This window comes from Rhineura floridana, chromosome 1 (assembly GCF_030035675.1).
Source record: "Rhineura floridana isolate rRhiFlo1 chromosome 1, rRhiFlo1.hap2, whole genome shotgun sequence".
NCBI lineage: Eukaryota > Metazoa > Chordata > Lepidosauria > Squamata > Rhineuridae > Rhineura > Rhineura floridana.
This window is the reverse complement of record NC_084480.1, coordinates 127935183-128007271: the sequence shown is the minus strand read 5'-3', so window position 1 is coordinate 128007271 and position 72089 is coordinate 127935183. Positions and strand designations below refer to the sequence as shown.

Genomic DNA, 72089 nt, shown 5'->3' with positions numbered 1-72089 from the left:
AAGCATTGCTGTAGCATGGTGCTTTGGATTGCACAGGAATAATAGCGCAGTTATAGCATCAGGAGCTTATGTGCCAGCTGTTCATATCTGTTCACCAAAACACAAGATCTAGGTTTAGGGAGAGGAGCCATAGGTCAGTGCTTTTCATGCAGAAGATCGTGCTCTAAATCCCTGGTATTTCCAGACAGCCTCAGGAAAGACTCCTGTCTGGAGCCCAGAACAGCTGCCGTGACTTTGCTCCACCTTTGCAAGAGGAGAGCAAGTTGACTCGTCAATGAGGAGAAAGCAAGAGATTGTCTTTAATGTCAGTCTCTGCCCAACCTCAATATGACTTTTCAAGCTGGCAACCCTCCCCAGAGCTGCAGTGTGGGATTAACCAGTTGTTCCTTGGGAATGAGTACAGGTGGGTTTTTTTTGAGGGGGCTAGTATTTTCCCTATTTGGCCTAGGATAGGGATGGGGGAGAAATTTGATTCAGTTTGCTTGTAAATATGTCTATCAAATTTGAATCTATCAAATTTGCACTTTACAAAACAATGTGAGAACTGAAACACAGCCATCCTTCAACATTTGCACTTATCTGAATTTTGGATGCCATTCTCTGACCAAAGAAAGTTTACAAAAATGCATACATTAGGAGGAAATGTGCATGAAACCAGAGATATCAGTGAAAATAACATAAAAAATCCATTACATTAGAAGTTGCTTGCAAAAAATGTGAACATTAGTTAAAACTACATATAAAAATGTGCTTATTAGGAGAAATCTGAATTAAAATGCTGAAGAATTCCCATGAGGATTATAAAAAACAGCAAATTGCAGCAGAAATGTAGAGAACTGAATTTAAGACTGGGAAGATGAGAAACTGAGAGGACCGAAACGGATAGATCCTTTCATTCCTAGCTTGGAGCAATGCCTCTTTGTTTGACTCCCTGGAAAAATCCTTGGGGTGGGATACCCAGAACATGTTTGCCACTCCAAGAGTTGAAGCCACAACTTTGGGTAGAAATGACTTTTGCACGCAAGAGGGACACGAGGTGTGACAGGCATTTTAGCATGTCAATGCATGCACACTGACGGTGAATAGGGGCATGGCCATAAGGCTATTTAAGACCATGTGACACCTTCCTTTGCCTCTTTCATATCCAGCCCTTTCTTAGTTGCATTACAAGTGCATACTGATTGCTTAGAAGCCAAGTAAGTATTTCTTGAGGCCACACAAACATTTACTCACCGGCCCTGTGTTTTTCTCACCTACTCTGTACTGTAGGCCAGAAAGGGAGGAAAGCAGCATGGATGTGCTGTTAATTAGGTAAATTCAGTCATGTTTGGCAGGGAGACACAGGGAGTTAAACAGGAAAGGATGAGCTTAGGTGATTACCATTAGATAACCATAAAGGCAATAGGTGCTCAAGGCTGCTGGGATCCATGAGCAGGATACAGAATGCCTCTGAGGTTCAGCTGACTCACCCATCCAGAGTTGTAGTGCCCCGGGAAAGGGGGACTCACTTGAAAGGGTGGGGCACAGGGAGAGTGGATAAATGTCTGTCCTTCCCCTAGGCCAATGCTCTCTCTCTGTAGGTAGGCATGTAAGAAAACCAGTTTAGCATTAGCATCCTACACTGCCATTTCCTTCTGCTGATACTTTGCAAGTTAAATAAAGTTCTACCACACTGACATATATCTCATTTCTTTATTTCAACCTCAGGTTGCAACTGACACATCAAGGCATTTAGTCACAATTCACAGGTGCAGTGCAGGTAGAGAGGGAATTAAGGCTGTGCTATGCTGGTGAGCTTTCTGATACATCTTGGTGGGAGAACGGTGCTTATCTAATTCAGTTGTAGAGCATCTGCTCTGCATGCAGAAGGTCCCAGGTTCAATTCAATTCTTGGCATCTCCAGCTAGGGCTGAGACTATAGTCTAGCAGAAATCCTGGAGAGCCACTGCCAGTCAGTGAGGACAATACTGAGCTAGATATACCAATGGTTTGACTTAGTATAAGGCAGCATCCTATGTTCCTAATCGTTCACAGTCAACCATCTTGAGGTGATCCTTGAAGGAGCCTTGGGCTTTATTATATCGTACCATCTGAGGTTGACCGGTTCAGGTGGGACGAAGCAGTCCAGGTGCTTCCTCGAAGGTCTGCTGAGGAAGCACCTGGTCTGTGTCTTGTCCCACCTGAGTTAAGAGGCAAGGAAAAGATGCTGATCAGTTTTGGCACAGATCCGGCATTTGGACCCAGGACGGAGTCACCCACTTGAAATACATGGTGGGAAGTGTCTCTTGTTTTAAAAATAGACTACATATTTGGGTGGAACTGTGGCTTGTAAGATGTGCTAACCAATTTTTATACTTTTTATACTTTCCCCAGTTCTCTGCTAACTGAATGAAGATATTGTTGTGAATATATTTGATGAAGGGCTGCTTAGGAAGATGTATTTTAAAACTGCGTTTTAGTTCCATTTTCGAGTCAAGAGAATGGTATAACAAAATTCAGAGAAAATCTGAAGGATTCACTAAGGTGGACATTGTGTCAGCAAAGAATTTCTCCTTATACAGCACAATGGTCTCCCCCTTTCCTCATCCTGAAGGCCCCCTAAATCTGTTCTGGGTTTTCCCCCAACCCCAAAGCAGATTAGGAGATTGTGCGGGCACACATGAGAGAGACAGGCAAAAAAAAAACGTCCCATTGTGTTATTTGATTTATTTATTTATTAAATTTAAATCCCACCCTTCCTCCCAATAGGAGCTCAGGGTGGCAGTAATTAGCAGTAATCCTTGCACTACCACTGTTATTTGTTGAATAGCTGTGTGTTAGTTTGGGAGTGTGAATTTGGTCAGTGTGTGGAAAAATGCAGACCAAATGAAATTCTCCACCATTACTATTCTAATACACACATCCTGAGGTCTGAGATGAGATGGATGACTACCAGAGAGAGGGTCTTCTCATTGGTGGCACCCCAGTTATGGAATGTGCTCCCCAGAGAGCTTTCCTCAGCATGTATGAAAATTCCCGGATTGGTTTACATAAAAAGAAAATGAAATATAAATAAAGCATATTGAAACTATCATAGCATGAACAGAAAGGTAGCAAGATCTTAAAGGCCAAGTTAAAAATAACCAGCAGAACTGGGATTATGTAAAACAGAAAGGTATTTTGCCTAATGGCAAAAATAAATGCCAGCTAGACTGATCTGAGGAGTATAAACACCTTCAAAATAAATAATACCCATAGAAAAAACTCATTTGCTTTCCATTTCATTTCATTTCTTTTCTTATCATTTCTAACATTAGGAATTCACTCTCCATAGTTGTGCATAGACTGACATAAATGACTGCATGGTTCTCCCACAGTCATACAGCTGTCATTTTTGACAGTTGATTAAACATATGGCAGGGTATCCCAGAGTTACCCTTTCTGTAATTGTTGTTTACATCCTCGTCATTCTTTGTAAGTGTCAAATATTTGATCAGATCTATGTTTACATCATAAAGTGTAAAAAAAAAACATGTATAACCTACCTTGCAATTATTGTTTGGAGGAACCCCTAATTGGCATTAATTAAATTAGCACGGCAAATCAAGACCGAAAAGTCAGAGTTTATTTGCTGGCAAACTACAGAAATTAGTGGGTTACACAAGATTTGCATTTTAATTAAGATGTTATCATTGAACACAGTAGAACAAGAAGGAAGACTGATCATTTGGATTTGATGGATGACAGCTCTTCAACTTGAACTGGGCCAACCACTCTTAGTGTCTGTACAGCATAATGTCAATAGAACAAGCAGCTTTATACATTAATCATTACTACCAATACAAGCCTAATTGGTTTTAATTTTCATTTATTTCAGCTGCAGCAAGAGTTACTTAAATCTTCCTTGGAGATCAGCTAGACATGCAGACCTAGTCCAGCCATTGCTAGACTCTATATGTACACATGCATGTACCTCATCTACACATGTATGGGTAACAGGGATTTTTCCTTTTGGCTGCAGCCACTGTTTGCCACATTGCATGCCATACCATAATGTGGTGTATGACAACAAGATAGCTGAGCTGGGCAGAACTGATCTGATTGATACAGCACACAGTTCAGCACCGGTGTAAGCTGGAGGATTGGGGAGGAGGCATCATCTTTCTTACCAGGAGAGCAATCAAGTATTGAGTCTGAGTGTTTCTACTTGGTGTTGGTCCAAAGAGACAGATTTGGGATCATCCCACTGCTGATCTGTCTCATGCTCAAGCTGACGTAGGTGATCTTAGGCATGGTATTGCATAGCCCAATTGTTGATATGGCTGCCCCTTCTGTTGAAGCTCCAGTATCACTACTGATTGGTAAGATGGAAAGGGCTGTTGATGTAATTACTCTCAAGCACCCCCTCCTGCATTAGAATGCTGTTTGGTTCCCTAGTCTACTGGGGAGATTTGAGCTGTGAAACAGGCAGGACTGTGTCTGCCACAGAGGCAGTGCAATTCTTATTACACCAGTGACCAAACACAAGCAAGTACACATTCTGGTGTCTTTTCTGTGGCAGGTATGACGGCAAAGTGATCACCACAACCAATGGGGGTATTCACACTTACTCTGTACCCAGGTAGAAGCCCCCTGTTGTGCAAGGGGGGAGAGACAATTCCACCTGGCAGTTTTTCCCATTACAGGGTTGCAAGAACACCTGCACTTGGCTTACTTTCTTTTCTCCTAAAGATACAGGATCAGTCTCAGGGATTGAACCTGGCAACCCTAGTTGCTGGAGCCACGGAGCGGGAAAGAGGAATAAAGCTGAAATGGAGGCAAGGGCAAGAAAGAGGGAAGGGAAACCAGCCTGAAGCAACGAATGAGCTTGAGGGAAGAAAAGAGGCAAAAAACGGGGGGGGGGGAAGCTTTGAAGGACTCGCTGCAATTTTTTAAAAGTCTACTCAGAAGTAAGTCCCATTGAGTTCAGTGCTTCTGTGTGCTGGCAATGATTGAGTTTGAGAGAAGGAAGGATAAATAAATGGGGGAGAGGGAAAGCTTTGGAGAATTCACATTTGAATTTTTAAAAGGTCTACTCAGAAGTAAATCCCACAAAGTTCAGTGGAGCTTACTCCCAGGTAAGTGGAGCGGGGCTTCTGTGTGCTAGCAATGAGCTTGAAGGGAAGAAAGGAGGAAAAATAACTACTCAGAAGTAAATCACACTGAGTTCAGTGGGGCTTACTCCCAGATCAATGGAGGTAGAATTGCAAAAGAGACTTGTCAGCAAACTAGAGCTAGTAGTGAACTGTTTAAATGGTTGATTTTTTAAAAAAGAGTTTGTTTTACAAATTTAAATGGAGTTAAAGCCTCTTGTGGGCTCAGACAAGTGGAAACTGCTATTTTGAGAGAAGGGCAGAAGGAAGCAGTAATCAAAAAGTTAGTGAAGAGAGAGAAGGGGGAGATATTCTGAGGGCTCACACTAATACTGAAATGTCTACTCAGAAGTAAGTCTCACTTAGTTCAATGGGGCTTACTCACAGGTAAGTGGAGTTAGGATTGCCTACAGCTAGGCAAGGACTGTTTACATTGTTAATTATTACAAAATTAAGTTTGATTACATTCATAGTACAATCCTAACCCCAAACCTAGTCTAAAGTAAATCCCATTCAGTTTGGTGGGACTTAGTTCCAGGTAAGAAGGATTAGGATTCCAGCCCCTTAGAAGAAATTGTTGGGGGGGGGCAGAGAAAGGGAGGGGAGTTTGCCTATGTGTTTGCTCACAAAACAGTCCTACCCATGTTTACTCAGAAGTGAGCCCCACTAGCTCAGTGGAATTTACTTGCAGGTTGAGTGGGGCTGGGATAGGATTGCAGCATCACTTTGAGGGGAATGTAGGAAGAGGTAAAGGAACAACAGGTAATGTAGAGAGAAAAGGTGGAGGGGACCCTAAGACTCTGAAGCAGAACTTGTGTGGCCCCTGTGGGCTCAAACAAGTGAAAATTGCTATCTTGAGAGAAGGTGGGAGAATGTACCAGTAATCTAGTAAAGGGGATGGGGAGAAAGACAGGAATCTGAAGTTACAGTGCTGTCCTAACCAAGTTTATTCAGAAGTAAGTTCCACTGAATTTATTGCGGCTTACTCCTGAAGTGAAAGTGAACATAGAATTACAGCCTTTAACTTCTAAATTCAATCCTTTCCTTGAAATACTAGGTGATTTATCAATAAATATTATAAAATTTATGTCTGTTAAATGTTCAGTGTGTCATCATGTGACTCTTATTGTTTCTTGTTATGAGTAATATACCTACTCTTCAGGATAGTGGCACAAATAGATTCCAAAAAGTCTGCTTTAAACTTGCTCCAAACCCCCTGTGGTATGTAATGAATAATAGCTGCAGTCACAACTGCAATAATAAAATAATTTAATTGCTAGGTAATACATTGCTCAGAAATGAGTTATCAATAAATAATAGAAATGTTGTGTAATCAGGATCAGTCTCAGGCCATGAACCTGGCAACCCTACTGCTTTCCCCCTTCTTTCCTGGCGGCCAAGCTGACTTTCTGGAGGAAGGGGGGTCATGAAATGTTTTGAGTGTATAAAGGGGGTCCCATACTCATAAAGGTTGGGAACCACTGACATAGATTATAAAAAGAGATACTGATGATCACTTTTTGATACTGAGCTACAAACATTTCCACTGAAAAACCATAAAAACCACAGCACAGAGCTTCCCCAAATGCCAGGAAAGGCTTTCCAGGGGACAGAGTATGTTGCAGTGGGAGCAGCAGGCTGGAAAGCCCACCTGATAAATAATTTCCCCCACATTTATATTTTGAGTGTAGTTTTGTGCATTAAAATGCATAATGTCCTCAAGAAAGGACCACGTATACTATGGTGGCAGAATCGTTTCAGTTCATACTCTTTTAAGCAGCTTGTTTTTGTTGCAGCCCCCTCCTCAAAATATTTTCAAATATAAATATTCAATATATTTAGGTCTGCACTTTCACATATTTATCTATAAGTCCTATTGATTATAGGACTGTATAGACATGTATAGGATTGTTCCATGAAAGCTTACATTATAAACCATACATACTCTAATAACAGGCAGTGAAAATGCAATATTTTAATAGCTATAATTATGATAGTTACAGGCTGGTATTTTCTTTTAAATAGTTGGTGTTTTGATTTTAAAAACTTAAGAATCTGCAGGAAAAATGAAAAGAGTAAAACTACATTCCCGTTTCTGCCAAAACCCTTTCTATTGAATGTACCCCTTGACAAGAAACAGTTTCAGGAAGTATAACAGACCCAGCATGCCTTGCCTTGTTGCCAGTAAAAGGGAATTGCTTCAATAGCACATTTTCTTTCCCTGGCAGCAAATGTGTACATAACGGAGACTGTACACTTATTGAACGTTACATGTGAATAACTGTATGAGTGTACAGCCCAGCTACTTGTGTACCCGGGTACATAGACTGTACACTCGTTGACTGTAATGTGTGAACAGGGCCAATGTGTTCTGCTGGCCAGTGGAGCTCTTCTGTGGATTGCAAATGGGTTATTACACCTCAACCTGGGGAGGGATTATCATCATAAAAGGCTGTCTGAGGTTTGCTGTGACAAAAATGTGCAAGGCAAATTTGTAAAGTTAGCCATATTCATGCTGAACAGGTTGTCATCATCCACTTCCACATGATGTGGTGAACAAAATCCTCCCCCATCCCTAGCTGTTGGGTATTCTGCTTGGAAACTTTCTTGATATTGGTTACTGGGGTGGGGTGGGGTGGGGTGGGGTGGGGTGGGGTGGGGTGGGGTGGGAGGTTGAAGAGGAAGAAGATCTGAGAACATCTTATGCTGCCCCAATGTATAGAACCAATGTATTCAACCAGCAGCATCCAATGCTAAAGCTTTCCCCAGACTTTCCAGTTCACACTGCAGATGGGTGGGTGGATTGGATATCACTTCATCAAACCCTCTTTAAGAAAAACCACCACCCTGCACATGACATACACATGACCTAATCATCTCCCTGACATGGTCAAAGTTAATACAGGCATACCCCGCTTAACGTTGCCTCACTTAATGTTGCCTCACTATAACGTACATGCTCCATACGTCCCCATACCCTGCTTAACGTTCGCGTGCTTCACAATAATGTACATTTTATTGGCATGATGCCGCTACCATCTAGTGGTTATTGTGTGCAGTACAAGTGAAGACAATTGCTTCACTTTAAGTAGATTTTCACTTAAAGTATGCTCTCCGGTCCCATTGCGAACGTTAAAGTGGGGTATGCCTGTACACATGCAGGGGTACAGCTGCACATCCACATGCAATCTGAAATGGTACAGCCCAGGAACAGGTATTTCACAACTTGATTTTGTCAATTGCATAAACTGCCCTTCAGCAAAGTGAAGAAGGAAATCCAAAGGATAGATGCAGTTCTTTTTTGCAAGCCTATGTTTACAATGACCACCTCTTGATCATCTTTTGCATTCCATGGGGAAGCCAAATAAGTCAAGTATTATAAACACAGGATGCAGAGAATGTTACATGACTTGAGAGCAATCTCATCTCTCAGTGTTTCCACTCTCATTGGTATGTACTACATGCCACAGACCAAGCATCAGCGTAAAAAAAAAAGAGCTGAATAGAGTAAATGTCAACACTAAATAAATCCTATTGCCAACAAGCTGCCAGCAAACGTTTATCACACTTCTGGTAATGCTCAAAATAGTTACTACACAATGATGAATCATACCCTTATATTGCACACATGTTGATCATAAACATTTATCAGGCTTCTGGCAGTGTGCACAGCACTGGAGAGACAGTATGGCTTGCTGAAGAATGCCTGTCCCTCTCTTGGTTCCCTGTTGATTCATAGGGTTTTAAACCACAATGAAATGGAGGCTGCTGATTACAGGAGAACATAAGGCACACAGCCCAGGCTGCATCCCCCATGTTGTACAAAATAAAAGAGGAGATTGGCAACCTAATCCTTGACATGTATATTTGGATGTAAATTCCAGTCAGTTTAAAGGGATTGACATAGTAAGCCTGCTTAGGATTTCAGTCTTAAAGACTCTTTTAAAAAAAAATAGTATTATTACATTTGTTTTATTTATCTCATGTGTGTCCCATCCTTACCTATGAGGAGATCTGAGTGACACATTCTATATTATAAGGACACACACAAAAAGTGGAGGTAGGTTAGTCTTAGATGGTGGTGAATTCTCTGTCAGTTGTTTCTAAGCAGGGCACCTATCAGGGATGCTTTGATGCAGCATTGATGAGCTAGGTGAACTTTGAGGTTCCATGCTTCTCTATGATATTATTTATTTTATTTATTTAGTTTAATTTATATACCGCCCTAAGCCCGAAGGCTCTCTGGGCGGTGTACAAAAAGATAAAAACAAGCATAATATATAAATACAATAAATCAAGAGACAAAACAAACAAACAATAAAGAACCAAACAACATCCAAAATACAGAAATACTGTTAAAATACACTTTAAAATGCACGGAAATTCTGCACATGACTGAAGGTTCCTACATGAAAACATGGCTATACATTACATCCAGAAATAAATGGCTCTACTGCATGATAGTTTCTACAGACTGAATCTGTCCAAATTGTGACAATTTGTTGACAATTTGTCAACAAATATGGAAAACTAAACAGCGGCCCATAGACTGGAAGCGTTCAATATACATCCCAATTCCAAAGAAAGGGGATCCCAGGGAATGCAGTAATTATTGAACTATTGCTTTAATATCCCATGCAAGTAAAGTAATGCTCAAGATTCTACAACAAAGGCTCTTACCATATACGGAGCGAGAAACACCAGATGTCTGAGCTGGATTTAGAAAGGGAAAAGGCACCAGAGATCATATCACAAACATATGTTGGATAATGGAACGGACCAAGGAATTTCAGAAGAAAATCACTCTGTGTTTTATAGATTACAACAAAGCCTTTGATTGTGTTGATCATGAAAAACGATGGAATCCTTTAAAAGAAATGGGGGTACCACAGCATCTGATGTGCAGCCTATACTCTGGACAAGAGGATACTGTAAGGACAGAATATGGAGAAATCGATTGGTTCCCCATCGGAAAGGGTGTGAGACAGGTGTATTTTATCATCCTATTTGTTTAATCTATACACAGAACATATCATACGAAAAGAGGGATTGGACCAAGATGAAGGAAGTGTGAAAATTGGAGGGAGAAATATCAATCATTTAAGATATGCAGATGATACCATACTCTTAACAGAAACCAGTAATGATTTGAAATGAATGCTGATGAAAGTTAAGGAGGAAAGCACGACAGCTGAACATCAAGAAGACTAAAGTAATGACATCAGAAGATCTACATAACTTTAAAGTTGACAATGAGGACATTGAACTTGTCAAGGATTATCAATACCTCGGCACAGTCATTAACCAAAATGGGGTCAAGAAATCATAAAAAGGCTAGGACTGGGGAGGGCAGCTATGAAAGAACTAGAAAAGGTCCTCAAATGCAAAGATGTATCACTGAACACTAAAGTCAGGAACTTTCAGACCATGGTATTCTTGATCTCTATGTATGAATGTGAAAGGTGGACAGTGAAAAAAGTGGATAAGAGAAAAATCAACTCATTTGAAATGTTGTGTTGGAGGAGAGCTTTGCGCATACCATGCACTACAAATAAGACAAATAATTGGGTGTTAGAACAAATTAAACCACAACTGTCACTAGAAGCTAAACTGATGAAACTGAGGTTATCATATTTTGGACACATCATGAGAAGACATGATTCACTCAAAAAGACAATAATGCTGGGAAAAACAGAACAGGGTGGTTCACGACAGATGCTATTTGGGGTTGCTGATTCATAGGGTCGCCATATGTCGTAATTGACTTGAAGGCACATAATAACGACAACAGCAACAATTTACAGAATCTGTTTAGCATTACAGATGCCTGACCCCTGAAAATAATTTACCATAATCTGGTAAATCTAAAGTGTCTCTACTGTCTGTATATGCCCATTGTGGCCTGCAGCATTTGATACACTTTTGGATTTACTGGATTACAATAAAATCTTTTGCAAGGCTAGGTCATCTGAAATCCTAAACAGATTCTGAAAAGGTTGCCTTTTTAATGGCATGATGATAAGCTTCATCATCTGCTAATTCTGCAGATCAAAAGGCAGTTTAAAAAAAGCTGGTAAGTCTAATAGAAGGATTCCCTGTAAATTAATGACATGGTCCATTGACATGATCAAATCACAGCAGTATAGGGCAATTTGAGTAGCCTCCGTGACCTACAGCAGCACCCACTGAAGGTAAGCCTTAGCTCCAGACCTGGTCCATCTCTGGTCTGTTGGCACTGCTCCCAAATCTGATTCCAAATTTCCTTTTAAGCAAAATTCAGAGGCATCACACCCACTGCACACAGAACTGCGTTCCAGCAAGCATGGATCTTTGGAGCAGTGATTAGAAGCAATAATAAATATACTATTTTAGTGTATCTCCACAGCTGTGCAGCTTGAGTTGTTAGCTAACCAGCTGTGGTAATATGCCATAAACATAGACAACCACAGGAACATTGGAAGCTGTCTTATTCTGAGTCAGACCATTGTTCCATCTAGCTCAGTATTGTCTACCCTGATTGGCAGCAGCTCTCCAGGCTTTCAGGCAGGAACTGAAGCAGATGCTTTGCCACTGAGCTCTGGCCCTAAATTCAGGAGCAGGGATTGAAATCAGTTTTAGTTCCTTGTTTTTCCAATCTCGTTCAATTCTCCCCGTGTGTGTGTGTGTGTGTGTGTGTGTGTGTGTGTGTGAGATTTAAAGTCCTCATGAAAATTCATATGCATCTTCATAGCAATTCTCCTAATATACACTTTTCTACACATTTTTTCCCTTGGCTATGACATTTTTTGCAAGCACATTCTCTCCAAGCAGAATACATTTTTGTACTTTATTTTCACATATACATACATTTTTTTATGTGTTGGAAGACTGCATCACAAAATGAAGTGCACATTTCAAAGGAGGGCTATGTTTCGCTTCGCATATTGATCTGAAAAGTACGAACTTGGAAGGTTCACATTAAAATGCAAACTGAATAAAATTTCTTCCCCATCCTCCTTATTGAATAGCCAATCACCACCAATCTGGAAAAGGACTCCGTGGTTCAGAGAAGCACAGGCTTCCAAGTAAGAAACACAGCCTGAGGAGTATGGCTTGATTTAAGGCCCTTTGAAGTTGGAGAATAAAGACGTTGCCTGAGCATAAAAGAGCCGCTTAAAAGTACATGTGCTTGTTGATATCGGCTGCACCAAGAGATGAAAAATGGAGACTGCAGAGTGATGGTTTTTGAAAAGTTGCCATGAGTTCATGAGGCCGTGAAAATGGAGTGAAAAAATGTTTGACAGGAGGAAGTCACTCTGCTGTAAGGACATAAAAAAAGGAAACAAGCTAGACATTCAAGGGAAAAAAAAGCCAAGGGAGATACACAATCTGCTCCCCCCCCCCGTATCTTACCTGAAAGTAACACTGCATCTCCAAACATGCAAAGCGGCTTTGAGGAGGAAAGCACAAGGCAACAATGTACTTTCAATGTACTTTCACTAGAACCAAACAGAATACTTGCAAAGGATCAAAATTCCTCAGTTGTCCCCAAAGCAAAATTCTGAATGTATGTTGTGAATGTCCTTTTGCGTAATGCAGAGTGACTGAAATCTGCATCCTTCAGACTTGTTGCCATCTCTTGATAATGGTGATGCTGGCAAGCTTCAAATATGAAATCTCATGTGTTATTAAATACTAATTACCATTTCCTGATGATCACGATAATATATCAAATACTAATTACAATTGCTTGTTACATATCAAACTATATAAGATAAAAATACCATGGAAAATCAGCAATCAAATTTTATGTAATATATTAAATACATTGCATTCTAATAATCAAATATTGTCAAATGACATGCCAGTAGCTCTTTGGAGGCTTATCAAGGTCCTTCAGTGTCAAGTAAAAAACCCCTTAAAATAGAGCTGGCCTTTCACTATTGTTCTTCTTCAACAGGAAGACAAGGGGAAGAGTATGTGTGTGTTTTAGGATATATTCCCAATTCCCAGTATACTATGTTGATGGCCAATAGGGTCCCACAGGAACTCCGTGAACATCCTAAGATACACCTTAAAATCTGTGAATTCCCACCATCGTCAGACCAAAGGGCTCTGGCAATGGTGCGCCTTTGCAGCCATGCCGGGGAAGATCTGACTGGCTTCAAAGCCCCTTCCCTCGGTGTGTTGTGGTCATGTGCGCCTGTCAAATAGGGGGTGGAGCAGGGTGCCTATTTAAGCCCTGCTCCATCTCCCCTTGGCCTCTTTTGGCCTAGCATGAGACCCTGCTGATCAGCTGGAGTGCGAAGCTTGAGATGCGGTGGATCGAAGGAGCCTCTGATCAGCTGGAGCGCGGGGGCTTGACACCACAATCAGATGAGTGGCGGCGGCTCAACAGAGCAGGCTGCAATCAGCAGCGGCGATTGTCTGGAGCATGGGCTGTGGGCAGCCAGTGAGGCTGTGGGCAGCCAGTGCGGTGGCATTAGCAGCGGCGAGACCAGTGACTGCTAGCAGCAGGGCACGTGGAGCAGCGGCAGCAGCAGAGTTTCAGCAGGGGACTCTTTGTGGGCCTTCGGGCCTGTGGTTTGATGGACAGTGGTTGGGCCTAGGCCCTGGGGTTGCTGTGGGGGCCTAGCTGCATTCCTGAGGGGGCTAAGGGTAGCATTTGGCCCCCCTACTAAGGGCTTGGAATTATTGGAAGTGTCTTCTGCTAATCCTGGTCATCAGGCTATTTCCCGCTAATTTTGCGTAGGGGATTTGTCCTATCCTTGGGGGTGGCAGCCATTTTGGATACATCTTGGAGCACATTTTGCACCTTTGGGTGGGCAACCATTTTGAACACATTTTGTGTGGTGGCCATTTTGGAGCACATTTTGCTATGTCGTGTGGGCAGCCATTGCAGACGCATTTTGTGTTGTGGTCATTTTGGAGCACATTTTGCTCCTTTGTGGGGGCAGCCATTTTGAACACATTTGTGTGGTGGTGGAGCACATTTTGCTCCTTTGTGGGGGCAGCCATTTTGAAAAATTTCTGCTTTGTGCAGCAGCCATTTTGGAAAGCTATATTGAATTACCTGTTATGCCTCCCAAGAAGGGTGCTGGGGGCTCAAAAGGGAAGCGAAAGGCCGTGAAGTGGCCAGATCCGAGGCTACCAATGCCACCTCGGGAATCCTCATCCTCGGAGGATGAGGGCCCTGATATGGCTTCCGTATTGGCTCACATTGAGTTGCTTGAAAGGTGGAATAGGTGGCCTCAGGACGTTAGTGGGGCAAGAGTTAAAGTAGTTATGGGGGTACAGAATAAGAAAAGTCAGTGTGGCACTGATTGGGATTCTGTTTTAGGCTGATTGGCGGCTCTGGAGGGCTCCTCAGGTCGGTTTGCACCTTCTTGTTTTCTGCGCCTGAGGTAGAGGCAGTGGCTACTGAGAGTCCTGCAGTGGAGAAGGCTGGGGTGTGTGGCTATGATGGCTTAACTAGTAGGTTCTGAGTTTTGAGGACAGGAGGGGGTAGCAGAAAACCTATATTTGAGTTGTATTGTGTGGTGCAATTTTTATCATATTGTTCTATTTATTGTATTGAGTTTTGCTTGGTATGCTTTTGTATTGTTATCTTTATTCTGTATATGTTTTTGATATTTTTTTTGGTAAGTCGCTTTGAGCTTCATTTTGGAAAAAAGCGACTAATAAATATCATAAATAAATAAATAAATATCCCCGAACATCTGTGTTCGGTGCGTTGCGCTTCCTTTGACAGCACAGTTTTGATGGTCCGGCGTTTTGGCCAGGGTGCTCTTATGGGTAAGTGTGATATTAAGTCAGCGTTTCGCATCTTGCCAGTCCACCCTTTGAACTTTGATCTGTTAGGATTTTCCTTCAAGGGTTTGTTTTATGTGGATCGGGCTTTGCCCATGAGGTGTTCTATTCTGTGTTCAGCCTTTGAAAGCTTTACTACATTCCTTGAGTGGGCTCTCAGGAGGCGAGCTGGCTGTGGTGCAGTAGTGCATTATTTAGATGATGTTCTGTTTGCAGGTCCTGCTGGTTCACAGCAGTTCAGCCAGCTGATGGGGACGTTTGGGCAGTTGGCAGAGGAGTTAGGTGTTCTTTTGGCCAAAGAAAAAGCTTAGGGCCCGTCACCTGTGCTCACCTTTTTTGGGTATGGAGCTTGACTTGGTGGCACAGGCTTGTCATTTACCGGCAGTCAAACTAGGCGATTTGAAGTGCAGGGTTGATAGCATGCGGGAAGCAAGAAAGGTTACACTCGGGGAGCTTCAGGAGTTGGTAGGGCATTTGAACTTTGCGTGCAGACTCATAGCACCTGGCAGAGTATTTCTGCGCAGGATTTGTGACCTGCTGAAGGGCCCAAGCAGGTCACATCATCGGGTTAGAGTTACTGGGGACATGAGGAACGATTTTATGGTTTGGAGCAGTTTAATGGGATTTGCTGTTGGAAACTGAGTTGCAAGTTCACTCTGACGCCTCTGGGGCTTTAGGCTTTGTGGTTGTTTTCTGGGATAGATGGTGTGCTAAGGCATAGTAGGTGGCATGGGCAGAAGCTGGCATCACTAGAGAGTTGACAGGGATGGCTAGCTGTCAGAAAGGTATCAAGAGTCCCCTGAGAAGTACGATGGGTGGACTACACACATGGTGCATTGTGTCCGGGGCTGTGGTATCCATGCTTTCTTAGTGATCATTTTGTCATTTTAAGAAAGGCATAGTCCTGAGGGCACATGGGGCCATCATGTGGCTGATGCTGAGTAGGTCTGGGTGTGGTCGGTACCGGGATGGGGACTGCATGGGAATCACAGTAGGCTGCCTTGGGTTTCTTGAGGAAAAGAAAGGCAGGATATTTACTCTACATTTGGAGTATACCATATCTAATCCCAACTGCTTTAATGCTATATTGAGCCAGTAAAAGCTGCTCTGATAATAAAGAGCAGATTACCCAGTATGGGACATTATGGAAGCTACCATTCACATTACAATAAAGTGCAGTGACCGCTCTCTGCCTTTAAGAGGCTGACCACAGATTTTGATTACTGTCATGTTTGGGGTTGGATCCCAACCAGTTCGGTACGCACTTTTTCAAGATTGGTGTGGCTTTTACTGCAGCTATGTTGGGTTTGGGAGCACAACCATGCAGCCAGTGGAGCGCTGGCAATTGGGTGCTTCCCAGGCTTATGTCAAGCCAATTAAGGGCCCACGTGGACTGTTGCACTAAAGAGCGTATTGTTAATTGTTATTTCTGTTTTAACAGGTTGGAGGGTGCTGGAGAGAGTCAAGGTACTCATGTGTGGCCATAGACGGAGTTCTGGGCCATGAGGACGGTGTTGCAGATCAGGCACAAAACCCAGTAGAGGCTTAGGCATTGCGCTTTGGTCCAGTGGCTGGGTGGACATGGCATGCTGTGGGAATGCCTCCTACCAATGCTGATGCATTGTTGGTGCAGCACCCTCCACAGGTTTTGGTTATCCATTAGGGAGGCAATGACCTGGGAGTGTTGAAGGGGAAAGCCCTTATCATTCAGGTTTGCCTGGACTTTGAGGCGGTACATAGTGGGTGGCCTGGGACCGTGACTGTTTGGTCCGATATCCTCCCCAGGAAGATTTGGTGGGGTGCGATTGATCCCAGGAGCCTGAACAAGGACTGTTGAAAGGTAAATTGGGAAGTCCAGCTCGCCCTCGCTGATAAGCAGGGTGAGGTAATACATTATCTGGAGGTGAGATGTGGCAGGGCTGATCTTTACCGGCCAGACGGTGTTCATATTTCTGACCTGGGTAATGATCTGTTTCTTTCTGATCTGCAGAGTGCCCTGCATGAAATAATTTGCAGCAGGTGGGGGAAGAGGGACTAAGCTGAGGCTTGTCCTCTTCTGTGGCGGATATGTGTGGAATTTTACAAGGTGGGGTTTGGTGACCACCCTTTAAGGTGATCGGTGGTTTCTGAGGCCTGCCTTCCAGGTTGTGCGGCTGGTTGGCAGAATAAGGTTCACCTTTGGGGCTAACCTGTAACACCCACTCAGAGCTGTGCGGCCCTGAGGGGGGGGTGGAGCAGAAAGGCCTCCCTAACCACCCTGTGGGGATGGGGCCCAGAAGAGGGGATTGGACTTGGACCACCACCACCCTTTCCCATGGCAGGGTGCCCTTGCTCGATTGGGGATGAGATAGGTTCCACACTTGTCTCTGTAGATCATTTTATTATGCAATTAAGCATGTAAATAGCTTTATTCCAATAAATGAGGCCCTTGATTTACCCACACCTCATCTTGTCTTGCCTCTTCATTTCCCGCTATGCACTGCAATGTAAAGGGGTCCATGTACAGATATGCAGCAGTTTTAAGCATGAAAAATATTTCCCTGAACACAGAAAATCTGAAAATCTCTGTGATGCAACATTTCTCATCCATTAAGGATCAAACACCACATTGTCAGCTAAGGATGCGAACGATCTGTCAGTTTCAGTTTTCACAGTTCCTCATTTTTCTAAACTTAAATTCAGTTCTTGACATTTCTACATTTTAAAAACGTTTTCTAAAAAAAAAATCCTCATGAAAATTCTTCATGTTAAGTGTGATTTTCTCCTAGTAAATACATTTTTGTATGCACTTTTAACTAATATACAAATTTCTCCAAGCAAAATGACCTATTATAATGCATTTTTGCATGTTATTTTCACTAATATATCATTTTTATGGACACTTTCTCCTCATATATGCATTTCTGTAAATGTTGGTTGGAGAACTATATTGCAATGTTTGGATAAATGCGAATTTCAAAAGATGGCTGTGTTTCAGTTCTCTTTTTTTTAAAAGTGCAGATTTCATAGATTCACTTTAAAGGAGAATGGAATTTAATTTCTCCCATCCCTATCAAGGACTAGCTGCCGTGATCATTGTCACTTGCAAAGGCACAGCGAAGCTTTGCAAGAATGATGATCAGTTGATTATGCCTGCAAAACTCTGTGCTTTTGTTGATGTGGTTGGATTTCAAACTGTGCAGGCTAGAGGTGTGTTACAATTCTGCCCAATTCAGATTTGGTACCATATTTTCCATTAATTTGCTTATTCTCTGTCATTACAAATCAGATTTTTATGTAGCAGTTTTCCACAGTGATTTTTTGAAAATGGAGGCAGATCTTTTTTAAAAAAAATCCGTTCTCAAAAAATCAATAATTTTGTTGAAATAAATGAAAATTTGTTGATATTGTTGATATTTCCTTTCCAAATGTTGATATTTCCTTTCAAAATATCGATATTAATATCAGTATTTTTTGCAAGGGAAAAACCGGATTGGTAAAAGCAGCAGCTAGTGGACAAAGAATGAACTCAAATTGACCCCGGCCTGTTAGGTTGATAGAATGCTTTCAAACCGCCACCAGCAAATGGATCCCATCCCTAGAGCAGGCAAAGGAAAACAGGTCACCTGACATCATTGTAATATCAGGCGATTGACAAGTGAGCAGTCCTAGACACTTACCCAAGTTGACTTATGGGGGCTAGCAGAGGTAAAACTACAGCCCGTCTGCTAGATTTAGTTCCTCATCCCTGGACCTTTAAAGCAGAAGGTGTGAAGTGGCTATCCCTGGACTATTTGCTCTGTTGCCTATGTTGAAAATCAGTTTTCTTCCTTTTGTTTTTGATGTACCATGAACTGAAAAAAAATATGAAGGTATATACTAATGTATGTAGCTTGCTTGTTTCATGCATTGTGTTTATGTAGCAATATAGAGAAAACATTCTGTAGAGAAAATAGATGCTAGCTATTTTTTTGTTACTTTTTTGAGTCACTATTGAGTTACTATGGTGACTGAAGGTTAGCACCAGGTGCCATGGAAGAGCACACAGTACATCAATACTTCATCAGTATCAGCCCTGATCTGCTGCAATCATTTTGTAAACTTGCCTTATTTGTTGTTTTGTGAACAACATGGTATGGTTTTAATTATAATGTTAATTCGTGGACATTTTGCAAAACACTTTGATGAGACAAACTGTAGAACTGACAGGTAGATACTTTCAGTAAAACATATACTGTACATAAAAGCTCCATAGTCTCTTGGTGATACTGAGTGTGACCAAATGATGGGACAGAGCCATGCAAAGCAGAAAGGTGATGGAAAACCAGCTCTTCAGGCCTTATCCACTTACCACACACAGCGTGACCAGGATCATAAATAAGTCAATTTTAGGAGGCTGCCTTATACTAAAGCAGACCAGAGCTTGGAAACGTTAAATGGCTAAGGCCCCCTGAGACCCTGGTATACTACATCCCTGGTCACTGAGCTACAACTTTTCCCCTTCGCTGTGGCTGGTCACATGCCCATGGGAAGCCTGCAAGCAGGACCTGGATGCAACAATGCTCTCCCCACCTGCCAATCACAGCAACTGGTTTTTGGTTTTGTTGAGATATAGGCAAATCTTGTTCCAGCAAGTGGACAGAAATGCTAGTGTTTTCTTTTTAATCTCTCTGTTAGCTTGTATTGATATGGACCAAGCCTGTACACTTTATGATCTTACCAAGCCACATGCCATCCTGAACTGCCTGGTATCAGAACCTGCAGGGTAGTGACAACCTACCCACTCAATTTTTCCAGTATCAGACAGGCATGAAAAAACCAAAGAGGACCTTTTTAAAATCCCCTTGCACATGACCACACAACATAAAGGATGGACTGGTATCAGGCCACAAGTTCTGATGAAAGCCTGATGGATATACACTAATAGCACCTAATTGTCCGAGTGTGGATCCTTAGGTAGCTAAAACGGTATCATCCACACAAAAGTGGAAGTACCAGCAGGCTTAGGGAACCCAAAGGTTTGCAGAAGTTAAAAGGGGGAGGAGAATCCCATAGGAGGCCAAATTAGGCGTGAGCATATTCATTGTGTGCAAAATTATAATTGCCTGTTGGAGAGTAGAGAAAAATGGAAAACAAGAGGGTAGGGAGAATGGACTGGAATGTCCTCGACAAGGGCATGACAGGCTGTTTGTAACCCAGAACAGGAGCATTACAGTAAGGACAGAGGAGGGATTCATTTTGTCTGCTTTTTGCAGTGGGCCAACCCAATCAGATGTTCCCGAATGTAATTGAGGACCAGAACACAACTTCTCTGGATTTTATGATGCTGTTGTGGTGTGCAAAACGTGCACTCAAAATATGTATTTTACATAAAAGATTTATACAAAAATGCATATTTTATGGATGAATGTATGGAAAATCATGGAAAAGTGCATATTTTATGTAAAAAAAACCCTGTCCAAAATGCATACAAAATGTGTACAATTTAAATATTTCGTGAATTCCTTGAAAAACTAAACCTATCCCAAATGGGATAGACAGACCTGGATCAAAGGCACGTCATTTTTTGCCGAAAGAAAGAAAGAAAGAAAGAAAGAAAAGCACTGCCAATGACTGAGCATCAGCAAAAATGAAAAATAATATAATCAGGCTTTTCAGTCCATCCCTATACCACACACTGCAACATTTTGTTGCATGTCCCACACAACAACTAAATAAAAATAAGATTTTAAAAGTTTCACTGCTTCTTTGCAATTGACCTGTGTCCTCCAAGAGCAAGGAGGGCTTTGGGACCTTGCTGACCTCCCTCCCCCAATTCTGAAATGACACCCCTAAATATGAGGCAATATCTATATCCATCTTTTTCACACATCCATGTTTCTCTTACAGGCTTTTACTGGGAGTATGTTTTCACTTGATTCACTCTCCTTCCATTGGCCTGAGATGATCCTCTCTTATGAAAATGAAATATCGTAAGTTTAATTGCTCTGCACTGCCTCTGGGGACTGGCGATGACAGGTAGGAAGAGGATAACAGAAAAGCAATTACAAAACAGAGGATTATATGTTTTGAGGACTGCAGCTTAGAGGTTTAATGTTGACTTGGTCTGCATTTTTTTTTTTTTTTACATTTCTAGGCTTTCTTCTTAAAAGCATTTGCAATGGAAGGAAAATATTTTTATTGTTTTCCGCAACTGCCTCAGCTTCAGGGAGGACTGCCCATCAGTCATAAATTAGTTTTAAACATTAACAAACATTAGTGAGCCCTCATTATATATATAATGTGATCATAATTAAAGAGGTGATTTACTCTTGCGATTCACCCATAGAAGCAAACTGAGATAGACTTAAGCCTGAAAACTGAACATGTCCTGCTTGGTATTGGACAATATGCAACCCCAAAGCTGGTTCATATATGCTTGTACATTATCTCTCACTGAGTGCCTGCTTAATGTATTTAATGTTTTGCGGCTGTATACTTGAACTGATTTCATTGACAAATATCATAGAATAACAGAATAGCAGAGTTAGAAGGAGCCTATAGGCCAGGTCCTATCCCCTGCTCAATGCAGGAATCCAACTTAAAGCATACCCGACAGGTGGTCCAGCTGCCTCATGAATGCCTCCAGTGTTGGAGAGCCCACCACATCCCTAGGTAATTGGTTCCATTTTTGTACCACTCTTAACAGTTAGGACATTTTTCCTGATGTTCAATCGCAATTTGGCTTCCTATAACTTGAGCCCATTATTCTATGTCCTGCACTCTGGGATGATCAAGAAAAGATCCTGGCCCTCCTCTGTGTGGCAACCTTTCAGGTACTTGAAGAGTGCTATCATATCTCCTCTTCTCAGGACTAAACATGGCCAGTTCTTTCAGTCTCTCTTCACAGTGCTTTGTTTCCAGTCCCCTGATCATCCTTGTTGCCCTCCTCTGAACCTGTTCCAGTTTGTCTGCATGCTTCTTAAAGTGCGGCATCCAGTACTCAAGATGAGACCTAACCAGTGCCGAATAGAGGGGAACTAATACTTCACACAATTTGGAAACTATAAATCTGTTGATGCATATTAAATTAGCATTTGCCTTTTTTGCAGCTGAATTGCACTGTTAGCTCATATTCAGCTTATGACCACAACAATTCCAAGATCCTTCGCACATGTAGTATTGCTGAGCCAAGTATCCCCCATCTTATAACTGTGCATTTGGTTTCTTTTTCCTAGCTGTACAAGTCTGCACCTATCCCTGTTAAATTTCATTCTGTTGTCTTCAGCCCAATGCTCCAGCCTATCAAGATCACTTTGAATTTTGTTTCTGCTCCCCAGGTTATTAGCCATCCCTCCCAATTTTGTGCCATCTACAAATTTGATAAGCATTTCCTGTACCTCCTCATCCAAGTCATTAATAAAAATGTTGAAGTGCACTGGGCCCAAGACTGGACCCTGTGGTACTGACTCATTACCTTCCCCCAGTTTGATAAGGGACCATTGATTAGTACTATTTGGGGATGATTCTGCAGCCAACTGTGGATCCACCTGATAGTTGTTCTATCCAGCCCACAATTAGCTAGCTTGCTAATCGGAATATCATGGAGCACTTTGTCAACAGCTTTGCTGAAGTTGAGATATATTATGTCCACAGCATTCCCACCATCTACCAGGGAAGTTACCCAATCAAAAAATGAGATAAGATTAATGTGGCTGCATTTGTTCTTGATAAATCCATATTGGCTTCTACTAATCACTGCATTGTGTTTAAAGTTCTTACAGACTGACCACTTTACAATCTGTTCCAGAATTTTCCTAGGGATTGATGTCTCACTGACTGGTCTGTATTTCCCAGGCTCTTCCTTGTTGCCCTTTTTGAAGATTGGCACAACATTAGCCCTTCTCCAGTCATCCGGCACTTCACTTCTCAAAGTTAATAGACAGTGGTTCTGAGAGTTCTTCAGACAGTTCCTTCAATACTCTAGCATGCAGTTCATTGGGCCCTGGAGATTTGAACTCATTCAAAGTAATCAGATATTCCTTGAGCATTTGCTTATCCATCTCAAGCTGCAATCCTGTCCCTTCAACTTGTACTTCATGCTTGCCAGGAGGGTCATAGACCCTCTTTTTGGGGAAGACTGAGCCAAACTAGGAAATGAACACTTCTGTTTTTTCTTTCCTGTATGTTATCATTTTGCCATCCTCACTGAGAAGCTGAATCACCATTTCCTTTCTCTGTCTTTTACTATGGATGTACCTGAAGAAAGCTTTTTGTTGCTTTTAGCATCCCTCACTAACCTCAGCTCACTCTCAGCTTTAGCCTTCCTGATGCCATCCCTGCAGTTCTGTCATACCTGTCTGTACTCTTCCTTCGCGGGTAAAGTTGGGCCAGACTTTAGATACAGTATAACTTTGGCCCACATTTGAGGGGGACAACAGTGAAATAGAGAGTGAAACTATCTCCCCTCTTTTGTATTCTGAGGGAATGATATTTTTTTTGGTTGTGGACACTCCCTGGCACTTCACCTGGCATGTTGCTACCATTAATCATCCCCTCCCCCTGTGCGTGGAATGTCCACCTCAATGACACTACATCATTATATTGCATTGTTTTAGGACAGGGGTGGAGAACTGACAGCCTGTTGGCCAGATGTACCTACAGAACCTTTAGATCTAGCCCAAATCACCACATGATTTTCACAAATGAAAGCCATTTTTTCCCTAAGCAAAATTGCTGCATGAGTAGTTTTTGTTTTGTTTTGGCTAGAGGGGGAAACTTGGGAGGGACGTTAACCTTCCTTTCATGCTGTGATTCTCTCTCAAACATTACCCTGCATGGCAATTAGGCTGAGAAAAAACAAGGCTCAATTCACACAAATGGGACATTTTTCTAAGCTGAATTGCCACCCAGGAACGTTCTTCAGGGAGGGGGAGGAAGGTGTGGAGGAACTCATGAGACATGGCACCGGATAGAATGTTTATATTTATTATATAACAGATTAGTTGATCTGCAGCAAATTCAACCAAATTATGGAAGTACAAGCAGGTGAAATCTGGATAAACTGGTAGTGACAAAACAAACAAACAAACATAACAAGAGCCTGCTGGATCAGGCCAATGGCCCATCTAGTTCAGTATCCTGTTCTCACAGTGACCAAACAGAAGCCTATGGGAAGCCCGCAAGTAGGACCTGAGTGCAACAGCACTCTCCCCACTTTTGATCCCCAGAAACTAGTATTCCGAAACATATTCCCTCCAAAAGTGGAGGGATAACAAAGCCATTGCTGCTAGTAGCCATTGATAACCTTATCCACCATGAATTTATCTAATCCTTTTTTAAAGCCATCCAAGTTAGTGGCCAACATTACCTCTTGTGAGAATGAGATGCATAGTTTAACAATGTGTGGCTTGACTCATCCCACCAATCTGCCAGGTGTGTTCACAGCAGCCAGCCATAACCCCAAAGCAAAGGAGGGGAAGCAATATACCCCCTCTCTACTAAGGGAGTTTGGGGCATGTATATTCCAGTCCTACCATTCAGCATTCACCAAGATGCACATACTAGGTCAAAAGAGTACCCACCAAAAGCAATGGAAGGGGACTGTAGAGTGCTCTTAACCCAATAATGCCTCAGGGTTAAGGATGCTTTGATTTTCTTAAATCCACTCACCTACCTGCGGTAAATCCCAGTCAAGGCCAAACAACGGCAGTTAAAGAAACACCACTCTCTGAAAGCCAGTTAAAATTCCAGACAGTGTGGAGTAGATTAAAAAAGGGGAATCACAAAGGTCAATCAAGCCTCCCCAATTCCTACTCAGTCCCCAAAAGGGCAACTAGCAAAGCCCACACTGCCAATGGTGGAAGAGTGGGTGTTGCACAGACAGAGGAAGAAGACCAGTGGGTGGGCAGAGCTGGCTTAAATAGCCATCTGTCTGCCACCCATGATTGGTATGAATGGACCCACATGGTCTCCCAGCATCCCCTCCCTTTCAGGAGAAAGTCGCACAAGTCTTCTCCTCAATCAGCTTGGGGCAAATTCAGCTCCACTTTAGAGCAGGACCAGGATCCTGTGTGCTGCCGCTACCCCAAAAGTAATTAGGCTTAGAAAAAAGGTCCCATTTGTGAAGGAATCAGACCTGCCCCTGAGCCAAAATTGTAAAGATGTTCTTGGACCATATACAATCCAGGCAAAGTTAATCCTTTCTAGATCTTTTTTATTCCGGTCAGAGTGAACTACTTGCTGAGCATTTCCCTTTGAACTTGAAAGGTCTCTGCTATGTCGGTTTGTGCCCATTGTAAAAAAGGATTGCTTTATTTTTGCAACGCAAAGCATTAAGTGATAGCACTCATATCATATACGAATGAGCACATGGAAAACCACAGGCTAACCTTTCTTGCATCATTTTAAATGTTTTTATCCTAGTGCAAATTCATGTTTGTTTAGGAGACAAAGTTCAGAAAGTCCCCACTGTTCCTGGACCATATTAATGAAAGAGATCATAGGATATGAGCCACATAAAATCCACAGTAACTGTAATCTAAACTGCATAGATGATAAGGTGAACTATTAAGTGAATCAAATACTGGATGGGTGCTTGTTACTTATAATGAGGATCCCTGTCTCATATTTGGAAGTTAAACCTTTTGGGATATAGCGTATAGACCACAGGTCACCAACCTTTTTGACGGCTAGGGATGGGAGAGAATATCTGCTAAATTGGACTTAGTAGTGGATTCTGACTGAATTTGTCAGTCCGCTAATCTTTTTGGACCAGCACTGATTTGTTGCGGTGGGCTGCGGCTGTAATCGTCAGGGAGTTTTTAAAAATCCCCCCAATTTTACGTAATTATTTTTGTAATTTCATCTAAGTCGATGCATTTGTAACAGTGTGTAAATAGGAAAAAATAAACCACCATGATGATTTACGTAGGCATTTACATTAAAAATTACGCATTTTTTTCGCAAACCAAAACCAACAGCAGATCGAATCGGCAAGCATCAAAGCAAGAGGGAACAAAAAAAGGGCAGATCAAGATGGGATGACGGACTATCAGAATACAAGTGGATTGGAACTAGGCAGCAAACCCCATCCCTACAGCAGGCACATTTGGAATTTTGAGAAACTGTTGTAGGTTTCAGTCACAAAATGTCTGAACTGGGGGCATGGAGTAATATAAAATGCCTGCCTTGGGGGTGTGGCATAATACAATGTGGCTGCTACATTTAAAAGAGCAGAAAAAGAGACAGGACCATAAAAAGGCGTGAGAATTCTCCCCATCAGCCCCCTGCCTGGAACAAAAGGTGCTGCTCTAGTCGCTCACATAGAGAAGGTCTTTTGTACCTCTCTGTTTAAACGAAAGGAAGGCTGGATGTCTAATCCAAGGATCCAGTGAAATGTGGGAATGTCTGGGAGTCATGTTCAGTATAAGAGGCTGAGCCAGCACAAGCACGAACTGAGCAGGAAGAGCGCAGTCTTGTATGCATTGTAGATTTTTCAGGGGATATATACTGAGACCTTTCCTGGGTGCCATAAGTGATTCTGGTGGAAACACTGGCACCTCCAGGCACCATTTTGGCATCCCCCGGTGTAGATAATGGGACACATTTCATATGAGAAGTTCTTCATGTCTCACATGGGCAGGAATTTTTTAGGGTTTTATTTTATGTACAGTGCCATATGCATCTGATGGCACTATATAAACAAATAAATGATGATGATGATAACAACCATGTCTTTGTAAACTCTGTATTGACTACTACAATGTGGTTTGTATGGGTCTGTCCTTGAATCCAGTTCTGAAGCCTCATCTGAACTAAAATAAATATTTTAGTTATTCTTTGGGTGGTATTCAGCGTAGCACTAAGCCTCTCCTTGTGCAACGGAACATTCTCCTCTCCCAGTGCACCCCCTAAATCTGTTCTATGGGTTCCCCAAACCCTCTGGAGCAGATTTTGGGAGGATGTGGAATTCACAGGGTGCATGGGGGACAGGAGAGGGAGGAAGTCCTATTGTGCAAGTGGAAATCCTTGCACTGATGGAATGTGTTAGTTGAATACCACCCTTTGAGTTGACTAAATCAATTATCACTGAAGAAGAATCTCAAGGCTTCAATTTTAAGATTTCCTTTTCTTTTAGCTTTGAAGGCTTCGTGGTTTGAGAGTACACAACTCAGAAAAACAACAAGGAGTTTTGTGCCATTTCCTTAGTGCACAAAAGCTTATGCTGTAATACATTTGTTGACCTTAAGATGCTACAAGACTCTCTTGTGTTCGATGCAAAAGACTAGTATGCCTACTAGTTTGTTTTTAAAAGGAACTAATTCAAGCTCACCCTTTCACAAAATGAACTAACACAGTTCAAGTTCATCCACATGAATGTTTCAGTTCAAAGAAAAATCATCCACAGCCATTTTTTCAGCATTCAGAATGTTACAAGTTGCTGTGCTAAAGAATAGGATGCAAAAGTAAATCCAGGGCCACACACAAGTAATGACGTCTGACAGTGTGTCAATAGATGAAGCTTTCCCTGTAATTCAATTTCCATACTAGAAAAGGCTTACCCTATTTAATTTATGCCAGCCACATAGCGGTTAAAGGCACAATGAATCATTTGCTTTGTTCCTGTGCCTGCTCTTGTTGGAAAAGAGCAAATCTCTTCAGCAGTAAAGATACAAAAAATGCATCACATTCCTTCCTTTTGATTGCTTAGCACAATGATTATGTTGACGAAGCACCTTCAGCAACTGCAACACCTCCCTGTCTGCCTAATAGGTCTTAGAACATTGCCTCCACTTTTGGCTTTTTAAATTTCTTTATAGATGTCTGATTCACTTACTTTTATATATATATAAAAGCAAGTCTAATGCACTGGAAAAAATGTAGAAAGCATCTCTCACTCTAGGAACTCAACAATCTGTTGAGATAATCATAAATAATTCTACTTTATGTTTTCTTGGTACAGGAGATGAAATCACCTGCAGCAATGAACATTTTTCACAAGTGGTTCTCAGACTGTTGGAATGTTCTCATTTAAAATCTATGACCCTTCTGGACATAATGGATGCCCTTCTGGGCATAATGCAAAGATGGGTGGGAAGTCTATGGCTCCTCTGATGTTGCTGGATTCCAGCTCCCATTACCCCAATCAGCATGACCAATAGTCAGGGATGATGGGAATTTTAGTCCCGCAACAACACAGGTTCCCCAGCCCTATGCTAATCAATAGTTGAGTCCCATAGGAATGAACCTTAGGTTATTACACTCCCCCCCTTCTCATCTTCCCACAGCAGAGGGGATCATTATTATTTAACTAACCATAGTTCTTATTTCCATTGAACTCAGGAACTCTGGTTATCTTAAACTATGATTAAAGAATTTATAAACCATGATTTGATCCTGACTTGTTTGACCTAATCAGAATTTTAACTGACCAGAATATATCAAGTTCAGATGTAATAGAGAACCCAAGGGGTTTTTTTTAGATGAAAGTGGAAGCTTTTTATCACCTCCTCCGATGCCCTTCAGAGGAAGAGAAGGAAGTATGCAAGTCAAAGGTTCACTGAGGCTCATTCCTGTAATGGTGTACTGTGATTTTGCATTACTTCTGCACTGAGCCGGTATCTGTCCCCTGGTATCTAGGTAATTGTCTAAAACTCACTTATTCAATAAAGATTTTGGATATTAAGAAATATTCATTTTTGGGGTTTTTTGTTTGACTATGTCTGCTTTGTTGGGTAGGGTAGTTGGAAATGTTTTTGCTTTTTTAATGACTGTGTTGTGATTGAAAATGAGGTTCTGCTACTGTGATATCATTTTTACTTTGGTTTAAAGTCTCTGTTGGTTTGGGAAAGGTGGTAGTATTTTATATGATAGATAGATTGATACTGTAGATAGAGTATTTGAGCTGCTAACTACTCCATTATAATTGGAAAATGGAACTTTTCTAATAAACAGAAGGGTATAAAAATCAATGATTTAACTTCTAATCATTGAGTTGTATTTTTAGCATTGAGCAATATTAGGGAATAGCTAATGCATGACCTAACATATCTTCTGAATGGAAAGTCATTCTTGTTCTAACGGGATAAACAAATCATCCACTGGAAAAGTCCAATCTAAAATTTCTAGCAATAAAGATACCTGAAGACATCTATATAAGAGGGAGAAGATTCTCTGATCAATAAGATGGAGAAGATGCTCTGATCAAGTCTAGAAACAGGATCATTCTGTTCCTGGGATCGCTATATTCATATCTGAATCTAAAGCAAAGTCTCACAAATGTGGATTCCTCTTCAGAGACTGAAATCAGCTCCATAAGCAGAAATTAAAATAACTTCTAAGGAAGTGGAAGCCCCGTTTCTGGGACAGAAAAACCTGCTTCCACCAGCAATGTTGCATAAAGCATGCTTCAGAAGCTATCAGGGAACCAACAATAGCAAACCAATTTCTCTTGCTTATGTCTCTTTCGTCTGTGCACAGCCTACTATCTACTGATGATGCTGATGGATTCAAAATTAACTGTTGCCCCATTGAGGCATTACACTCATGTGTAAAACCAATTCATGAGCACAGCCCTGCTTAATAGCTCTGCCCCTGACATCATGCATACTGAGTAGCCCTTCACCCTGACATCTGCACATACCAATGTACATGTGAAGGCTTTCCTGCAATCTGGAACCCTGAGCAATTGGGATAATAGATGGCTTTGAAATCTTTGCTTGTATAATTGCATGCACAAACACCCTCCTGTGGATGTTCATGCTCTACATGCAAATGCCGGGGGGAAGCTCTACCTGGTGCATGTAAAACCAAAGCTGGGACTTCTTAGCATGCCCCTGCTTCCGACACATTAGCATAACCCATGATTAGGACTTTTGTCAGCTCTGCTTATAGAGGAAGTCACTAGCAACTCAAATATGAAAAGCTATGGAAGCCACAAGAAATGTGCATTCACCTATTCCTTTGTTGTAGGTTGAAGACAAGCTCAGGGATTGACAGCTAGTCTCAAAGTAGTATTTATCTTCATGGTAGAACTTTTGGAATAATTCCTATCGATAAGAATATACAAGAAAGATAAATGCATCTAAACTGAACAATCCATTCTCCATTCCAGTCAAAAGATCATGATTATCATGCATTTTATTCTGTGGAACTCATTCTAGAAGGACTCCCAAGCTGGAAATTTTTGTGCTAGTATCTGCATTCTAGTTGCTTCATGGAAAAGGTGTTTACCTGCAAATAATCAGACAAGAGATAATAAAATGGAGATTGCACTTATCTTTGTTCAATTTGTGTAGCTTTTCATTTTTGTTGTGGTGATCATTTATTTTTCTCAGTACTTGAACAAATACCACTATTCAGCAAAGCACCTAGATGCCAATATGCTATCATCTGGAAACAATTAGCGACCAGGCTGGAGGAGATTGCCTATTAACATTCGCAGAAACACAGATATGCACTATTCCACTAATGAAGCTACAGTTATTGAGAACAGTTCACAAAGTGAAAAACATCAAGGTAGCTGGTAGAATTTTCCAAGCATCTTCTTCATTGATCCGATGAAGTTATCATGTTCCACTTCTGCTTGCAGATTTCCCATAGGTTTAGGTTTATTAAGGTTAGGGTTTATTAAATTTGTATATCACTTCCCACTGAAAATTCCTGAAGTGATCTACCAGCAAGTTTTGTTTTTAAAAAAGCAATAATAAAATTGGATGGATGGATGGATGGATGGAAATATTTGTAAAATACTTTCATAAAAGTATATCAAGGCAGTATACACCATACAAAATTATAATAAAATCAGTAAAATCATCCATATCTAGTTGGCCAGGGAGGGACTGACCTTTATTTATTCATTTATTTATTTGACTTATTAGTCGCTTATCTGGCTGAATTGTCAGCCACTCTAAGCGACATACAAAGCAGAACATGTAAACCTTGGCTTGGTTTTTTTCTGTTACTGCTTCACATTATATCTATTCTTTCATGGTCCCTGGACAACTAGGAACACCTTCTTCTCTGCCATTCCAGTTCTCCCAATTCTGCTTCATAAAATGGCTGCCTGCAGTTCAATGACTGAAGTCTGAACTTTACTATACTACAAGACACACTGCTGTATGCTTCTTTTGTTCAAAGTCACTCCTGATTTTTTTAAAACACACACACACAAACTGGCTATTGCTCTTGATTTGTCATTCAAAAGACCAGGTGACACTCTTATACATCATTGCTCAGTACACATAACTTAACTGTGAAACATCGTGAGGATAAGGTCACTGATTGTTAATGATTTATTTGTTTATTCACACACACACACACACACACACACCCTATGTGAATGTCTATTGTTTCTTCAGGAAACTGATCTCCAACTGCAAAAAGTTGATCTTTGCTCTGGGACTGAAATATTGTGGTAATTTGTAACAGCTCTAATTTAGTCCCTTGAGAAAGATTGGCTAGGATGTAGGTTTAACTAGTAATTCTAGTTCTTCATTATGCAGTGTTTTGCAAATATAGTACAGTTTTGCAAGTGGCATGGAATACTCTTACTTAATGGATCTACACTAGGGATGGGCAAGAATTTAGCTGAATTGAGATTTACACCAGATTTTTCAATGATCTGCATATTCTCCATCTTTGTGGAGTGATCCTGCTTGCTTCAAATTGCAATGGCTTTCTCCCAACACTGTTTCCCCCCCTCAAATATTCCCTCGAAAATATTGTTCTTTTACTATTCTTTTACTCACAGCACAGCACAACAGTACATCTCTCTCTCTCTCTCTCTCTCGTGTGTGTGTGTGTGTGTGTGTGTGCGTGCGTGCGTGCGTGCGTGAGTGCGTTACCCCCCACCACTTCAATCCAAATTTCAAGCAGGAGGAAAAAAGCCAAGTCTCACCCACATTGACTCTAGGAGGAGATGGGGGTCACTGAAAGCTGCTTTCCTCTTTTCCTTTCCAAAAGGAAAACAGCCAGTTTCTGCTTGCTTGCTAATATGAAAACTGACCAGTCTCAGTCACAGCAGAGGAGGAGGAGGTGAAGAAACTTCTTTCCTTTCCTTTATCAATAATGATATAAGTTCTTCATATAAGGCGTAAGATGATCTTTCAGGTATTCTGGTCCCAAGCTGGATAGGGCTTGTATGCAAAAACAAACAAACACCACCTTAAACTTAGCCTAGTAGTTAATGAGCAGCCAGTGCAATTCTTTTAGCAATGGGGTAACATGTTGCCAATAGCCTGCCCCAGTGAGCAGTCACATTGCTGCATTTTGCACCAGCTGCAGCTTCTGAACCAACCTGAAGGGAAGCCCCACATACTGTACAGCACATTACAATAATCCAGTTAGGAGGTTACCAGCACATAGTCAACTGTGGTTAGGCTATCCTGGTCAGACTTAACAGCTGAAGCTGGTAAAAGGCACTCCTAGCCATTGAGGTCACTTGGGCCTCTAGCAACAAAGATGGATCCAGGAGCTCCCCCAGACTATGAACATGCTCTTTCAGAGGGAGTATGACCCTATCCAAAGCAGGCAATTGACCAATTATCCAGACTCAGAACCACCCACCCACAACGTCTCCATCTTGCTAGGATTCAGGCTCAGTTTATTGGCCCTCATCCTGCCCATCACCGAGTTAAGGCACTGGTCCAGGGCTTACATAGTTTCTCCCAATTCAGATGTTACTGTTGTGAGTCCTGCCAGGAGGGAGTGGACGGATGAAGGTGAGACAGAGGATAAGGACTTAGAATGGGATGAACCATTCAGGGAGGGGCCAAGCAATGGAATAAACTTAGAGAGTGCCCCAGTACCCACTCCACTGTGGGGAATCAACCTGACCAATTAGATGCTTCCCAGCCGAATACACTGTCACCTCCCCTGACTGAACTGATACTTAGCAGCCCCTCTCCATTGGAGGAGGAAGAGGAAAAACTGACTGAATCTCCACCTTCGCATGAGGCAGGAGATTCAACAGACCCAGCTATGGCAGATTCTCCATCTGTGCTTGTGTTCCCAGCCTATTTAAGTGGATTTGGGAGAAGGAGATGCTGCAGCAGTCATTTCACTGGACACCTCACAGCAGACTATAGAAATGTGGATGGGCATCAAGATTGTGAAAGAGGTGAATAACTTTACGCTTACAAACAATTCACAGTGGGCTTCTGAAGGCCTAAAACTCCATTTCCTGGAGTAGATGTTAACAGACCATGGATACTACGAAAAAGCCCTACTGGACAGCTACTTGAGGATGCAATGGAGGCAAAGAAGTGGGCCTTCTTCACCGCCCTCACCACCACACAGTAGGCAAAAATAAATTATGTTGTTCCACTCATGTCCGGTCATCCTCACTGCAAGTCTTCACCACTTGTACACTAGTCATCATCTGACCTGGTCATCACCCTTAGTTCATTAATTTTCCAAGGTGCAAAACAGGCTCCACAATGCCAGAGAGGGTGCTCAAGGGCAACCCCATCAAGAGCCACATAACTGGTTTCTTTTTTCTAGGTGTAGAACACCCATCCTCTATGATTTTATAAAGATAATAGACAGTGGTTCTGAGAATTCTTCTGCCAGTTTCTTCATTGCTCGAGGATGCAGATCATCAAGCCTAGGAGATCTGAACTCATTCAAAGTAACCAGGTATTCTTTGACTATTTGTCTGTTAATCTCATGCTGCAATCCTGCTCCTTCAATTTGTAATTCAAGTTTGCCAGGAAGATCTTAGACCCTCTTTTGGGAGAAGACTGAGCAAAGTAGTAATTGAACACTTCTACCTTTTCTTTGTCATCTGTTATCATGTTGCCATCTGCATTGAGCAGGTGAACCACCATTTTTTTTCTCTGTTTTTTACTATGGATGTACCGCATGAAAGCTTTTTTGGTGCTTTTAGCATCTCTTGCTAACCTCAGCTCATTCTCAGCTTTAGCATTCCTGACACCATCCCTGCAATTCCATGCTCTCTGTCTGTACTCTTCCTTTGTGGTCTGATCTTCCTTCTATTTCCTACATGTGTCCTTTTTTGTTTTCAGGTCATCTCTAAGATTTTTTGTGAAGTCACATTGGCTTCGTGGAACTGTTTGCAATTGTGCCCTTAGAATTTCCTTTTTTAGAAACTCCCACCCATTTTGGACTCCTTTTCTCATTAGGGTCACTTGCAATGGCATCAGTCCTGGGCCAAGTGCTCTTCAACATTTTTATTAATGACTTAGATGAGGAGGTGCAGGAAATGTGAATAGATTTGCAGATGATACAAATTTGGGAGGGATAGCTAATACTCTGGAAGACAGAAACAAAATTCAAAGTGATCTTGGATGACTGAAGCATTGGGCTGAAAACAACAGAATGAAGTTTAACAGGGATAAGTGCAATGTTCTACACCTAGGAAAAAGAAATCAAATGCACAGTTATAAGATGGGGAATACTTGGCTCAGCAATACTACATGCAAGAAGGATCTTGGAATTGTTGTTGATCACAAACTGAATATGAGCCAACAGTGCAGTGTGGCTGCAAAAAAGGAAAATGCTCTTTTAGGCTGCATTAACAGAATTATAGTTTACAAATCATGTGAAGCCAGCAGTGGATTAACCATTAAGCAAAATAAGGGAAGGGGGGCACCACAGAATCCCCCCCCCAGCTATCATGCCCTTAACTCTCAACTCTTTCACTGCCACACTCGACTTTAGTCCAACTTTTTGTAATTCTTATCTGCTGTGTTTGACTTTAATCTGAATTGTTAAAGTTTTCTTTGGTATGGTGAGTGACTAAAGTTTAAAAGTTTGAAGGTGTCAGACATAGACCTAGAGTTCAGTATGTTTGACTGTCTTACCAACATTTTTCTGCATGAATTTCAGTGTTTTTCTAATCATTATAAATATATTTGATCCATATTCTTTTGTGGCTTTTAAAATGTTTGCTTCTGTATTTTCAGACCCCAAGATGAAATGAGGGGGGCACCATTGTTGGGCTGTGTTTAGGGCATCAGTTGGCCTTAATCTGGCCCTGTGTGAAGCCCTAGTTCCCCTCTACTCAGCACTAGTTACGCATCATCTTGAGTATTACATCCAGTTCTGGACACTGCACTTTAAGATGGGTGCAGACAAACTGGAACCGGTTCAGAAGAGGCAATAAGGATGATGAGGGGACTGGAAACAAAGCCCTATGAGGACAGACTGAAAGACCTGGGCATGTTTGGCCTTGAGAAAAGAAGTTTGAGGGGAGATATGATAGCACTCTTCAAGTACTTGAAAGGTTGTCACACAAAGGAGGACCAGGATCTCTTCTCAATCATCCCAGAGTGCAGGATACAGAATAATGCCCTCAAGTTCCAGGAAGCCAGATTTCCGCTGAACATCGGGAAAAACTTCCTAACTGTTAGAGCAGTATGACAATGAAACCATTGGCTGAGGGAGGTGGTGGCCTCTCCAACACTAGGGGAATTCACAGGAGTGTTGCGAGACAATTTTCATTGGGTGGGCAAAGACAAAAATTGGGGGGACAGAAGGGTTGGGGCATTGATCACTATAAAAGAGGTTTCTGGGGGAAAAGGTTTTCATAGATAATGACAAAAATAAACCCCAATTAATGAATTTTAATTAGAACCGATGACTTTGTGATGTTTATGAAAAAGCAAATCAACTTAAAACCCAATATTTTCCACACGCAAAATAGTTGTGTCAACTATATAAAAGTGACTAGGAAGTAAAACTTTATATTGTGCAAGTCATCCTACCATAATGATCTGAACTGTTAATAAAGTCTAATGTGCTGTGATTTCTCTGCAAACTTGCAAAGAAACTTACTTTCAAAAGCCAAGATCACCAAGTTTGCTTTTCTCTGATGAAGCATTGAACGTCTGTATGGTGTCAGCCCATGTGTCAAAGTTGAGAATGATTTTTCACACATAGCTATAGATACAGCAGCAGTGAATCCTGGAGCATACAAAGTGTACATGTGTGGAAAGGCTTCCTTGTACAAGTACCAGAGCTTGGAAGTAACTCGTTAAAAATAACGAGTTACTTGTACTTCACTACATTTTTGCGTAACGAGAGGGTAATTTCGTTACATTTGCTTGTAACAGAACGAGTGGTAACTTAATTACTTTTCAGCTGTAACTGTAACGTTTCCAATGTTCCATTTACTGTTACTTGGGGGGAGGGGAAGTCTGCTCCTGTGATTGGTGGCCAAAAGAATGTGCCTCACACATGGCGAGCCAGACTACAGCAGCAGAATGGAGATGAAGAACTGAGATGAGTGGCGATGGTGTGTGCGCATGCGTGCGCCTCCACCGCTTGTCCTGCCGCCCCTTCCTGCCTGCCTCCTCCTCTCCTCTCATGCCTATTGCTGGCTACCTATCCCCTCCCTGCTTGTCGCTTCCTCTCCCCCGCGCCTGTCGTTGCCTCTCCCCTTCCTGGGTGTCGTTGCCTCTCCCCATGTGCGTGTCGTTGCTTCTTCCTTCCCTGCATGTCGTTGCTTCTTCCTTCCCTGCATGTCGTTGCCTCTTCCCCGCGCCTGTTGTTGCCTCTCTCCCTGGGTGTGGTTGCCTCTTCCCCATGCGTGTCGTTGCCTCTCTCCTCCCTGGGTGTTGTTGCCTCTCCCCACGTGCATGTCGTTGCCTCTTCCTTCCCTGGGTGTCGTTGCCTCTCTCCTCCCTGTGTGTCGTTGCCTCTTCCCCGTGCCTGTTGTTGCCTCTCTCCTCCCTGGGTGTCGTTGCCTCTCCCCACGTGCCTATTGTTGCCTCTCTCCTCCCTGGGTGTCGTTGCCTCTCCCCACGTGCGAGTCGTTGCCTCTTCCTTCCCTGCTTGTGTCATTGCCTCTCTCCTCCCTGGGTGTTGTTGCCTCTCCCCACGTGCATGTCGTTGCCTCTTCCTTCCCTGGGTATCGTTGCCTCTCTCCTCCCTGTGTGTCGTTGCCTCTTCCCCGTGCCTGTTGTTGCTTCTCTCCTCCCTGGGTGTCGTTGCCTCTTCCTTCCCTGTGTGTGGTCGCCTCTCTCCTCCCTGGGTGTCGTTGCCTCTCTCCTCCCTGGGTGTCGTTGCCTCTTCCCCGAGCCTGTCGTTGCCTCTCTCCTCCCTGGGTGTCGTTGTTGCCTCTCTCCTCCCTCGGTGTCATTGTTGCCTCTCTCCTCCCTGCGTCTTGTTGCCTCTCCCCTCAGCACAGAGGAAAGGGTCCCCAAATTATGCAAGAACAGACAAAGTCAATACTACAAGAGTAAGTAATTGTATTGGTAGAAATTATGATAGTACATAAGAAACAAAAGGTATATATATATATATATATATATGAAATAGAGCAATATTAACAAAATATGTGCAAAAAAGACTCAGGGAACTTCCAGAAGATTTGTTTATTGAACATTCAACCTGATTTGTTTGCAGGGAGATTTGATGACATTGCATCAAAACAAGCCTTGTCCCTTTCCAGTGTATTTTCCTGTTACTTTTCTCATTGCAAAAAAATCTGATATTCAGTGGAAGGTTTGTGGCGCAAGACCCTCTCATCAACTACAATTGTATAACCTGAGTTTGCTGGTATGTGACTGAGTCCCACCCAAAACTAGTGGCAGTCTGAAAGTGCCTTCATGTAGTAGCCAAAAAATATATTGGAAATGCAAATATTCTTTTCAAGCTGAAGCTAAGAAGAATGTATTACAGAGTTGTTGGACGAGATCTCCAGATTACATTCTGTTCCTTTGCTTCATCAAAACCAATTCAGAAACGAGTGTGTAAATGTAACTCACATATAATAAATGAGTTCTTCTACATATCTTAGAGCACTATCACTTCTGCAAATATATCTCGATGTCTACTATGCAGGAAGTGAGGGGAAGGCAGAAGTGAAGAAGCCTAGGCCAGGGAGCATGTGCCATCAGCTCCTGGGGTTGGCCTGGAAAATATTATGTATTTGTTGCTTATTCAAAATATTTTAAATGCCTCCCCCCCATCTGTATATTGATTTTTAAATAGTAGCAAAAGACAATTGGGTTGCATGATGAGGATCAAAAGTTCACAACACTCTTCACTCCTCCATAACCCCAAGAAGTTGGTCCTAAATTTAAACTATAAAAAAGAACAAATATGACACATTGGCTGTACATATGCATGCATGCATATCCTCACACAGAGAGTTAATTTTCATTTAGGCTGCCTATCTAATGCAGAAACATCATACATTTTGACTGTTATGTCCTTGAATATAAGAATCAAAACTGGTTATAGAAACAGCTGGCAGCCCTTGTTTGTGATCAGGGTGGTGGTGGGGAAAAGTCAGTGCAGTTATGAAGCCAAAATTCCACAGTGCAGTCCATAAAGGTGGCAACAACAGTGGGTCTAGACATCAAGCAACTTTGTTCTGATGACAAGTACAGATAGGCAGAAACAAGAGCCGTCCAAGAATTATGATCTGCACTGGCTGAGCTACATTCCAGTATTACCATGTACAACTGAATGTTTACTCCTGTTGCAAACCATTGTTGTTATGTGCCTTCAAGTCGATTACGACTTATGGCGACCCTATGAATCAGAGCTCTCCAATAGCATCTTTCATGAACCACCCAGTTCAGATCTTGTAAGTTCAGGTCTGTGGCTTCCTTTGGAATCAATCCATCTCTTGTTTGGCCTTCCTCTTTTTCTACTTCCTTCTGTTTTCCCAAGCATTATTGCCTTTTCTAGTGAATCATGTCTTCTCTGTTGCGCTGTGTGCGTTTGTGTGCTTAATTAAGGTTAAAACAACACAGCAGCAGCAGCAGCAGAGTAACAGCAGATGTTGAAATGCAAGTGTGCCAGCGTGTGTGTGCGTTTACCTAAGAAAGCAGGCTTTTACCCTGCATCAGCATCACTGAGACTTGAGACTTAGTAAAATAAGAAAAGCTAGTTTATTTATAGAAATACATAGTAGATAGAAAGGCATACCTAGTTCTAACTAACTATCTAAGTTAACACTGGCGTAACACCCAGGTGCGGGAGTTAGCTCCATGCTAGGAGAGAGAGCAGAGACAGAGAAGGAAGGAAGTGGAGGGGCAGGTAAGCTTCCCTAAAGACTTAACAGTCTAGCGACAGAAGGAAGTCAGTCAGAGCATCACAGGTAAAGATAAACAAGCCTATCCATCTGGAGGACCCTAGCTTTATCTCCCTTCTGGAACACAAACAAAAGAACAAAACAGGAGTTGCTCTTGCCCCACTTCCAACATTCTCATGATGTGTCCAAAGTATGATAACCTCAATTTCATCATTTTAGCTTCTAGTGACAGTTCTGGTTTAATTTGTTCTGACACCCCATTATTTGTCTTTTTCACAGTCCATGGTATGCACAAAGTTCTCCTCCAACACCACATTTCAAATGAGTTGATTTTTCTCTTACCCACTTTTTTCACTGTCCAACTTTTACATCCATACATAGAGATTGGGAATATCATGGTCTGAATGATCCTGACTTTAGTGTTCAGTGATACATCTTTGCATTTGAGGACCTTTTCTAGTTCTCTCATAGCTGCGCTCCCCAGTCCTAGCCTTCTAATTTCTTGACTATTGTCTCCATTTTGGTTAATGGCTGTGCCGAGGTATTGATAATCCTTGACAAGTTCAAAGTCCTCATTGTCAACTTTAAAGTTACATAAATCTTTTGTTGTCATTATTTTAGTCTTCTTGGCGTTCAGCTGTCGTCCTGCTTTTGTGCTTTCCTCTTTAACTTTCATTATTGTCATGATCTGTGGGTGGGTAGGAGGCGACAAGGGAGGAGGTGGAGAGTGAGACGGGGTGGAGTGGAGAAAACAATTTTAAAAAATGGAGTGGAGGGGAAAAGGAGCCAGAGGGCAAGAACATGGATAAAGGAGGAGAAGGAGGCAGAAGCAGAATGGAGATAAAGAACTGTGGAGGTGAAAGATGACAACGTGTCTGTGTGTGTGTTTGCACTTGGCACATAAAGTGGCTTCCACCACCCTCTCTGGCTACTGTGCTGCATTTGCAGTATTTTAACTTTTTTGCATCTCAGGGGAAAATGTTTGCTTGGGTGAGTGTCCCTTAGTTGGTGGCAGGGCAGGGTCCGGGAGGTGGTTGAGTAAGAGAGATTATGCTGGCTGGCTGAGTGGGGGGGGAGGGGGGTTGCACTTGGATTGACGTGCAAAGATCTGAGTAGTGGCCTCTGCCTCCCTCCCCACCTTCCTTACCAGTGGAGAGACCACCATTGCTATCTTATGGATAAAAAGTATTATTCTACTACCTCTGTATGTGTGTGTTTATTTTTAATGTTGTTTTAGGCTACTTAGATGTGCAGCAGCCAAGGCCAGCACCTTGTAGATTTTTTTAAAAAAGTAACTGAAATGTAACTGTAGTGATTACTTTTGAGAAAAAGTAAAGTAATCAGTTACTTTCAGAGCCATTGTAATTGTAACTGTAATTACTACTTTTTTTGGCCATGTAACTGTAACTGTAATTTATTACTTTTTAAAAGTAATCTTCCAAGCTCTGACAAGTACAATGTTTTAGTAAGCTCGTGAACTGTGAGTTCAGTTCTCCTGAGGCAGCTGCTTCCCAGAACTAACTACCCTGGTTTCCTTTGCCATGCCAGTAAAGCAATTAAGAGAAGTTTCACTTTAAAAATTAAATTAATATCTATAACCATCACTTTTCATAAGGAAATGCTTGACAGCATGTAACATAGGAACTATACATCTCTCAGAACTACAGGTGCTAGAATTAACTGTACAAGCACACAATCTCTGTTCTATAGAAAGGCCCTGGGCCAGCTACCTAACATTGCTTTTGATGGCTCTACCAGCAAATCTTGCACACCCTATTTTGGTAGTATGTAAGTTTGCATGAGAAGAGTTAAATCAGGTGAATTATTTATAATGATCATTTGCACAGATGTGGGGAGGTCTAAAATTGTTGCAACTAAGGCTTTAACCATGTGATACTCTTCAAAACCATTTTGAAATGGAACCAGCTTGCAAGGATTGAAATGATATATTTTTCAAATTTTAACAGACTAGGGAAGAAATGCCCCGCAGGCACACACGCACACACAATATTCCAGTTCCCCATTGCCTGGGCTAAGTTAGTAAGTTCTCATTAGGCTTCCTGGGCCTTGGAGAGCTAGCTCACTCACCTCTGCTTCTTTGCAGGTCCTGCACTGGACTAGGCTAGGCTGCTGAACAGTCTAGCCAGCCTTTCCCAACTAGTGGGCCACCAGATGTTGTTGGACCACAACTCCCATCAGCCTCAGCCAGCATTGCCAATGGTCAGGAAAGATGGGAATTGTGGTCCAACAACATCTGGAGGCCCACTAGTTGGGAAAGGCTGGTCTAGGCCAAAAGCCTAGACACACCCACTAGATGCAGTAATAATACCCACCACCTACAGAGACTGGCTGAGCACTACAGGGGATGGGGAGATGCTCTGCAGTGCATAACAATACCGTCCTTCCCACTTTTCCTTTGTCCAATTGCAAACTCTTAGGCTTGGTAACTCCCCCCCCATCCATCAAGATTTGTGTTCACTTCCTTCATGCTTTTAACTCTTATATTTGCTATGCTCACATTCCCTTGGTAATTTTGCCCTCCCCCTCTCTTTGGATGCCTAAACTATATTTCTAAAAGCTCAATTGAAGTTTTAAATTACTATAATACTAGAAATTTATTTTATTAAATTTATTACATTTCTATACCGCCCCATAGCCGAAGCTAAATTTGACCTCTCCCACTGAACTCCATTGCCAAACTCCTGTTAGCCCCCCTCTTTGCTCATTCTCTGAGAACCAGCTCGCTTTTGTACCTTCTAGACCAGCTGTGGTAGCTTCCTCTGCTCGGACTCCAGTTAGGAGTCAGGAAATGGAATACAACTCCCAGGACCGGTTCTAAAGGGCGGCCAGGTGGGGCATTGACTTGAGAGCCCCTGGAGCTACAGGGGCTCCTCCGCTCACCGAACAGTAGTTTTCGAGCCGCCTGCCATCCCCCCGGTTCACCTACCTTTCTCTCAGCTGTTTTTTGCAGTTTGCCATCAATCAAGATGGCGGCCGATGTTTCCCTAAGGGGCTGAAGCCTCTGCCGCCATCTTGATTGATGGCAAACCTGCGTGTGCGGTGCGCACAGCCACAAAAAACAGCAGAGAGAAAGGTAGGTGAAGCGGGGGATGGCGGGCGGCTCGGAAGCTCCTGTCCGGTGAGCTGTGGCTGCTTCCGTGGATCGCAGAAGGGGAGCGGAGGGGCTCAGGGCAGACTGGTGTCCAAGGGCCCCAGCATGCCTGGTGCTGGCTCTGACAACTCCCAGCACACTCTGCTTCTGATAGCTGAATTCAGCAGTTATCAGGACACACCCCTTCAGTCAACAACTGAGCACAAGTTGAGCACACAGTGATTCAGAACAGACAGCCTCCTGGGGTTACTCCAGGTCACTCACCTCTTTACCTTGGTCTCCTCCTCTTCCTTACTACACCTCTGCTGCCAAACTCCTGTTAGCTCTCCCTGTTAGCTCACTCTGTTTGCTCACACTCCAAGAGCTGGCTCACTTGTATACCCTCTATATCAGCGTTTCCCAACCAGTGTGCCTCCAGATGTTGTTGGACCACAACTCCCATCAGCCTCAGCCAGCATTGCCAATGGTCAGGAAAGATAGGAATTGTGGTCCAACAACATCTGGAGGCACACTGGTTGGGAAAGGCTGCTCTAGACCAATTCAGGCAGTCTGCTCTACTCAGTTACGAGTCAGGAAACAGATGTTTCATGCAAATTGCTGCCCAAAACTTGGGATGCTTGAGGACAATGATTTTTATTAATTCCTGTTAAAAAATGGCCTGAGCCTAAGGGATCAGGCAAGAGAGATGTTTAAGCAAAAATAAATAATAAAAATTATTATCAAATAAGGATAATTCTGAACTCTGTCTACCAATAGATGTGGGGTGGGACGATCTCATTACATCTTCTAGTGTCGATGAGAAGCATCAAGGTCTTCCAATTTTTCTATGTCTTTCCTTATATTTTTATTATCATTCATGCTGGGAATTTGGAAAACTTTCCCTTTAAATATAAGCTATTTTTAAAACACATCTTTCCTTGGAGGTTTTGGGGGCTTTTCCTCGTTTGAAGCAATGTCTCCCACTGGCCTTTCACATCGCCATTCAGTTCTTAATTACCCAATAAAACCATCAAGGCTGCCATCTGGAAGTCTATGCACTTTGGTGGACCAGCTGCCACAGGCTCATTACTTGCAAAGAGATTTTTTTTCCACAACCACTATCATTATAACCTGCTCTTTCTAGTATTCCCCCACTCAGCTTCCATATGGCTTCAACATATGCTTGATGCTGTCCATACTGTGGCACTTCCAGTGCATAGATATATGGATCTTACCATTATCAGTGGTAAATAATGCTTATATATATGTGTGTGTGTGCAAATTCAATCTGAAATGCTGTCACTGGGGTGGCAATAAGAAAATAGTAACCAGACTTTTTTTGCATCCTCACAATTCTGTTCATCAAAGCTGCAGAGGCTGCAGGACCATTAGTATAAACAATAAATATAGACTTGATTTCAGTTCATGTTTGTTTCTTAATGAGGCAAAACATAGTAAAAAGTCCTCCAGTGACTGTAGTGTCTGCCAATCTTCAAAGCCGCTAGAAGTAGCCACAACTCTCCCCCTCTAACTAAAAACAATAAGGTACTGCTCCGCCATGAGGATGAATGAAAACAAATATCTTCTCCCTTAAGCATAGTATGAGGAAAAGCTGAAAAGAAGGACAGTAAGGAACTGGTGCTTGTAGCTGCATCGGGATCTGCCAGCCACTACTGTCATTGGGAGGCTTCTTCCCATGTGATGCCCCATTAAGATAATAATAATAATAAATTTAATTTCTTCGTCGCCTATCTGGCCAATGGCCACTCTAGGCGACTTACAAAATTGTTAAAATACAATTGATAAAATACAGTAATACAATATAAAAACAATACATCTGCAGCAACAATATTAAAACTGGGCAGGAGGCATTACAGTTATAACAATTAACCCTCCCCGGATACCCCGAAGGCCTGCTGAAAGAGCCAGGTCCTTAAGGCTTTCCGAAACACATTTAGGGAAGAGGCGTGTCGGAGATCTTGTGGGAGGGATTTTCAAAGAGTGGGGGCCACCACTGAGAATGCCCTCTCTCTTGTACCCGCCAATCTGGCTGTTTTTGTCGGCGGGATTGAGAGAAGGCCCTGTGTGGCCGATCTTGTCGGGCGGCATAATTGGTGGCGTTGAAGGTGCTCTGTGAGATAAACTGGGCCGGAACCGTGTAGGGATTTAAAGGTCAATACCAACACCTTGAATTGGGCTCAGAAAACAACTGGTAGCCAGTGTAGGTGGAACAACACTGGTGTGATGTGATCTCGGTGGCGACTATTCATAAGTAGTCGAGCCGCTGCATTTTGTATCAGTTGTAATTTCCGGACCGTTTTCAAGGGTAACCCCACGTAGACGCATTACAGTAGTCCAAACGAGAGGTGACCAGGGCGTGTACCACTAGTGGGAGCTGGTGAACAGGAAGGTAGGGTTGCAGCCTTCGTATGAGGTGTAGTTGGTACCAGGCTGCCCGGCTCACTGCCGAAATCTGAGCCTCCATGGACAGCCTGGAATCAAGCACAACCCCAAGGCTGCGGACCTGGTCCTTTAGGGGTAGACTCACCCCATTGAACTTCAGGTCAATGTTGCCCAACCTTCTCTTGTCCCCCACAAGTAGTACCTCGGTCTTCCCATCCATCCACTCACGGATTCCAGGCACTTGGACAAGGTCTCCACAGCCAACTCTGGTGAAGATTTAAATGAGAGATAGAGCTGAGTGTCATCCGCATATTGATGACACTGCAGCCCAAATCTCCTGATGATTGCCCCCAGCGGCTTCATATAGATGTTAAATAGCATGGGAGAGAGGATAGAGCCCTGTGGCACACCACAATTGAGAGGCCAAGGGTCTGATACCTCCTCCCCCAACGCTACCTGTTGGTACCTGTCGGAGAGAAAGGAATGGAACCACTGTAATACAGTGCCTCCAATTCCCAATCCCTCCAGGCAAAGCAGAAGGATACTGTGGTCGACAGTATCAAAAGCCGCTGAGAGATCGAGGAGGACAAGAAAGGTGGATTCTCCCCTATCTAATGCCCTCCTCAAATCATCTACCAGAGCAACCAAGGCTGTTTCAGTTCCGTGACCAGTCCTGAAACCCGATTGGTATGGATCCAAATAATCCGTTTCATCCAAGTGTGCTGACACCTGGTTGGCCACCACTCGCTCAATGACCTTGCCCAGAAATGGCAGATTCGAAATTGGGCGGAAGTTATCGAATACTTGGGGATCCAAGGAGGGCTTCTTTAAGATGGGCTTTACAATTGCCTCCTTGAAGGCTGATGGCATCACACCCTCTTTCAAGGATGCGTTTACCACCGCTTTGATCCCCTCGCCCAATTTCTCTCTGCAGCTCACAAGGAGCCACGAAGGGCAAGGATCAGTAAGACAAGTGGTTGGCTTCACAGATGAAAGCACCTTGTCCACTTCCTCAGAAGGGAGAAGCCGAAACCGATCCCAAACTACCGGCATGCAACTGGCCAACTCTGGTTCATCCACTGTGTCCATGGCGCACGGGAACGAGCTTCATAAGTGTTCGATTTTATCGGCGAAGTGTTTTGCTAATAAGTCACAGGAGGCCTTTGACTGTTCCAAGGGTTCCTGAGCAACTGGACCGACCAGGCTTCGGACCACCTGGAACAGCCTCCTGGGACAGCACTCCGCAGACGCAATAGAGGCAGCAAAGAAAGCCTTCTTTCCTACCTTTATTGCCACTTGGTAGGCAGCTACTGCTGCTCTAACCTGTGTCCGGACATCTTCTGAGCGGGATTTCCGCCACCGGCGCTCTAGTCGTCTCACCTCCTGTCTCAGACTACGCAATCGCGGTGTATACCATGGTGCTAGTTGAGTTCTATTCAGGGGGAGAGGACGTTTCGGAGCCACCCGGTCTAATGCCCTGGTGATCCCCACGTTCCACTCCTTCACCAGGGTTTCGACCGGGCGACCTTCAGCAGGTTCCAATTCCCCAAGCGCAGTCAGGAATCCATCCGGATCCATCAGGCGTCTGGGGCGGACCATTTTAATAGGTCCTTCACCCCTGCGGAGGGGGCATGGCAACGAGAAGTCCATATTTACCAGGTAGTGGTCTGACCATGACACAGGAGTGGCAAGAATCACTCCCAACTTCAGACCACTTCTCTCCTCTCCCAGGACAAATACTAGGTCGAGAGCATGACCGGCTACATGGGTGGGCCCAGTATTACTTAGGTACAGTTCCCAGGAAGCCATGGTTTCCAGGAAATCCCGAGGGGCTCCTATGAGAGCGGCCTCGGCATGCACGTTAAAGTCACCCAGAACTAACAGCTCTGGGGACAATGCCCGTACAGCCGAGACCACCTCCAGCACCTCGGCCAGGGAATCTGCCGTGCAGCGGGGTGGGCGGTACACCAGCAAGATCCCTAAACTGCCCTTTGGGCCCAACCTCCAGTACATACAATCAACAAATTGAGTCCTATGGAGGGGAGGTCTGGCAAAAACCAAGGACTCTCGATAGATGACTGCCACACCCCCTCCCCGCCTTCCCACCCTCGGCTGCTGTGCGTAACGGAAACCTGGCAGACACATGGCCTCAAGAATTGGAGCAGAGGCTTCGTCCAGCCAAGTTTCCGTAATACATGCCAGGTCTGTGCGCCCATCCAAGATCATATCATGGATGAGCGAAGTTTTCTGAGCCACAGACCTGGCATTACATAACAGCAGTACAAACTGGCGCTTGTAGCTGCATCGGGATCTGCCAGCCACTACAGTCATTGGGAGGCTTCTTCCCATGTGATGCCCCATTAAGAGGCAAATATATGAAGCAGAGGTGAACAGAAGAGGTTATCATCACTTCTTTTTTTCACGGTGAAGCTACCATGATCCCAGGTTCAATCCCCGATGGCATCTCCAGGTAGGGCTGGGAGAAACTCCTTCCTGAAGCCCTGGAGAGCCACTGCCAGTCAGTGTAGACAATTCTGAGCTGAGTGGACCAAGTATAAGGCAACATCCTATTTTTTTGGGGGGGGATAGCTCAGTAGAAAAGCATCTGCAACAGTGGAAGGCCATGCAGAAGGCCCTAGGTTCAATCCCTGGTATCTCCAGGTAGGGCTGGGCAAGAACCCTGCCTTAAAACCCTGGAGAGATGCTTCCAGTCAGTGTAGACAATACTGAACTAGATGGACCAATGGTCTAACTCGGTATAAGGCAACTTCCTATGTTCCTGTGGTCCTAAATTCTTGTCAAACGTTTTCAGAAATACAGCTCTCAGGCATTTGCTAAACATTGTTGCAAGCCCAGTTTCCTGCTCCTGGCCCCTTTACATCATCTTCCTGTTATGGTTTCTTTCTATCAGCAATATCCTCCTTAACGTTCGCCAGTTGGGACAATGTTGGGAGCACGTCTATTTCCTTAATAGATACGGAGCAACACAAGGTGCCCCTGCAAGCTGCTCAGAGCTATTGGCAAGGAAGTGTCATCTGCAGCTGGAGGGGATGGCAGGGAACCCGGACACCCAGGATGCATCCACATGATAGCTGTTGTGGGTGAGGTTAGTGGGGTATAGAAGCTTGTGCTCCACCCTCCTCTTTGGTTTCCACCACCCACCCACCCCCACTCCAAGTTTCAATCAGTCACTTCGAGGCTGAGTAGAATTATTATTATTTTTTGCCTGTCCACACATTGACCTTGTGGGCAGGTTTTCTTGCCTAGGGAACTGAGGGTTAGGTGGTGCATGTGAATAAACTGGTTAATCTGTTCACATTTGGCAAGGAGGTTCAGGAGAGGGAAGGAAAATGAGGGAGTCACATAAACACCCTTAGACAGCTTGGGAGTGATGAGTGTTTCTGGAGGCTGGCCATTCTGAGCCCTGCCACCTGTGGGCTGGATACAAAACACCTTTGAGGCTGACCAGTTTCACCCATTTGAAGTTGTGTGGCTGGGGAGAGGGGGTCAGGAAAGCCCAGAGCTTGGAAAAGTTACTTTTTTTAACTACAACTCCCATCAGCCCCAGCCAGCATGGCCACTGGATTGGGCTGATGGGAGCTGTAGTTCAAAAAAGTAACTTTTCCAAGCTCTGGGAAAGCCTCTGTGCTTGCTTTAAAGGTGGAGCTCAGGCAGAGAGGCAATGGCCTTGTTAGGCCTCTTGTTTGGGGCTGGGTGGCTTTCCCAAGGGATGTCAGTTAGATTTACTTCTGTGGTGTTATTTCACTTGACAATAAATGTGTCCCTAGTCCAATCCACATATTCATGTCTTGTTTCTTTATTGCTCGTTCCAGTCACAAACGTGCTGTTTACACCAGCACACGGAACAGGAAAGTGGGCAATAGGACCAGGCGCAGAAGAGTTTTGGAGGAACTAAGACTACAACTTTCTTCACAGCTAAACATCTGAAAACAACCACCAGCAACCCTGTTCAAACCTCATCACTTGTGCCGTTGCTCCTTAATACCTAGGCTTACAGCAACAGTGGTAGAGAGGTATTCATCCACCAGGAAGAACCTGTGAGTTTCAACACACACACTCACACACCCCTCCATCCAAACAGGCAAGAAGAATATCAGAGTTCAAGGACTAAAGCCCTAAATAGCTTAGGACTAGGCTACCTGAAGGTCCATCGTGTCCCTTCCACACTGGCCAGGTCACTGTGATCAGCTACAGAAGCCTTCCTGACTGTTCCTCAGGCTTCAGGCATTCATATTGCTTCTACTTTGTTTGTGACATAAAAAAGGGTTTCAGTGTAGTGAGACTAGTATTTTAGAACACTGTTCTTTTCAAAATTAGATGGGCACCTACAATTCTGATATTTCATAGGCTACATTCAGACAAGGGGCTTATTGCATTAGTTTTATGGATTATAATGGTAGCACATCTGTCCCCATTTCTCAGAATCCTTTCACCGTGCAGTACCAGGAATCATGGCATTTCAACTGATATACTACCGTGTTGTGCAAAATGTCTTTCATGCCACTGCAATGAACAATAACTTGTTTCCATCACTCAGCCATTATACACATACGCACTGTAGTTTACCCATAATTTACAGCTATGTGAGAGAAAGAGATAGCAAGGAAAGAGCCTCAGTGGTGAGCCAGAGATAACAGAGGAAATTTACGAGGGCTGCATATCACAAAAGGCACCATGTGATGAAAAGGGTCCTTTCCTCCCTTTAAAAGCTGAGAACCCACCAGGTGGAGTCTGGAGCCCTTCAGGGGTTCTAAGGCTTCCTTAGGTGGTGTTATTGGGACCAAGAAGCTTGACAACCCTGATAAATAAATAAATTTACTCAGTAATTTTTTTTAACCATCATCCTGATTCTTGGGGTCAATTCTTCACCAAAGCACACTTTTCATTCTGCAGTTTACACATAAGTAGACCTACAGGGTAGTCCTCCTACAGCAGTGTCACAAACTGTCAGCCTTCCAACACCCTCAAATTTCAGCCTGTTACCACTTAACGTTTTCCTCCTGGAAACAAAAAAAAAAGCACCTGGGTTCAAAATATACCCTAGAAATTAATTGAATTTAGCCATTGGGGTCCATTTTGATCCCAGCCAATGTTAGCAGATGGGGGTCAAAAAGACCCCATTGTCTTTTCATAGAAAGAAAGCCAGGGCTAGGTAACCAAAGTGAACAGTAATCAAATTACCCCTTCCACTGTTGCAAGGCAAACAAGTTTCCATGCACATGACAAAGTCAGATGACAAAGCATACTAATGACAGCGCACACCGAAATTCTGTATGACCCCATTCAGTGGTTTCATGTAGATGTTAAACAACATGGAGGACAGAACTGACCCCTGTGGGACCCCATACTGGAGAGCCCACAGAGCCGAGCAGTGCTACCCAAGAACCACCTTATGGAGCCTACCATCTAAGTTTGCTGCTGGAACATAAATTTCATCTGTTCCAGGAGGGTTGCTGTTATCCCCTCCATCTTGACTCAGGCACACCTTGCTCCCAATGCTTCTCCCAGGAAACTCAGTCCCACTCCTGACACCAGTGTTGCGCACCTCCCCCAGTTTCCGAGCAGTGAGATTTCGGGGGTCCCTGTACTCATCCAGGGTTTGGTTTCCTTTGGGAAGAAGGTCAGTGGAGACTGCGGTGTCTTTATGAAATATGGTTTATTTATTTACACACATTCCAACCTGAGCTCAAGGGTGGAGGGGTTCAAGGCATCGCAGTCTGATATCCAGCTTTCCATCTGGGTTTCAGGAGGCATCCCAAAGGCCATGGTGCAGAGAGCTAGTCTCTCTGCCTGCCTTCCAGTTTCCAGCAATTCTCTAGACACACTAAAACTACAAGCACACAACTTCTGCTAGCTGCCAGGAGTGGGGGGGGAGGCTCTCCTGTAGAGTTTAAATGACAAAAGGGGTCTTCCTGGCCCTTTCTCTGTTGCTAGGCAACTGATAGGCCCATTATCTTACCTGGCCAATCTATTTGGTTAACAAAAGACTCATCTGACCAGCAGAGAGTTCCTCATTCCAAGGCACAGGATTCCAAATCAGAGGCTGGAACGGTGACCCACAGGAATCATCCATCCCAAACCCCATGCTCCTAACATTAGTTTGACTTGAACCACTCTTTTTGCTGCTATAAGTTCAGCTGGGTTACCATGTCACATAACCAAAATGAAAGAGGTTTGGAATAGATGCAAGTGTCTCCTTCCTCATCCCAGCCATGGACATCCCCCCTGAGTGTCCCTTTTTTTGGGACTGGCATAAATTTAGGTTCCACTGGCAGAGCCCTGGCAGAGCCGGCAGAGCCTTGGCTCAGCTGAGCTGAGGGAGTTACGCTGATGTATCTCCAGCTGAGATGGGATGAGGGATATACACCGACAAATCCTCAGCATAGATCTGCCTATCCAGACTTGCTCATCGCAGTGGATTTTGGGCTTAAATTGCGCTCTGAATGGCATACAGGCCAACCCTAGGAAAGCAGCTGGGGACCCTGTACCTGTTTAGCATGCAAACGTCTTTTGCCAAGGAAACAGCGAAATGTTCACTGCAGATGAACCCCAGGCTTCAAATGACAGTGTAAAGCGGCAGTATAAAGTGACAGCAGGCGAAAAGCAGGAAAAGAAGGCTCCCAAATACTACAGCAATCAGGATTCATGCCCTTCACTCCAGTTTACAATTTCACTTCTCCTGTCCTACCAAAGAGTTTAATACTACTTGTTTGGCTCATGTGAACCCAGCCAAAATGATGAGCAGTCTTCTTTCCAGAGATTGTTAACACTGGGGTGGAATTCAGCTGGTGCTCATAGAAGGGTTTTTCTTTTATCTAGCAGATACCACTCCACTAATGGAAGAGGGGAGGTAATTATTGCCAAGTCACCCTTTCCCTCTCTTGTGGCCACCAATACTGTTCCATACTGTTCCAGAGGGATCCCCCAATTCTCTGTTGCCAATTTACAGGTGTGCTGGGGTTGTTTTGTTCCCACTTGCTTTTGCACTTGCCAATTTGATCCACTGTTTGTGGGGGTTTGGGCAGCAAAAAAACCCACAACATAATTTTTAACATAAATGCTTATGTAAATCCATGGAAGTTAATGGATAGTAGTGACTGTAATTATTAAGGTAATTACTTAAAATCGGGGGGGGGACTGAAAAAAATCCATGCCGATTACAGCCGCGGTCCACTGCAAGAAATCAGTGCTGGTCCAAAAAGACAGCAGACTGTTGGATTCAGTCAAAATCTGGTACTGTGTCCAGTTTAGTGGATATTCTCCTCTACCCATAATTTCCATAGTATTTTTCACACATTTTTCCAGTTTTGTCTCTGTAGAAATCCCCCAGACCTTTTATAACAATTCAATACCTGATCTGAAATCATTAAAAAGCTGTGTTAAAGTAATTTTAAAAGATACATAATGTGAATGCAGCCCAAACACGCTTTTGCAAAGTTCTGTTTAATGGAGGACTGAAAGGAGGGACAGTTCATGTAAAGTTTCCCCAGTTTGTACAAATGAGGTGAAGTTGGGTGTGTGTGTGTGTGTTTTAAAAAGCTGCTTGCATTAAATATTAAAAGTTCTATGCATCCAAACTAAACTAGGCATCAGACAAGCAAGAACGTTTTCTAAATTATTCATGGCTGTCATATCACATTCATATATTACACAAGACACAGACATATAAGGGTGGAAAAGAAACAAAGCTATTTTTATACCAGACCACAAATGTATTTGTAATTTTCTCTCTGGCTATAGAAACTCAAGGGACTATGTGCATAGAACCTTTAGCATCACCAGATGGCCCCCTCTGGTGCAATTTCCTTACTGCTAACTTTCCCCCTTAAGATGACCTGGTTTATTCATTATTTAAGAGAAAGCCAGGAATCTGGTAGAATCACTTACTCCATTACATCCTCTCTGACAGCTTCCACTCTCAAACCTCTTCTCAGGGCCATTCTTGGCTATATATTCAGAGAGGTTACTCTGTTAATTTTGAGCAAATGCAAAAAGAAAAAGAAAAAAAGGTCTCCCCAGCCCTACCTTGAAAAAAAGGAAAAGGCAAGGATCACCTTTATAGAATTAAACTTAAAATACTGTTTTATTTTAGAGATTTTACAAAGAATGTCCCTTTTTCCTAAAATCCTACCCTAGAGTAGGGATGGGATCTGTTGGCTGATGCTGATTCAAAAGCATTCCATTGACCTAATTGCCTAATTTTCCATTAATTGGCTTACTTTCTATAGTTGCAGATGTTTTACATATCAATTTCCCATGGCTATTTTAAAAAATGGGTTTTTTAAAAAACAAATCCCTCTCTAAAATATCAGTATTAAGAACATGAAATGATGATAAGAATACCTTGAAGAAAAGTTTTGTTTGCTTGTTTCTAGATTACATAATTCTGTAAAAAAAATGTACGTTGCTTGCAGTCATGTATGTAACTGACATTTTAATACATGCTATTCATGCTGTATCTGTTAAGGTGAAATAGATCAGACTATTTCCAGTCCATATCAGTTTTGCATGTGCTCATTCACCAGTTCATCCTGTCCCATTTTCTCAGATCTGTCATTTTTTTTTAAAAAAAGATCTGCATGAAAATTAAGAACATACTAATAGCCTGCTGAATCAGGCCAATGGCCCATCTAGTCCAGAATCCTCACCAGTTGTTCATGGGAAACCCACAAGCAGGACCAATATGCAAAGACCACTCTCCCCTCCTGCAGTTTCCAGCAACTGGTATTTGGAAGCATACTGCCTCTGCATATGGAGGCAGACCATAGCCATCATGGCTAGTAGCCATTGATAGCCTTTCCTCTCTGAATTTAGCCCTCTTTTGAAGCCATCCAAGTTGGTGGCCATCACTACCTCCTGTGGGCGCAAATTCCATAGTTTAACTATGCGCTATGTGAAGAAATACTTTCTTTTGTCTGACTGGAATCTTACAACATTCAGCTTCATTGGATGTCCAAGAGTTCTAGTGTTATGAGAGAGTGGGAAAAACTTTTTTCTATCCAGTTTCTCCATGAATGCATAAGTTTATACAATTCTGTCATGTCACCTCTTATTCTTCTTTTCCCTAAACTAAAAAACCCCAAATGCTGCAACCTTTCCTCATAAGGTAGTTGCTCCAACCCCTTGGTAATTTTGGTTGTCCTTTTCTGAACCTTTTCCAGCTCTACAATATGCTTTTTGAGGTGAGGTGACCAGAACTCTACAGAGTATTCCAAATGCAGCCATACCATAGGCATTATGATATCAGCAGTTTTATTTTCAATACATTTCCAAATGATCCCTACCATGGAATTTGCATTTCTTCACAGCTGCAGCACATTGGGTCAACATCTTCATCAAGCTATCTACTACGACCCCAAGGTGTCCTTCCTGGTCAGTCACTACCAGTTCAGACACCATGAACATACATGTGAAATTAAGTTTTTGTCTTCAATATGCATGGCTTTACACTTGTTTACATTGAATTGCATATGCCATTTTACTGCCCATCCACTCAGTTTGAAAAGGTCATTTTGGAACTCTTTGCAATCCCTTTTTGTTTCAGCAACCATGAACAATTTAGTATCATCAGCAAGCTTGGCCATCTCATTGCTCACCCCTAACTCAATTTAGCTTGGACATCTCACTGCTCACCCCTAACTCTAGATTGTTTATAAACAAGTTAAAAAGTACAGGTTCCAAAACCGATCCTTGGGGAGCTCTACTTTCTACAGCCCTCCATTGCTTTCTGCTACTCAATGAGTTCCTAATCCACAAGAGGACCTTACTGCTTATTCCATTACTGCTAAGCTTACCCATGAGTCTTTGGTGAGGTATCTTGTTGAAAGCTTTTTGAAAGTCCATGTACACTGTATCAACCAGATCACCTTTGTCTATATGCTTGTTGGCACTCTCTAAGAATTCTAATAAGTTAGTGAGACAGGACATCCCCTTGCAGAAGTCATGCTGGTTTTACTTCAGCAAGAATCACTCTTCTATGTGCTTGGTTATTTTATCTTTAACAATACTTCCTACCAGTTTTCCCGGGACAGACATTAAGCTAACTGTTCTGAAACTTCTGAAATCCCCCTTGAACCCTTTTTAAAGATTGGTGTTACATTGGCCACTTTCCAGTCCTCAGGTATGGAGGCAGATCTGACGGACAAATTACACGTTTTTGTTAGAAGATCAGGAACCTCACATTTGAGGGGTTTTTTTAGCACTCTTGGTAGATGCCATTGGCAATTTGTCAGTTTTTATTTTGTCTATTAAGCCTAGAGGTTCATCTCTTGTCACCACTATTTGCCTCAGTTCTTTAGACTCCTTTCCTGTAAAAGTTAATTCTGGCACAGAGATTTGCCTTATATCCTCCATTTTGAAGACAGATGCAAAAAAAGCATTTAGTTACTCTACGATCTGCTTGCTTTAGCACACCTTTGGCTCCCTTATCATCCAAGGGTCCAACCACCTCCCTAAACGGTCTTCTGCTTTGAATATATTTAAATATTTTTTGTTTTTATGCTTATTTAGCAATGTGCTCCTCAAATTGTTTTCTAGCATCAAATATTATCTGCTTGCATTTCTTTTGCCAGAGTTTGTGTTTCTTTTTATTCTCCTCATTCAGACAAGACTTTTTTGAAGTCTTCATGCCTCTAATAGCTTCTTTGACTCTGCTCATTAACCATACTGGAATCCTCTTGGGCCAGTTGAGCTTCTAGTATTGTGTTTTTAAACAATTCCCAAACATTCCGGAATGATTTGACCCTCTGGATTTTGCCCTTCAACTTTCTCATTTTGAATAAGTTTCCTCTTTTCAAGTCAAATACTGGATTTTCTTGGCAATTGGCCATTTACATGTATGTTGAATTTAACAGCACCATGGTCATTGCTCTCAATCTAGGCTTGCTGTCCCTCTGGTCTGCTCCATGATCAACTGTTCTAGAACACAATCATTTAAGGTATCTAGAAATTTTACCTCTTTGTCATGACTGGAACACACATGTGGCCGGTCTATGTCAGGGTAGTTGAAGTCACCCATTACTACATTTCCTAGTTTGGATGCTTCCTCAATTTCATTTTTCACCTCAAGATTTCCCTCAGCAGGAGGGAATAATTCCCTCAGGGGAATAATAAAATGTCCCCAGTCCTAAATTACTCTTGAGACCCAATATCACCACCCAAAACAATTCTGTGGAGGCATCTGCATCTTTTGGAATTTCTAGCTTGCTGTATTCAATGCCCTCTTTCACATATAGTGTGACACCACCTCCAATACTTCCTTCCCTGTCCTTCTGATACAGTTTATATGCAGGGATAACTGTGTCCCACTGGTTTTCCTTGTTCTACCAGGTTTCAGTTATGCTCATCTATATCAATGATATAGACCAGTGGTTCCCAACCTGGGGGCCGGGACCCCCAGGGGGGCCGCAAAGTAATCCAGAGGGGGCTGTGAACAGTAAAGAAATGAATTATTTATTAATTTTTTTAAAAAGTCTTCACTCCTTCTACACTGTCTGCTTTCCACTGCCGCTGCAGATGACACCTCCCCCTTGCTCCAAATGAGAGGGGAGGCCTTTTGCTGAAGCGCCAGAGCGTCTTTCAGGCGCACTAAGGGCAGGCATCTGCCTATAAATACATGGCAGATGCCAAAGGAGGCTGAGGGTGGAGCTACCAGGAAGAAGATGGGATTACTATCACTGATTCCTGTCTCCTTACACTGCCGCTACTGGCAACACCCTTGCTTAGAATGAGAGGAGAGGGCTTTTTGTGAAGCAAAAAGAAGCAAGCCTGCAAAGAAAGGCTGTTTCCCCCCTTCCTTCCTGGCAGCCAGGCTGCCTCCCTGGGGGGAGGGGGTCACAAAAAAATTTCAGCTTATAAAGGGGGTCCCATGCTCATAAAAGTTGGGAACCACTGATATAGACCAACCACTCCAGTTCTCCCATCTTGGTTCAGAGGCTTCTAGCATCAGTATATAAACACTTACATGTCTAGCTTTAAGTATCTTTGGGACTTTTGGTTTGGCCTATGGTACTTTGGCCGTTCTGGATTGGCATCCCTGCCCTCCCAGTGCCTAGTTCTGGGTCTACCCCATTTAAACTTTCATCACTTTTATGTGTTTATCCTAAGGGGAAGATTTGTTCTGAACTGGACCCTCCTTAGCACCTGTTGGCTTTTCCCCTTCAATCAGTTTAAAAGCTGTTGTGCCACCAAATGGAGTCCATCCCTTTTGCACATGCCTGGCTTGTCCCAAAATGTTTCCTAGTGCTAACAAATCCAAATCCCTCTTCCTGACATCATCACCTCATTCACACATTGAGACTACAAAGCTGCACCTGTCTAGCTGGCTGTGTGTGCGGAACCAGTAGCATTTCAGAGAAAGGTGACTTTCCACGATCCATTACTATCATATTTAAATAAATTTTAAAACACTTATTTAAATACTGATATTTCTAAATGTGTTTTATCCTGAATGACACATTTTAATGCAGTTTGGTACTTTTTTTTTTTAACTGAGAACAGCACTCAAAGAAGTGTGAAAACTGCTTAATTACTATGTTCCAATTTGCACATTAGCCTGAAAGTTGTAGCTCAGGTCAGTTTGCAGTGGAATCCACAGAGACTGAATCCCTCAAGCCTCCCTAGTACCTGGTAGGGATGGACAAACAGCCAGACGGTAATCCACCCCCCTTTATGCTGGGCTAAGGAGAGTGTGGATTGGGTGGAGGAATCCCTCCACATGCTCTGCTGCTTCAGCGGGCCTCCTGCCAGCTGCCGAATATGTGGGCAGGGAGGAAGCACAATGATGGGGTCCCCGATGGTGGCAGCGAGTGGAAAGCCCCAAAACAGGCCATTTGGAGGGCAAGGAGGGGGAGGGCCTGATTAAGCTCAGGACCCCCTGGATCCCATGTCAGTGTCACAACCATCAGCCCCAAGCATCCTGCCCCCCCTACCTGGAGGCCACCATGAGAGCAAGGCTGCAGATCTGATGGTATCCTCTTCACTCGACAAAACCCTATGGGCAGGAGGTAGGAGGTAGGATTGTACCCTAAATCTGATTTTATCCCATGCCCATATGTACCCCAAAGCAAGTCCATCCCAACTTATTTCTATGAAAGTGTTTTAGGGGAAATCCATATAACTATATGAAAACCAACCTGTGAAGTTATGTTGGGAGCGGTCTGAGGGCAGCCATCCCCTCAAACATTTTCTTTCTTTTCTGCTCTTCTTAACAATTTGAAGCTGCTGGGAGCAGCTTCAAAGCGTGGTGCCACATGGGTAAACATGCTTCTGAAAATGCTCTCGGAAGCAGCCACATGTCATAAAGTTCCTGGGTCATCACTTCCTGGGTCATTGTATGAGGGGAAAGGTGCTGCTCGTGTACTTCTAGGGCCATCTTTTTGTCTGTCACCTCAGTCAGGTGCCAGCAAGTGGCCAGGTGGGGCATGGGCCTCAGGGCCCCTGTGGCTCAGAAGAGCCCTTGTGGCTCAGAAGGTTGCCTCCTAAATGTGGGGCATGATTTACTCCAGGCCACAAATCATGCTCTGTGAGCTAATGCTGGCACAGATCATGGAGTGGGAGCTCCACCCTCCCAGGTAATATCTGTTAATGCAGCTGCCGCTGGCTCAGGTCGGTGTGGCTGTCTCATGCCCTGCATTACCCCATCAGCGTTCTAGAATGTTGTGTGACATGCCTGCCATCATCCAAGAGGTTGACGCCCTCACCATCTGCACTAGCGCACTGATGCAACAACACAGGAGATGGGGCAACTGGGGCTATTTAATCCTATCTCAACTGCATGGGGGTTGGGGAACCTTGCAACCCTGTGCCTAAGGGCCCACTCCTGACTGGTGCCGGTCTTGTGTCACCTCAATAAAAATAAGTGATTGACATGTGTAGAGGAAAGGTTTCTAGATCTGTGGACAAACCTGCAGATCCCCATGCTATTCCAAGCACTGGTTCAAGAGGTATGAACCAGAGAAGTTGTAGAAAGAGTTAAATCTCCCCCCCCCACCTTGAGTACCTACTAACTGGGAAACCAACTAACTGATGAACAAAGCTGGTAAGGTTTCTGGGAAACCCCAGACATGGGCGTTCCTATCTTGCATTCCTTCTGTTTGATCCATGACTACGAAAACCATAACAGACATCAAGCAATTGTTGCATCCATTCAGTGTAACTGTGTGTAAACAACAACCCTAGATTAGTTCCCTGCTTAACATTATTGTTGTGGATATTATTGTTTACTATTCATAAATGTGTGTAGATGCTGTACAAAAATGAAATATTCCCCCATCTGTTGACCAGAAGACCAAAGGCCACTGGGAGGTTGCAGACCGCCAGGGCAAGGGAAGGTCTACCTTGTTCCTATCAATTAACCAGAGAAAAGGGAACAGCAGAGAATGTGTTTGTGCCCTTCCTGCCAGAAAAAGCACTCAGCTCTAACTACCAGTTATTCTGGGATTAGTTTGTGTGGGTGTGGCTGCTTGTAGTAGTGGCAGAGATTTGTTTTGCTTTTTTACTGAAGTCTGATGTAAGCTACCTTGGGGATCATTTGATCAAAAAGTGGGATATATAATTCTTCAGAAAAAAAATTACCAGTCTAGCTAGCTTTTCAAGGAGAAAGTACTGTGCTCCATGTTATGGCAGGCCCATCCAGTTCCAGCAACAGCCCCTGACAGAACTAGTAATGATTGTGCCCTGGAAACAAATTAAGGGATGCTTTGAAATCACATTTAACTATATGAAAAGGTCAGTAAAGCAATTCAGAGTGAGGGCTGGAAGTTTCTGCTTACATGATGACATCATAAAGCCATTTCAGAGAAAGAGCCATACATCTTATCATCAGAGGGAATAGAGTGTTGAGTAATGACAGGATGCATGGTCACCACTGCTATAACTATCATTAAGATCACGGTGGGTGCTGGTAAGATGGGAAAACACTTTGCTCCTGTTGCAGGAGCCCTCAAAGATTAAGGGCAGTGAAGCAGGTTTTTTGGTGGGTGGGAGTTTCAGCATAGCTTTACTTGTGGCTATATTTGATTTGATTAAGTGCTGCTCTTCTCAAAAATTACAATTCTTATCGTACATAAGAATGAAATAATGAATATGTACTGATTGAAAATATTTTCCCCCACAGTCATCTTGCATTATTTTAAAACAGGAAATTTCCTGAGGGAAAGATTCCCTATTATACTTTTTCTGACCCACTTATTTCTAGGAATATCCATGATCCCCAATATCCTTCATTTTCTGCTCCCATTACAAAAGCCACACCACTGCAATTGTGCAAGAGTGTCCCAAACAGGCAAGACAAGTTGCTTTTTTAATATTATCACCCAACCTTGGAGGGCAGGGAGTGGAATCCTGAATGACCGAACGTTGCAATACAAAGCAAAGATTAAAATACACATTATTCTGCTTTTAGAGATATTCTGTGCTTTTAAATGGGGAACATTATGCCCAAGTGAGTCATTTGCAGATAATACACATACAGTACCTTTGGTCCCAGGCTATGGTCTGAAAGCACAGACGGCCAGCTTCCTACTGAAGCTAAGCAGGGTTAGGTCTAGTCAGTGCCTGGATGGGAGACCGCCTGGGAACCATATATAAGCCGCCTTGGGTTTCAATCATGAAAAGAAAGGTGGGGTATAAATGAAATAAATAAATAAATAAATATGCAACAATGGTTTGGATCTCACTATTACATTCTTGTGGATAAATGTCCTAAACATTCAATGCTGATGCACACACACACACACACACACACACACACACACACAGAGGGAGAGAGAGAGAGAGACAGATGCAGGAAGACTGAAATCCACAGAAATCAAAATTCTGGTGCCATACATTCCCAGTTATCAGTAATTTACATTAATCTAGCAGAGATTTGCCTTGTGCTCTTCTGTGAAAATTCCCTTCATCAAGCACATTAATCTTCTATTTTTCCATACATTTAAAGTCCACACTTCAGAAATCAATGATGTATTGTACAATTGCAACTTCAAAGAACCATCTGCAGAGTTGGGGGTGGGGGTGGAATCTGCAGCAAATAAAATATTGACAAGCTGTTTACTACCAACTACTTTAGCCCGTATTCTCCCATGAAATTATGATAATATTTATGAGCCATACTCAGTGTTAGAAAACATTCCTGTTAGCTTCAGAGTACCGTTTCAATATATCTGTCATTAGTGTGGAAATCAAAATAGGAGAAATAGATGAACATAGCAATCCAAACTAGAGGAAGCCAGTGTAATTTGTGCCAGGGTAAATTAAGCCAGTGTAATTTGCCCCTATTCCAAACTCTGTCCAGTAGAGGACTACTGCCGGCTGAGCAAGCAGAAACCTGGCAGAGGGAAAACAAGCCTATGAAATAAAATTTAACTTACACCACCCTTTCGGCCAGTGTAATTTTCACTAGGTTGTCTAGGTCACGTGATCTAGCTGAATGGAGTTTGGAATAGGGGTAAGTCTCTCTCTGTCCTCCCCTCTGCTACTCCCCCCAAATGCCTCTTTTTCAGGATGGCTTAGCTGGCTGAGCAGGCTGAGCCCTGATGGCTGGGATGGAAGACTTACACCAGCACATCTCTGGTTGAGCTTGGGATGAGGGTCTTCAGTTGGCTGTGCCCTGGCTGAGCCAGAAAGGTGGATCCTGGATTTGGATTGTTCCCTAAAAAATTATGGGAATTTTTTTTGACTTTTACCATTCAGAACACAGAATGAAAGATCCTTCTGTGCTGCTAAATGTGAAACAAACTGAAATGAACCAATTGTCCTCTCCATTTGCAGCCTTTCCTCCTCATCCAGTGCATTGTTGGGGGTCCAATGCCCTGTCTGGGTCCTGCAGTAGGACACTTGCATCATCCACCAGAATAAAGGATGCAGACAGCAATGCATGCTGGGACAGGTGCAGCTGAAGCCAGGACTAGCCAAGAGGGAGAACAAGATGGCAAGGCGGCATGGCTCTGCTGTCATGATGCCAGGAAGCCTGGATGCACTGGGAATGTGATCAGGGTGTGGGGTTCTTGTCAGTCTTATAGCTGGCTGTTCATAAACAGCCAGGAATTGACCAAGTAGGATTACCGCTAGAGCATTTTTACGGTGCAGAGTAGATTGAAGGCAGGAGATAGTTCAGTGAGAAAGGAGGAAGACAGCACTGCATGGATGCTATCCCTTCTTACATAAGAGGATTACTATTAGGCAGCCACCTTCACTTTATTGTTTTTGGTGCCTGCTAAAAAAAAATAAAAAATGTTCCATCAAGACTACATAGGCATATAACTTTACCATGTAGTAGAGATGGACAAACCTGTCAATTTTGGATTTTCTCTGCTTCTCCTTTTTCCGCTCTTAAGTTCAGTTCTACAGATTTACACATCAGTTTGCAAGTTTTTCTTTTCTTTTTTTAAAAAAAAACTCCTATGAAAATTCACCAGCATTTTAGTTGGCATTTCTCCACTTTACACAAGGTTTTATGCAATTTTATCTAATATAACACATTTTTGCAGAACAGTTTCCCCCAACATCATGCATTTTTGTATGCTATTTTCACTAATGTATGCTTTTTATGCACACCTTACCCCAGCATACACATTTTTGGAGACATTAGTTGACTGGAAAACTGCTTTGCAAAATTATGAGAATTTAACATATCAAAGGATGGCTGTGTTTCTCTTCGCACATTGTTTTGGAAAGTGTGAATTAGGGAGGTTCTCCCTTTAAATGGCAACGGAATTGAATTCCCCCCCCCCATCCCTAGTGTTGGTAAGTGGGCTTAGTAAGTATAAATATTTTATCATTACTGATTTTATTTTATATGTTATACTTTTTTGATGTAACTGGTTTTTTAAATATTTGCTTTAACTGGTGTTTTTAATGACTTTTTATACCATTTATTATGAACCACTTAAAGGTCTTTAGTTCTAATAAGTGGTATATACATTTTGTCAAACAATATATAAATAAGGCATCCTAAGGCAGCATTCAAAGGCATTTCCCCTCCATTTCCTAAGTCTCAGTATCTTTTCTATCCACATGTGGTCCAAACCACTGCCATTTACAGTGAGCATCCTCTGGGTATTTGGTCCCCCATAGCAGCCTACGGGATCCATAGCACCACTCCCCACCTTCGTCTATATCCAGTGGAGGCTGGTCCATTAGGGAGAATAGGGCACTGCCCACCCAACCTCAGTCTGTGTGCACCCACCTGTCCACCTTTATAACCAATCGAGGGGGTGGAACTGCTTGTCCACTTCCTCTTTCTTAGTCTCAGTGCTGCCCTTGTAGAACTCAGCAGGGAGGAGGATGGTGGACAAAACTAGAATCAGTAGACTCTGCCTGCCACTGGGTCTGGCTTCACTTACTATTGGTTTCCCTCCCTTCCACCCTTCCCAGTGACTACTGTCACTGTCTTTATCACAGGAACAAGTAAGGTGAACACTGTTAGTCCAGGCAAAGTGTTTTTTTTAAGCCTCTATATAACTTTTACTCAAGCATATCACTTTACTCTCTCTAGATCCTGCATTTTGGTGATTTAAGACTTACTCCTGTTTTACTCTTCAGTGCCCTTTTGGTGCTTGTAATAATAAATATACATTTTTAAAAGCCCAAATTGAGATTCAGTGCAAATTTCCTGCAAATTGCCCCAGTTAGAGTAGTACAGTGGAACTTCCCCATGGCACACCATAACTCTAGGCTTAAAATCTCAAAATATCAGACTACCATGGTGATACATGTTGCGAGTGACGGCTGGTGGCTCCATGTCAGTGGGATAGTGAAATCCAATCTGGGGTTTAGCTGGAACATTCAATGAGCTGTCCAAGGTGCTGAAGCCTATTCCCACAATAGGTTTGGCACCTTGAACAGCTCACTGGAAGTTCAGACTAAGAAGTGGAGCAGATTCCACTGTTCCACTGACATGGAACCACCAGCCGCCACTGAGTGTTGCATGCATGCTGAAATTTAATGTGTGGGATCAGGGACATGTATAGTCTTTGCAGCACCAACAGCACTGAAAGTTCTGTGAGTCTGAAAAATAATCAAGCTCCAAAATGCTTATGGACGTTTGTTGATTAACCTTTGTAAGGTTAATGAATAGGAGGTTAATTAACCTGATTAACACTGATTATCCATTATTCCTCCTAGGATTTCCTCTCCTAGTATTTCTTTTTCCAGTAGTAATTGAATGTTTTGGTGTAAGTTTCACTCCCACACTTTTGATTTAGCTGAAAGTTTGATTAACTCAAATTTATAAGACAGTTGCCAGGTTGTAAACTGGGTTTCCCACTCTCACACTTGCATATTCACTTATATTATTGTCTGTATTATTTATTGGGAAACTTTAGAATGGGTGTTTCTATTTTCTTCTTAAAAGTAACTTTTTCTTCTTCCATATTCTAAATCAATCAAATCAGCTGCGGCAACCACCAATCATAGGGATATTTTAAAAATTGAAAATGAAAGGTATTGTTATGAGCATGGGGGTTGGAATGGATGATTCCTGTGGGTCCCCTTTCCAGCCTCTGATTTGGAATCCTGTGCCTTGGGGCTGGCTCTGCTGGCCAGATGAATTTCTTTTGTTAAACAAATAGAGTGGCCAGGTAGGATAATGGGTCTATCAGTTGCCCAGCAACTGATGAAATGGGCCAGGAAGATCCTTTTGTCATTGAAACTCTTCAGGAGAGCCTCCCCCCTCTCCTGGCAGCTAGCAGAGGTTTATGCTTTGAGTGTTTAGAGAATGGTCTAGAGAATGGCTGGGGCTGCAGGCAGGCAGAGAGGCTATCCCTCTGCACCATGGCTTTAGGATGCCTTCTGCAACCCAGATGAAAAAGCTGGATATTGGACTGCTGATGCCTTGAACCCCTCCATCCTAATCTCAAGTTGGAATGTGTGTAAATACACAAACCATATTTCATAAAGACACCACAGTCTCCGCTGACCTTCTCCCCAAAGGAAACCAAACCCTGGAGGAGCTCAGGGACCCCTGAAATCTCACTGCTTGGAGATTGGGGAGGTGCACAACAGTATACTTGTAAAATGTGCTCCTTGATAGAAATAATCTAATTAGACAAATTTAACAAGTAGTTCTCTTTGGAGGCTGAATGAGCTAACCATAACCTTCAAAGCGAAGTTGTAACATTTTATGTGACTTTTTACAGCATATTTATAATGTTGTTAGGCATGATTTGGTACCATTTTAGTGTGTCATAAAATTAAGCATTATACTAAACTGATTCTTGTCACCTTTATAGCACTGTTGTCTTCAGCATCACTTGATCCATCCATTCTGGACTTTTATAAGTGAACTAGCTAGTAAATTTTTGAGAGCAGCAGTTTGTGGCTGTGAAGTTGGGAATCTCCCTGTGAAGTTCACAAACCATGCATCTCTTATTTGAGCCATACTGCTTGCAAACTTGCTGTCCATTCTCATTATTGTTGTGATAAGGCCCACAATTTAAAACAGCCTCTTCAAAGATTCATGCCAGTTAATCTGGATTTGATTTTTTTTTAAAAAAATAATTTGTAATTTTAAAAGAAGAGAATGCTGCCATCTTCTTGCAGATGGAAAAGATATTTTGGCATAGAGGTGGTCAACTGGCAACTAGTGGGCTAAATCTGGCCAAATAAAAAATTGATCTGGCCCCTAGTTCAACTTTTAACCAACTTTCATTAAAGGTTTAATCATGATTTCACTTGTAAGAAAAAGAAGATTGGGTTATGCTGCCCTTCCAAATGGAGGGGTTTTTATCTAGTGAAAGTATCTGCTAAATCAGGGCTGGATCTGGCCAGCAGACTGGATCATCTCCCCAACACGCACACACACACACACACACACACACACACACACACACACACACACACACACACACACACACACACACACACACACACACACCAAGTTGGATAGTAGACAGAACTGTATTTGCTTGTAAGTTTTGAAATCAGCTGATCATCAATGCCTGAAAAAGCACTGTGCACAGTGCTATGCAAAGTCAATGATCAACTAATGGTCAAGAGTTGCAAAGTCCTTCGCACAGTGTTTTGCAAGCTTTGACGCTTAGCTGATTTGATCAGGGCTTTGCAGGCACCCATACTGTTTGGGGCCTGCCATGTTACATATGACTTCAGACACAGGCAGGTGAATGTGGCTTGGGCAAAATAGCCTTGCAGGCCACATGGGGAGATGGCATAGGCTAGAGGTTTCCCATCACTGTGCTAAATGAAGGGAGAGAGAGAATTCTGGTCAATTCACACTTCCTATTGCTGCAGATGTGTTCCACAGTGCTTGGAATGAATTGATTCAGATTAACTAATTCATGAATTAATTCAAAAATCTGTGAATTACAGCTGAAAGTAGTTCCTATCATTTCTAGTTGAAATGAAAGTGAATTAAATTCTTTTTCCAGTGGAACTTTGGGTGATTTTTTATTCAATTTTAATTTTAATTCAAATATAAATATAAATATAGATATAGATATGTTTATCAGTGTTTGTGGCTACTGCATTTACCATTTTTACCTATCTGCAAAGTGATAGTGCTTTTTAAAGCTTAAATATCATAATTGCTGGGAAAAATAAATAAAACTATTATTTATATTATTTATATTATGCCATCTGTGTGTTTTGATGTTTTCTTAGTCTTCTTAGGTATATTTTATACTTTAGCAGAGCAGCTTGTAAAATTCTGAAGATTGAAAAAAATACTGAGGACTACGTGAATCAATTGTTAGTTGAACTTTGAATGGAATTAGTTCCTTTTTGGAGGGGGTTAACTGGAACTGGAACAAACTCCTTTTTTAAATGAACTTTCTAAGCACTGCTGTACCTGAAAATCTGTCTTGGGAGATTTGGGGATCATCCAGAACAGCAGGAGGAAGCTGCAGAGAAAAGGGAATCAGCAACAATTGCTTCCTCCCTTTCATTACTGGAAACCTCCACTAGATCAAAAATCTTTCCATGACTGGAAGGATTCCTACCATTCACAAATGGGCAACAGTTGTACAATTCATTATTTTCAAAGTGTTTTTCTGAGATAATCCATCCTTAGACAGTGTACCTAATGTTCCAATCATGTTTAAATGCATGTGATATGTTAACTCTGAAATTCATTGCTAGAAAGTACCAATTTAATTATAGAGCCATCTGATGACTCCCCATAATCACTCATGAAGTGCTCGGGTTGGGCAGTCCATAGACCACTGTCTGGAGAATACAAGAGTTGTTTCTTTTGCAGTAGATCAGCAGTGATTAATGCTTACAAACTTAAGGAGAACTATATGTGCATGGGATGACTGGAGTTGCAGTCCAACAACATCTGGAGGGTCACCCCTGCTTTAATTAGTCATGACTAATTTGTGCTTTGAACTTCCATAGGACTAAAGTGTGACTGAAAGTGCAATCCCACCTGTCTAATCAGAAATAGCCTTCAATGAGTTCAGTGGGACTCACACTCACATAACTATGTATAGGATTACAACCAAACTTAAATGCCTGAACATGCAAATGCTAAATCCATGGACAAGGGGCAGGGAGGTGGCACATAAGCCTGACCCATACACATAGCCCTGCCTGCTCAGATCCTGATCTACCCCATCTTGAGGGAGGGAATTATGGGGAGGGGTATTCTTGTGTTCACTTGAATATCAGTAGGATGCCTTACATGATCGAGAATCCTGCTTTATCAGGGTCACCCAATCACATAGAACATTCCACTTGTGGTCAAGCTGCCACATTCACCATTCCATTGGGGGCTGAGCTTGTGTACCCACTCCTGCCCCAACCACAGATTCAGCATTGCATGTTTAGGCAAGACACCTTTAGACTGGATTCAGTCCTATGTGTTTCAGGTTTCAAGGCTGTTGGGGCTGAATGCAGGGAGTCCAAATAGTAAGTGGAGCTGGAGCCCATGACAGGCAGAGCCAACTGATTCTCATTTTGTCCCCATCCACCTCCCTGTTGAGTTCTATGATGAGATTAAAGAGGAAGAAGCTGACAGGTAGTGCTGCCATCTCCTGGACTGGTTGTAAATAAGAAGGCAGGCAGGTGGGGGCTGGTTGTGGGCAGGCTGAGGTTGGTGGGGCTGTGCCCCACTTGCCCTAATGGGCCAGCTCCCACAGTTAGTAGCAATTAGAAATTGTTTTAGGATTGTGTTTTATGGTGATCCTTATCATTCCAATCACCTTAATCTTAATTTTGAGAGTTTCTTTTTTTCCCCATCCACAGCCCTCCTGGACCACCTGAAATCAAAACCTGAAAGATGTAAGAGAGACTTGTAATTATGTCTGATTGACACAGAGTTGCAGGAGTTTATTAAGTCTACTCATTTCTACCCTTTTTGGTTTTTTAAAAAAAATGTAATTGTCAAATGGGAAACATGATAAGGTTAAAATGCCATTTGGGAAAAAGGTGGGAGCTATTGTGCAAATGTATATATATCAGGTGTTCATTTAGACAAAGGAGAAATACACAATTTCTGGGTTTTTATAAATGGTCATGTGGGAAAGCTTTAAGCACAAATAATTGCTGCTTGGCTTGAATCTGAAATGCTGCAGATGTAACACTAGATCCCGCAAACGTCATGTCACTGGACTTTCTAGTTCCATCTGAGACATTCGGCTAGAATCTTTCTAGCCTAGGAAGTGATATCAGAAGGCCATTCTGTTGCCACTTGCTGATACAATAGCCCTAGATCAGCTGCTTTCCTTCAATATGCATAGCTTCTTTCTGAAGAAAGCCACCAGCTTCTCCATCAGTGAGTCAGGCTACTGTTCCTTAGCCTAACTTCTGCCTTCTTACTTTCTATCTGCCATCTATTTGCCTGCCCAAAGTACTGGTTCTCTCTAGGGCATGAGCGCCTAACAATATCAGTGAAGTTAGTTTATAGAATTGCATGCAAGGAGCTGGCACATATAGTTGAGATTGGCTGGCTCCTTAATTGGGACCTGTATGCCGTTATACCCCGATCCAGGAGATTTTCCTGAGTCACCTTTTTAGATTCCCCCCAAATTAAATTTGTATAAAGACAGCTAGTCTTATGTCATAGATGGTACTAGTGGCATACTGGGGCCCACAGGCACTGCACTGATGACCACTGGACTAAACTGTATCACATAGCTATGCACCAATGAAGTATATATCTTCCTAAGGTTGTTGGTAACAGCCATGCAGTGAAAAGGTGATATCATCAAAATTGCCCTCAAATGCATTAAGATTTCCTCCCAAATTCCCCATGACACTTAACATGGAGTTTTAAAATATCACACATTTTCACACATTTGAATGTTTGGCTACCTTTTTTAAGCCGTAAGAAATGTCAGTTGTTTGCAAATGAGCCTGGCATGTGTGGAAAATGTGTAATTTTCCCAGTATCATATTCTGGAGAACCTCTAATATAATTACCCAGGGATCTATTTCTGCTTGTAAATACTTTTCTATTTCCCTTTCCTTTAGTTCACGTTTTTCATGATGAAAAAAATCCTATAAAGGTCATCTTTTTTTATATAGCAAGAATCTATGTGACTTCTATGTTACGTGACCATCTTTTGTTTGCTTGATTGCTTGCTAACATTTAGGGATGATTAGTTGGCATTAATGGTCAATCTTCTTCAAGGGTAGCATCCCTTTTCATGTGCGTTTAAAGAGAACCAAAAATTAAAAAGTGCTCAGAACTCTTTTTTGTGCTCTGTGCACTTCAGAGTACACAGATTCCTTCTTCAGGAGTTATGAACACAAACAACGGACAACATAAAAACATGGCAAATCACTTCAATTACATTCATACTACAATAAGTATTCAAACATAAGTCCCCCAAAACCCCTCTTTAAACCACATCTGAACTATGTACCTCAAACTTGGTTTATGTATTTATATCTGAATTGCATAAAACTTAAAATATCCTTTAAAATTATTTTTTAAAGATAGAAAGACAATGGGTTGTATTCAACTAAGTCCTACTCAGAGGAGACCCATTAAAATTAACAAACTCAAGTTGATTTTGTCCCTTAACTTCAATAGGTCTACTCTGGATAGGACTAGCATTGAATACCACCCAATTGGTATCAGTCCTCAACTTAAACCTTGACCAAGAATTCCTTAAAGCTTCTTTCTTGATTAAAACTCAATTTTTGGATAAAGTACTCATGCACTTTCACCAGCATTTCTCCTCATACAGTGGTTCTCAAATGTTTTTCCCCATGGACCACTTGGAAATTGCTGATGCTCTTGGTGGGCCACTTCATGATTTTTCTGCCTGTTGTAGCAATTGTAATGTGCTGGGCTAGATGCTGTGTGGTTTTTAATTGTACTTTTATTGCTTCTTTCATTTCTTATACTGTATTTTATAGCATTATAATTTTCATTCCATAGAATATAAATGCAATGTAAGAAATAAAATAAGCAATAAAAATACAATTAAAATCAATATGAATATTTAATGTGGACATGCCATGGACCACCTGAACAAAGCTTGTGGACCTCTGATGATCCACAGACCACAGTTTAGGAACCTTTGTCCTGGTATATACATTTTCTTGAGCAGTTTCCCATAATATAAAGCATTTCTGTATGTTATTTTCACTGATATATGTATTTTTATCCACAGTTTACCCAAGTATTTGCATTTTTTACACCTTACTTGGATGGAGATCTTCACTGCAAAATATGAAGAAGTTAACATTTCAGAGGATGGCTTCGGTGTGGTTTGTATGTGGTTTTGGAAAGCAAATTCGGTAGGTTAGCTTTTAAATGGGAACTGAAGCAAATTTCTCCCCCATCCCTTCCTACCACTGAAATTTGGCTCTTGCCCAAGTAATAGTCCAACTTCGTAAGTTCATATATGTCATAACCAAACCAGAGCTGTACCCTTTAATACCTCTGCCCTTGCTTACACAGTGTTTTAGCTAATGGAAAACTACACAGCAGTTTTCCTCTCAACAGACTGTCAGAAAGTATAGAAAACTGGCAAGCAAATCTGATGCACCTCGCCTACAAATCTGATGCCATGCCATAATAAATCAAAGGTGCAGATGAAGAGGGAGTGATGTCCCCAAATCCAAATGTAGCAGAAGGCAATTCAAACAGGTGCGAGAAAGAATTATTTACTTAAACACAATTGAGTTCCAATATATTTCATGCTCTTGTCAATAGAGCATCACTGATGTTTTCCCACTTATATTTTCCCAGAAGCAAAATAATGTGATGTGATTTTTAATTTTTTTTTTTTGCCGGGGGCAGAGTGTCCAAACTTGAAACATCTGAAGGATTTCAAGGAACCCAATGAGTTTTGGTAAGACTTGCCAAAAAAAGTTTTTTGAAAGGGCACGTGAGGAAGATTATACCCATCCCTAGGTTGTCACCAAATGTTGCTTAAATAAAAAAAATGAAATGGATGTTTGCATATTTCTTTTCAGGTTAAACATCAGAGGACTACAGAAGGAAGCTAAATTACTTTCGACGAGTCTAGAGAAGTTTCTTGGTGTGGGTGAGTGTTTGTACATCCTAAAGGAGCTCTTTTTCCTGCAGGCAGGTAATCTCTTTCAGATGCCTTAGCCCTCTTCGTCAGGTTTTTTGTTTGTGTGTTTGTTTCAAATCCATTTTACAACTCAATAGATATCTTAGGGCTGGCAAGCTACTGCCAGAAGTTGTCCATTACACAGTCTGTAAAGCTCCTATAACATCAAAATGTAACGTCACCCTCATTGATTGGCACAGATAGTGAGGACATTACTTCTCCTGCTGTGATTTTGTAAAATCTGCTGTAATATCATCTGGACCAAGATTATGAATGACAGGCTTATCATAATCCATATCTCTGAGATGCCTTTTATTAAGTGAGTCTGGGATAGGACTGTCCATCATATGATATTGCTCAGTCAGGAGTTCTCTTGTGATTTTCCTTGAAGCAATAAAAGTGTCAAAGAACTGAAAGGAAAATGGTGTTTGTTTCCTACATCCCTGGCAGTTTTATTTACATAGCAAAGGTCATCTTCCTAGGAACAAACAGTTGTTGGTGAGCAATGGTGTTAGACATGGAGCTCCCATCAGTGGAGCTCTGCTCACAGAAGGGAAAGGAGGGGATATTTGCTGAGCCCCCTGCAGCCCCATATCTTTTTCAAAGTGATGGATGATCCTCCTGGACAATGTGAGGATGGATGGACTGAGAAGCCTAATTAGTCTCTCTGGTGCTCAGTCATAGCTTTCTTCTACCCTCGTTTGTGAAGAAGTTTTGAAAGGTCCGACAAAAAGTCTGCATTTAAATTGTACACATTTTGCATGCATTTTGTACTCCCTTTTGATGTAAATCCTAGCCCTGCACTTGCAATCATTGGGTGGGGAGGATTTACCCATTGCTGGGGCATATCACACATCACATAAAATGTGCATTTTGGACAATACTTTAACATAAAGTCTGTATTTTTGCGCTCACTTTTGGTGCACTGAAATGGCATCATGAAATCCAGAGAAGTGCATAACCCAACAGGGATTTTTTAAAATATTTATTAGCTTCCTCTCTTGCACTCAGGGTGGCATGCACTGTGTAACAAAGGAGAACCCAGTAACCAACAAACTAGTCAGTTGAACCATTATCCAGGTAGAAGAGATAAATTTAGCACCCCCTCTAGAAGGCCAATGAAGAGGAAACGTTGCGGCTCTGGGGAACAGAGTTCATTCTACAACCCTGGTATAATGGATGAAAGGGGCCTGCTTCTATGCCAGTCTTCAGTCTGT

General features: G+C 42.5%; 1 protein-coding gene across 2 annotated transcripts; it reads left to right on the top strand.

The window, feature by feature from the left end:
• Positions 1–36296: 36296 nt before the first annotated feature.
• On the top strand, positions 36297–70385 carry LOC133387267 (uncharacterized). Of its 2 annotated transcripts, XM_061631708.1 has the most exons (3): positions 36297–37062; positions 69964–70090; positions 70299–70385. In XM_061631708.1, exons 1-3 carry the CDS (start codon positions 36344–36346, stop codon positions 70356–70358), a joined length of 906 nt encoding a protein of 301 aa, XP_061487692.1. In that variant the 5' UTR covers positions 36297–36343; the 3' UTR covers positions 70359–70385. The 2 variants fall into 2 exon arrangements, 1 of the variants encoding a protein (XP_061487692.1); XR_009763438.1 differs by lacking the exons at positions 69964–70090; positions 70299–70385 and adding an exon at positions 45297–45449.
• Positions 70386–72089: the final 1704 nt, after the last annotated feature.

Excerpts from the sequence above, each read along its gene's own strand:
- LOC133387267 (XM_061631708.1), top strand. The coding sequence starts at position 36,344 with ATGTCGTTGCCTCTTCCCCGCGCCTGTTGTTGCCTCTCTCCCTGGGTG. Across the intron at positions 37,063-69,963 it reads ACAAAGTCAATACTACAAGA|TTTACCCAAGTATTTGCATT; the intron begins GTAAGTAATTGT and ends TTTTATCCACAG. Across the intron at positions 70,091-70,298 it reads GGTTTTGGAAAGCAAATTCG|ACTGTCAGAAAGTATAGAAA; the intron begins GTAGGTTAGCTT and ends TCCTCTCAACAG.